Source organism: Miniopterus natalensis, chromosome X (genome assembly GCF_054644295.1).
Source record: "Miniopterus natalensis isolate mMinNat1 chromosome X, mMinNat1.hap1, whole genome shotgun sequence".
Lineage (NCBI taxonomy): Eukaryota > Metazoa > Chordata > Mammalia > Chiroptera > Miniopteridae > Miniopterus > Miniopterus natalensis.
In genome coordinates this window covers 27,772,652-27,823,989 of record NC_142103.1, presented here as the reverse complement: position 1 = coordinate 27,823,989, position 51,338 = coordinate 27,772,652, and the positions used below count along the sequence as shown (strand labels likewise).

Genomic DNA, 51,338 nt, shown 5'->3' with positions numbered 1-51,338 from the left:
TGCCTCCTGGGGGCAGACAATTTGCAAAGAAGTGTCCACTCCAGTGGAACAATGAGAAAAATTCTTTCTCGAGGATGTTGGAGCTTCATCAGGAGAGTTGAAGAATGAATTTCAGCCTCCATTTGTTCTCACTCAGTTGGGTAACCTTGTACAGGGTGCAGCATGCCCCACCCAACAGTATCTGCTTACTGTTTATCCTGTGCTTACGAGAGCCTTCCTAGGTCTGGAAAGTAGTGGTCAGTCTGTTCTGGAGGGTGGAGAGGGATTCTGGGTAGTAGATAAAATTGCTCCATTCTAATGTCAATTTGATATTTTTTCATTTGGTTCTGACTAATGTATTGGATGATTTTTAAAAGAATGTTTAGTTAGTTTAAAAATTAAAAAATCTGCCCAGCTGGGCATGGCTCAGTGGTTGAGCATCAACCTAAGATCCAGGAGATCGGGGTTTGATTCCCGGTCAGGGCACAGGCCCGGGTTGTGGGCTAGGCAGCCGATCAATGACTCTCATCATTGATGTTTCTATCTCTCTCTCTCCCCCTCCTTTCCTCTCTCCGAAATCAATAAAGATATGTTCTTTAAAAAAATTTAAAAACCTTAATATTTCAAGGCTAAGAAAAATGATATTTCTTTAATAACAGTGTTTTTCTATCTATTTATACCTCATTCCATAGGGATTTCCTAAAACCAGTTCAGCAGATTAATCTGGATCAGTCTAGTTAGCTAGCCCATGACAGACAGGGCAAATGATGGAAATAGTCATGGGAAAGTTTTATATCTTTTTAGGGGTATCTATTCTGTTCTAGCTCCTCTCTCCTCCTATAATCAACCCACTCCCTCCCTGCTCCAACTGACCCATCCATTTGTCAGAAATAGGTTACTTCAAATCACTGAGAACCTTAATTTATTGAATGTAGTCCTTGGGTGTCCTTGGGATGCCAGACTTGCACATAATCCCTTGGTTTCCCCTTCCTGAGTCAATAGTTTAGTACTGTACGCAATGTACTGAAATTTGTGGTTTTGCGAACCACAGACTTCACTTGTAATGGTCAGTCAAATCATCTGTGTTACACACCAACCAACAGAGGTGAGGACTGATTTCTACCAGTCTACGCTGACTCCTGCAATCCAAGCATTGCCTAAGAGGATGCCTTAAGCCAGTTCTCCAGAGGTAACTGTTCATACTTATTCCCTGCACCCAAAGTCCCCATTTTACTGGGAATGATAAAAGCTATGTCTTTTGAAGAGTTCAGCTGTCATGTTATTAAAGAGGACAAGCCAGGAGTACTTAAAATACTGCATTTTGGGTCTAAATTGTTGAAGCTTGATGATGGCTACATGGAGAGTTCATTACACTGTTCTTCCTACTTTTGCATATTTTTGAAGGTTTCCACAATAAAATATTTTAAAAAGACAAAAAAATTTAAAAGTGCTTAGTCAGTCCTGGGGAGGAGAATGCACATGGGTTTCTCTTTAGAAGAGTACTGATTAACCAAGGGGTTGGATGGAATGCACACTTCTTTAGTAGGAATGTACCAAGTAAAAATATGAGGGTGGAGGTGTTTTAGGTTGAAAAAACCCCTGGGCCAGAAATTCTGATAAGGTCTCTTAGAAGGGCAGCTGTCTCCAGCCTATAGTCCCCCTCCACCAGACCCCTGAAAAAGCCTTGCTGTAATGAGCCACTGATAGTGAAAGAGGTATATCAAATTCCTTGGGCTTTTGGGAGTCAGGGGAGGTTGAAAATCACAGAAAGAGACCAAAGTGAATTGGTGAAAACTCTGTTAGCTAGCAGGCAGAGAAACACAGGCAAAGGGAACCTGGGGACAAGAGGCAGTTAGTAGTGTATCAGGGCTTCATTCTCACCCCATGTGAATGAGTGCTGGAGGGGGCAACGCTGCTAAGGAAGGAGTAAACTGGGGAACAGAATGTGGCAAAGAGGCCCTCACTTGGGATCTCAAAGGATATTCTTTGAAGGCCCCCGGGCCCATCTAATTTGAAGGTTTTATTTTATTTTATTTTATTTTTTATATGTTTTTATTGAGGCACAGAGGAAGGGAGAGGGAGAGAGAGAGAGACGTTGATGTGAGAGAAACATCGATTGGCTGCCCCTGCACGCCCCCCCCTCCCCCCAGGGATAGAGCCTGCAACTGGGGCATGTGCCCTGAATGGGAATCCAGCTGGCGACCTTTTGGTGCATAGGATGACACTGAACTAACTGAGCCACACCAGCCAGGGCTGATTTCCAGATTTTAAAACAGTGGAAAAGCTGTCCAAAGGCAAAGATTACACACACGCACGTGTGCACAGTCCAAGGACCTGAAACCTGTCTGCTCAGCCTGGAAAGGCAGGCTCCATAAAGTACACGTTGAAAACTGTGGTTTGGTCTTTTTATGTGGTGTTTTTACTGTGTGACTGAGAGTGAGGAAGATATGGTTCCAGACGTGGGGCATTGTTTAGGGTGTGGGGACCCAGGAGGACATATTTATGCAAGGCTCTGAGGTCGAGGTAACATGAATAGAAATTGAAGACAGAGAAGAGAGCCAGGGCAGTTCCTAAAAGGTACAAAGCTGAGATTCACCCAGCTGCTCCCAGGCCAGAGTTGTGGGTGGGATGTCAGTGAGACCCAGGCGGTGTAGCCAGCTTTCAATAGAGCTGGTCTGTGAAACTTGGCTGAGAGGACAGAGGAAGATTGATGTTTGCTCCAGAGTGGGGCTGTCAGCTGTGCTCACCACCTCACCATGGTCCCAGCTGTAAACAAAAGTCCTGGCCCTTCATGGCACTGTCCGGGCTGGTGTAAGTCTCTGAGGACAGCTAGATCATTTTCTCATCCTGGCTGACAACCAGAAGACAGAAGAAACAATAGAAGGTGGTGATGGTGGGAGGGGGCAGAACTGTAAGGGGGTGAGAAGCAGTGACCAGTGAGAAGGGGGTATTGACTTAAAATCTTAGGACTTTGGATGCAAGTGGTAGAATCTTTTAGGGAAAGCAGACCCCTTTTCCTTGTCAGCTTCACAGATAAGAGTGAATTACTAAAGGAGGCCTGTAGGGACTTTAGTGCCTCATTCACTCATTTATTCAATGACTACCTTACTGATCAACGCCTCTCACTGTGCCAGGTACCCTGGTGATGCCAAAGTAATTGAAGACAGTTCATAAATTCAAGGAACTTACAAGGGGTTTGGGGATATGTGTTAAGTAACAACACTAAATAGTGTATCTTTAAATGCTAAGTGACAAAATGGAATAGGAGTCTTGAAACAAGAGAAACCACATCTGGGTGTTGTCAGAAAAGGTGGGATTTGAGAGGGCCTTAGAAAGGTAGGCATGATTTGGTTAAGAGTTAAAGGCACATGGCATTCTAGGTTGGCACTAAAACATTAACATTAACTGAGGACTGCTTTGGCAAAAGTAGAAGGTTTCTGTGCCAGAGACTCTCTTCAACTCCTTACCCCCTCAGACTCACCATGGCTGACCCAGCCATCAAGTCTCACTTGAAATGTCCCTACTTTGGGGAAAGTACCTTGTTTTCTACTCTATTCCCCTAGTGCTTACTAATTTCTTTTAAGCCATCACCATTTTCACCTAAGGACCTACTCTTGTCTCTCTAAAGCTTTTCTCCACGCTGCACTAAGAATGTTCTTTGCAAAATGCAAATCTGTTATATCACTTCCCTCTTTAAAACTCTCCTATCTCTAACCCCTTCATTCTTTTTCTGCTTCCCTTTATGTCCTTCATGCTTCCCTTCCTTTTACCTTTCCTTCAGGTCATATCTTAAATGTTTCTGTCTCAGGGAAGCCTTCCATGACATCTCCTCCCCCAACTTCTACCACAAAGTCAAGCCCCCTCATTTATTTCTACAGTAGTTCCACATTTTCTCCATTTTACTATTCCCCAGTAACTTAGTCCAAATTTGTCTTCCCCACCAGAATATAAACCCTCTCAGACAGTGGCTGTGTTTCTTCTTCACTGTACTGCTCTTGTATTTAGTACAGTGCCTGGCATATTTTGGTAGGTGTACCACAAAAATCTGTGAATGAATGCAAGGGAGATGAGGCAATATTGGTTGGTGAAAGCCAGCCTAAAAAGGTTGTTTTTACATCTATGGGCAAAGGGAAACCTTTAAAAGTTTTTGGTTATGGGATGAAGAAATCATTGGACAACAGTGACTTTTGAAAAAACAAAAAAACAACTAAAACAAAACACAGAGAACTCCAACCTCAGCTTACCCCAAACCCTAGCCTCCCAATTATCATGGGAACTCATTTTCTCTCCTTATCTGTTCCCCCCACCACTCCTTCCTCCAAAAGCACAAGAAAACATGCTCATTGGTTTTTGCAATCAGACAGCTTTAATATAGGGCCAAATGCACTTACTTCTACATGTGCAGTTGCTCATTCAGTAGGCATTTATTGCCCATCCTCATTGTTTCAAGCACTGCCCTCTTATCCACACCTGAAGACTTTTTTTTCCTACTTTAATGGAGTTTACAGTGGAGGGAACCCATCTTACTGATCACTCACCTGATGCTTCACATTTCTGGTGAAAGGCTTTGCCTTATCTGGACTCAGGGAGACTTTTCAGGGCACTAAGAGCCTAAAAAGGACATATGTGTGAGGGGTAGGTCCTCTGTAAAACTGGGGACTCAGTGAGATTCAGAGGATAGATGCTTATGCCAATCCACTAAATTTTTATGCTTCCACAAGGAGGCTAAATGGCAGGGTGGAGATTGTCTGGAAGGGCATTCAGGCAGTAGCCATTCCTTAACCTTATGAATCAGGGCCTAATAAGGTAAATGGGATTTCAAGATGCACCCCTTGAGTGAGGCAGAGTGGAGAAACTCAAGGAATGACAGGAAAAGGAGTTAGATTTCCCAGTAAAAATTGAGAAGCTATCCTCCCCCCTTAAGGGGGCTGAAACAAAAATCTGGCCCTAAGAAACATTTCCAAGATAATCAGAAAGCACCCACCCTCACCCTTGGGTAGACATTAATGCCAGGAAATGATTTCTTTTGATTTTATATCCAGATCTCATATGGTTAGGAAGATTTTAATTGAGGATGCCAGAGAGGCAGTACACTCCTGCTTCCTCCCCAAGGAAGGGTAAAGGGAAGAAATGGGTACTATTTTGTAGCTACAGTCTTAACTGGTTATCTCTTGGTTGAGGGATAACATCAAACATGGTATCAGTTTGAAGATATATTCATTAGTTTGACCCTCTCTCTTTCCTGAATCCTTTACCTTGAACATGAACCCACCACCAGGATATCAGGGAGAGAGATTACATAAGTAGCAAATAGACAAGAATGAGGTTAATTTTCATAATTCATTGCTCTACTCTGTTAGGCAGCTTTGGGTGTATATTCCATATACACCTGGAATATGAAATCCTGAGAGATGGGACAGGAAGGGTTAACTCCCAAATCAATGAAGAATATTTTGTAGAAGGATAACAATGTATTAATGAGAAACCACATTGAATCCTCTCTTAAAGGAACAACCTGAAACTTAAGCCAATCAAACTGTGGTAACAGGTTATGTTCCTATTTGGGAAAGGTTAGAAGTATAAGTCTAAGGGATTCACAAATAAATTCCCAAAGGAACTCTGAGGAAAGTATCCTGAGTTTGTAGAATTTGGAGCTTGGCATGACCATTTCACACCTGTAATATCCTAACTGTTGTCAAGATTTGTGCTATCCTCTTTCTGTGGGGACTGTGGACATCTAATATGGATATTAACAGATTAACATGGCAGAGATTGGGGACTTAATTGTCATCAGAGGAACAGTTTCCTCAGCTAAAGCCTTGAATCCATCAAAATCTACTTGTCAGAGCAGTCTCAGAAGTGAGCCTCTGGAGCTAATAAATTATGAGATACTGGTTTTTCATTTTCTGTTTCATTCTTTCCCTTCACAGCTTCAACTAAGTTGCAAAAATAAGGGAGTTACACTTGGGCCTGGGCTTTGCCCAATCATGTCCTCAGTATCCCCATATTATCTGATGGGCAGACCGGACTAAAAGATCTGGGAAGGCCCTTCCATCTCTGTTGAACCAGGTTTCAGAAGTCTAAGACATTGTGATCCATTGACTCAATTGCCTTATATGGGAATCCCATCAGAAATTAGTTTTCTAAAAGAGCCAATTGTTTCTTTGTGTGAGAATAGTGGTAAATGCAGTCAAGATAGCAAGTGTTCTGCTGTGACCAAAGCTGCCAAGCAGTCTTGCCCTTGTGATGGTCAGGGATTTCTTTATAACAATGATTCTCACTGCCTGAAGTAGTTAAGGATTAGTGTTAAATTGAGGACTGATAAATCAGCAAGGCATTGTTAGTAAGTGTAAGGGCAGGGATGCTGATAGGATTCAGGACTTACGTAAGTTGAGAATTTGAAGAGGAACTTCACAACTTTGAGGTTCCTTTGTCATGATAGCCCTTCATTTTGGCCTTTTCTCAAAAAACAAGATCTTTCTATACTATTGCCCAAATAATACAGTTATAATACTCGTTGACCCAATAAATGGATTATCTCTGAAAGTTGTAGATGATGCAGTATTTTTCAAAAAAATTTAAAAACACCCCTATGTTCATTGCAGCATTATTCACGGTGGTCAAGACATGGAAACAACCAAAGTATCCTGCAATAGAGGACTGGATAAAGAAGATGTGGTACATGTGCACAGTGGAATACTACTCAGCAATAAGAAAGGATGAAATACTGCCATTTGCAACAACATGGATGGACCTTGAGAATATTATGCTAAGTCAAATAAGTCAGTCAGAAAAAGCCAAGAATCATATGCTTTCACTCATATGTGGGATATAAAACTGAAACTTGTGGACACAAACAGCAGTGTGGTGGTTGCCAGAAGGGGGGGGTGTAGAGGGGTGTGGGGCGAAGGGAGTCTTCATATATGGTAAGGGGGGAAGATATGACTTTGGGTGGTGGGCACACAGAGCAATATACAGATCTTGTAACATAGAAACCCACACCTAAAGCCTATATATTCATATTAACCATTGTCACCCCAATAAATTTAATAAAGTGTTTTTAAAAAAGCAACAATGAACTCTCCCTTTGCACCTCCCAAACAAAATATTTTGAAGTAAATATATCAGCTTAAAGTAGAGTGACTCTGCCTGAAAAGTGTGTAGTGTGTGTGTGTGCGTGTATGTGGCGGGGGTGGCTGCCTGTTCTAGGACTCTTTGAAGCTGACTTTGAAAATCCCTTGCCAAGTAGATAAGGCATGGAACTGAGGAATAGGAAACCAGCATTTTGGTTTTGCTACTGTAACTAACTCATTGTGAGACTTGGGTATGTCACTTGGCTCCTCTGAACCTCAGTGCCTCATCTACTGCATGGACACATGGTTATTTTACTTCTAAGGTTTGCTTTGAGGATGACATACTACTTACATGCTTTGGAAAGGAAAAGAATACCAAGATGCTTGTTACCTTCATATTATAGTGTCTCATGACACAACCCTTGCAAAGTAAGTATAGTTGGTGAGAACTAACACTGAAATTCGATGGTTAAAATTTTTTTGAAGAACTACAACACTCATTACTTAAAAATTATCTAGCATACACAATTCATTTCATGCTATGAGCTTGGTATGGGGAATTCAAAGGTAAATACATGATAATCCTTGACCTCAAACTCATGCTTATGTGTGAAAGAGACAAAAGAACATTATATAATCTTACAAGGACAAATATAGAGCTATGTACAGAGCATTATTGGAGAACCCAAATCTATCTGGATGTTGAGGTGACAGGGGTTTGAGGAAGGTTCACAGAAAATGTGGTATTTGGTTAGAGTCTTAACAGATGAGTAGAGTGGAAGAGGCCAGAGGAGGGCATTTAAAAGCTAGGGAACAGCATGTACAAAGTCACAGAGCATTAAGCAGGATGAGTTATTTTGTTCAGGGATGTGTAGGTGGATCAGCATCACCAAATGCAGGGTGCATTTAGGGAAGCGGGAGGAGTGATAAGAGAAGAAGCTGGAGGCACTGAAAGAAGCCAGAGCAGAAAATCTCCTGGAGGTCAATTTAAGGAATGCGGACTTTTCCCTGAAGACAATAGGGAGCTATTGAAGAATTTAAAGCAAGGAAGTGTCATAAATAGATTTATGTTTTAGTAAAACCAAATTGACAATAGTGTGGAGGGTAGGAAATGAAGCTGGACACAAAAGCTGAAGCAAGATGAGATCAGGGAGGATAGAGAAAGAGGGGCAGATTTCAGAAATATTTGAAATGTAGATTCAGTAGGACTTGGTGGTTGATTTGATTTGAGGGCTGTAGAAATCAATGCTGACTCACAGTTTTCTGGCTTAGGTGACTGGGTAGGTGGAAGTGCCACTCATGAAAATTGGCAAGATTAGACTGGCTGGTGTTGCCCAGTGGTTGAGTGTCAACCCATGAGTCAGGAGGTCATGGTTTGATTCCTGGTCAGGGCATATGCCCAGTTTTTGGGCTCGATCCCCAGTAGGGGGCATGCAGGAGGCAGTTGATCAATGACTCTCATCATTGATGTTTCTCTCTCTCTCTCCCTCCCTCTCCCTTCCTCTCTCTGATATCAATAAAAAACATATAAAAAAAAAAAGAAGATTGGCAAGATTAGAGGAGAGGGTGGAGGAGAAGGAGGTTTGAAGGAGATGATTGTGAATTGTTTGGCTCTAGACATGTTGAGCTTGTACTTTTGGGATATCCAGGTGGAATTGTTCAACAGAGAATTGGAAAATAGGACTAAAGCTGTGGAGAATACAAATTGAAAGTAGAAATTTGAGAATCATCATATCACACCTTAGAAACAGTTGAGAACAGCCAAGCAGTAGGTGTACAATGAGGAGAGGTGAAAGCCAAAGATGAAATCCTGGAGAATAAGAACATCAAGAAGCAATAGACAGATGGGCGAGAGAAGAAACTGGAAAATGAAAACCAAAGGAGAAGAGAATTTCAAAAAAGGTGTGACAGATCCAACAAATGTTATAGGAAATCATGAAAGATTGGGACAGAAAAGTATTGACTTGGTATAGCAATTAAGAAGGCAGTGTGAGGAATGTGGAAAAAGCATTTTCAGGAGGGAGTTAGGGAGAGGAAGGCAGAAGATAGATTACAATCTGTTGAGGAGTTAAATGGTAGTCATGAGGATACAGAAATGTGTAATAAGGATATTTCTTTTAAGAAACTTGGTGATGTCCTGGCCTGTGTGGTTTGGTTGGTTGAGTCATCCCATGTACCAAAAGGTCGCCAGTTTGATTCCCAGTCAGGGCACAGGACCAGGTTTTGGGTTTGATTCCCTGATTGGGGCATGTACGGGAGGCAGCCGATCTATGTTTCCCTCTCACATCAACATTTCTCTCTCTCTCTTTCTCTCTCCCTCTCCCTTTTTCTCTCTCTAAAATCAATAATATATACATATACATATACATATACATATACATATACATATACATATACATATACATATACATATACATAAAAAAAAACTTGGTGATGATTGGAAGGACGATTAACCAAATCAATAGCTAGAGAGAAATTTACAGTCAAAGGAGGGTGTTTTTTATTTTTAATTTTGAATGGGAGAGACTTTCCCTGCTCTCTTCCTCCTCCTCCTCCTTCTCTTTCTTCTCCTTCTTCTCCTTCTCCTTCTCCCTCCCTCCCACTCCTCCTCCTCCTTCTCTCTCTCACTCTCTCTTTCTGAAAAAGCTGAGGCTCAGAGAGATTAAGCTATATGTCATGGTTACATAGTCTGTAAGCATGTTATACACCAGCAGGAAGAACCCAGCCACTGGCAGTGGAGACACTGAAAATATAAAAGTAATTTTAACTTTTGTGCTTTTGTGATTGTGAACTCAGCAAGATAAGATATACAAAGTGGAAATCTGAAGTTCCAACCAGGCTTATGTGCTAGAAATTTGATAGATGTAGAAAAGAGACTACAATGATGTGGTCTGGTCATGTAATAGCTAATCTTTATTGAGCACTTACTTTGTGCCAAGCACTGAGTTAAGCACTTAACCTACACAGTCTCATTTAATTCCCACAACAACCTTATGAGGTAGGTACTGTTATCATTTTCATTTAACATATGGGAAAAATGAATCGCAGAAAAGTTCAATGACTTGCTCAAGACCATATAGCTACTGTGTGCTAGATCTTTCAGAGCCTTCAAATGACGTTTTATTTTTTAAATTTTTTATATATCTTTATTGATTTCAGAGAGAGGAAAGGAGAGGGAGAGAGAGAGACAGAAACATCAATGATGAGAGAGTCATTGATTGAGCCCACGACCTGGGCATGTGCCCTGACCGGGAATCGAACCCCGATCGCTTGGATCCTAGGTCGACACTCAACCGCTGAGCCACGCCTGGCCAGGCCAAATGACCTTTTAGAGGAGGAAACAGGCTCAGGGAGGTGAAGTCATTTGCCCAAGAACCCATATCTAGTGAGTGTTGAACTCGTAATGCAAACCCAGGCTCTGTCTGGTACTGAAGACACACTTAATCACTACATTGCCATGAATGGAAGCTCTTAAAATAGAGAATATGTGCATATTTTCTAGATCCAGCTCTATAAGACAAAGCATTCCCTGGACCTAAGGGATAGTAAAGATTGCCCTTGTTCCAGGATGTTGATAGTGAGAGCATGTCCTTCCTTGGTAATGCACCACCCAGTATAATGCAGCCAGAACATTTGTAGAAAGCCACATGGTGAAAGCAGAGACAGAAAAACAGCTACTCAGGCTGGGTGGCAATAGCTGAGTTCTCATGTGACTTTTTCAGATGACTTCATGACAGCAGCCATACTTCATTCTTCTTTGGAGAAAATGTTCTGTGAGTGAGAAAGCCCCTGGCTCAGCTGTCCTTCCTCCCCCTGGCCTAAGATTTCTAAACTACTGTTCTGATGTCACCAGTCCAAGTTTATAGACTTGTAAACATTATCCTAGATGTGAAGTATAATGGAGTAAGGAGTATGAGGCTGGGAAGAACAGCCTGATTGCCATCCCTTCAGGGATGACTGGCTCTCCAGTGGGAACAGCATGTGGAGCACAGAGAGGTAGGTGGGTTGTATTGACAAAAACCCCTCGACTGTACTCGCTTATCACTGCCAGAGTTTTCATTTGGTGATTAATTATTGAAATATAACTTGATACTAGTGTTCATATTTGGCATATGATTACTATTTAATCAGATCATTATCATTCTTTATTCAACAATGTAACTTACTGACTTTTGATGTCTTCTTTGTTTTGTTTTGTTAATCCTTACCTGAGGATATTTTTTCCATTGAATTTTTTTAGAGAGAGTGGAAGGGAAGGGAGAGACACAGAGAGAAAAATGCATGTGAGAGAGACACATTGATTGGTTACCTCCTGCACATGCCCCAACCAAGGCCAGGGATCATGCCTGCAACCAAGATATGTGCTCTTGACCAGAATTGAACCCAAGACCCTTCAGTTCTTGGGCCAATGCTCTAACCACTGAGCAAAACCAGCTAGGGCTTGATGTCTTTTCAACTTTGGTTCTGTTATTCCCAGGACCAGCTTGTATGTGTGTGTGTGCACATGTGTGTGCATGCTATCTGATTTTATAAGTTTCCTCCCAGGTCCATTTTTTTCTGGGATGAATAGGTAAGTGGAAAGAGAATGAATAGAAATATGGTATATAATAAACTATGTGAGAAGTCATACTTTTATTCTAAATATACATATGCTATCTATCAGGAACTGTGTGAACTAAAAAGTTGTGTAAGATGTAATCTCCTCTTTCAACGGGCTGATTCTACATTTCTTCCATTCAGGAAGTGATGATACTACATGGGTTTCTAATTCCTTGCTGGTTCCCATGCTTGCTGATTTGTCTTTCATCAGCAGAGGAGGCTGGGAAGATCTTTAATCCCAACACAGTGAATTTGAATTTAAAATTTTGACAATCAGAAATGATAAGATAATAATAATTATTATACCACTGATAACAGTAAATTGAAAATGGAGAAAGCTAAGTGGAGACACATATAAAGATTCCCAGGAGATTATATGTTCTGGATAAAGTTGGGATATTTGCGTGGCTTAGTGAAAAGGGAAAAGAACTTCAAGAGTCACCTTAACATTTCAACTAGAAAAGTGTCAGTTCTTTGGTGATAGGTGGGGAAAAGGGCTTATGGGAGAAAAATAAAATGAATAAATTGTATTTCCTACCTTTCTTCCACATAGAAAGCTCTGTTTGATTTTATATGAATTCTGGGAGAGCAAGAGGCTGCTAGTGGATTGAGGGGCAAGAGGAAGACAAATCACTGGTTTTTCAAAGAGCAGAGCAAATTGAATAAAAGATGGAGACACTGATAGCCTCAACAACCAAATAAATAAAGCCTTTTCTCTGGAAAAATATATGTATAAAATATTTAACTGGCATTAAATATTAACAATGAAAACACCTTATTTATGTAGGAAGTTTTTTCTTTTAGAAAATATGCTGTTTTAAAACTCAAAATCACTTCATATGTAATCCAGGCAGGAAGTAGTGTGGGTCTCTGGAGGGGTGAGTTTATAAGAATGAGGGTTAATGGAAGTGACTGCCAAGTAAGTCTCTTATATCACCTCCTGCCACCGCACTGTGGTGAGAGGGGTCCAAGTTCAAGAATATCATGATTAAATGGATTTATAGGTGTCAGACATTTCCAGTGGAACCCAGTATTCCTCTCCTCCCCAATAAATGTGTAGGAAAGGTGAGGAAAATGAAAGCCATTTGTACCTGATTCTGACACCATGTGTCTTTGGCGGTTCTGATGGGGAGGAGAGTACCTTCTACCTGGCATTGCCTCTGAGTAGCTTTATGAACTCTTTGGACTATTATGTTGGTTGGTACTTTGGTTTCTTTGGCTCCCAGCACCAGCTGATGCCCTGAGCTGAGTCCCAGTTGGGCAGGCTCTTTTGCTCAGTGCTGTAGCTGTCTCCAGGGCATTGTTCTTGAGACTTCCAACAGGGCAGATTTGTGCAGTTGGCCCATCTGGACAAGATCTATAACAAGTAGAGCTCTGTGCAATAAGCTCATCTCCATAGTCCACCCCCCCGCTACCCCCGCTTTCGGGCTGCAGCAGCCTGACACCCCAGTCCTGCCATAGAGAGTATCAAAGAGATACTCTCTGCTTCTTTCAAAAGGGTATTGCTGTGGCCTCTCATTGATTGGCACTACCTGGGCAGAAATGGGAAAACAGGGACTCTCTGCCTCTTAATTCAATCTCCTCCCTTAATCTAGTTTTTTAGTTTTTTTTTTTTTTAAAATACGTTTTTATTGATTTCAGAGAGAAGAAGGGTTGCCTCCTGCATGCCTCCTACTCGGGATTGAACCTGCAACCTGGGCTTATGCACTGACCAGGAATAGAACCACAATCTCCAGGTTCATGGGTCGATGTTCAACCACTGAGCCACACTGGCCTGGCCAGTCCTTTACTTTTGAATCTCCTTGGCGCAAGAGTCATAATTAATATCATCAATAAGTTTAACTTCTGGTCCAGCTACCCCGGCCAGCCCAGAATAGTCTCTTCAAAGTTAAGAAATGGGCAAGAGGAATATCTTAATGAATAGGAAAGAACAGACATCAATAGGAAAAAAAGTGGGGGAGAACTGAATTCTTGGTTTGAATATAAGATTTACTTTGGTCACTAGATTTATTGATTTTTAATTTGGAACACCATTTTGAGGAAGAGAGGGAGGGAAGAAAGAAAGAGAGAGGAGAGAGAGGGGAAGGAAGGGAGGAGGAAGGGGGAGGGGGAGAGAGAGAGAGAGAGAGAGATTGGATTTACATAGTTCTTTGTTCTAGGTCCAGGGAAAAAGTGAAGACGTTTAAGAGATCATTTGATCACCTCTGCCTTCCAGCTGTTTGCCCTGCACTTTAATCTTGCCTTTTTCATTCCTCAGTGTTGGGTCATTTCAAAGGACTCAGTGTGCTAGGCCCATGCTTCTCCATGTCCATGTGTTGTGTCAGGCTCAAAATGTACTCTTCCACACCCTCTCTATTCTGACATTTCTGATATCTTTGAATGACTGCTATCCCTCTTAACTGTAGAAGGAGAAATAAAGCAAGAGAATGGTTAAGAAATAATTCAACTTATGGTTCTTTAACTTCTATAACTATTGTACTGCCCTGAGTGTTCTAGCCACCATGGCCAGAAGAATATACCTAACAAACTAACAGTAAAGGTAGAATGAGATCCCTATTGTACAAGACAAGGCCCAACAAGCTAGCCCAATAATTACCGCTCCCCCTGAGTTCCTATAGAAAGAACATTACCAGTTATGCTCTAGCCAAGCATAACCCTATTACTCATTGCAAGACATTGTGTTTAAATCATCCCTTTTGTGTTGCTAAAGGTCCCCCCTTGTTTCTTGCAACAAAAGCTGATAACCCAACAAATTATTGGAAACCCCCTTACCACAGTGCCTTTGTGTTTACTGAGTATAAAATGAGGGAAGAACTAAGGGTCGGGGCTGCAGTTCGGCTCTTATATGGGTGAGACGTTGCAACTGTAGCTGCTGGCCAGCTAATAAAGGCTCCAGAAATTCAAACACAAGCTCTGGTGGTCATCTGTCACGGGTCACCCCAGAACATGAGGTTGGCCAAGTCAATGTTTGTCCAGGATAGGGATCCCTCTATATGCCTAGTTCCTCCTCCCAGGCATCTTGAAGCAAAATGATTGGTTCTGGGAAATAAAGAGACTGTAGAAAAGAAACAAATGAAACCCCAGCCAACAAAAGATTCTGAGGATAGTTTCTCCTGGGTCCTGCTGCCTTGGATTTCACTTTTCTTGAAAGTTTTCTTGCATCAGTGAGTAAGTTCCTTAAAGAGTAAGCCCTTTTTTACACTTTCCAGCAGCTAAACATACCCTGTTAATTAGGGAATAAAACATATTTCTGAAACCAGGGAGCTCAGGTAGGTCTGGAAGGGTGGTCTTTCTGAAAGTCCAAAATTCCTGACTTCATTCTGACAGTGTTGAACATCTTAGGAGACCTGGAGACCTCTCTGTTGGGTTGTATAGCAATGCCCTAAGCCAGAGCAGCCCATGACTATTCCAACCTTGCTGAGAGGTGGGGAACCTGTCACTTTGCCTTCTTCCCACAGTCAAGAAAACCTGATTGGGTCACACAGGGCAGCATCTGTGGATGGGAAAGACTCCTTATTTGAGCCTGTGGTAGGAGAGACAGAGCATACAGTAAAGGCCAGGCTCTGGGTGGGATGTGGCAGGACAAAGAGCGGTGCAGATTAAGATGACAAATGCCAGGATCTAGTAGCAGTGGTCTGAATAGTCTCCACTAGAGAAATGGAAAACAGAGAGGCTTCAGCAAGGGAAGAAGGTCATCCAGTTCCACGAATATGGCCAAAATTTACTCTCATGAGAAATGGGATAGCATGGAGAAAATCTGGGTTATGGTAGACAAACCATCTTGTGTAAACACCGTTGGCATTATGTAGTGTAGACCCACATAATTTTGGGATTGGCTGATGAAGTTCTGAGTGGGAGATCAGGAAGGAACTGTTTAACTGCCTGGTAGAATCTAATGGAGGGGAAAAGCCCATCCAGGAGGAAGCAAGAGGCCAACAGCTGGGCTCTCTAGCCCCCACCTTATTCACAGTGCCTGTTGGATATCTTCTGATCGTAGCACTTTATAGACAACCCAGTAGAAGATGTTGAAGATGAGGAAAGTGAAAGGGAAGACAGCCCGAGAGATGGTGTCAATCTTCTTGGCTCGGTCCACGTAGTATTTCCCCATGGTTTCTCTCTCCCTTAGAAGAGGGGCTGGAGGCTGGGGGTTATAAATGCTGGAACCTTCCATCAGACCTCCATCCCTTGTCTGCAGGAAGTGGCCCAGGCCATAGCCATGGAAATGGAAGCGACTTTCTTGGACGATGTCTTCCTCCTGGAATTACATGGAAGAAAAGGCAGAATGTGAGGTCACAGCTCTAAGGCAAAAAGATAGAGATCAGTCCACACAAATATCTCACAGGTGAAGCTATGTAGATGAAGTGTTTGGGGACACAGGCCCTTTGTATGCTTTTTTTTTTATGGCTACAAAACTACTCGTGAGATACATGTATGCTAAGTATCGTATGGTATGTTAATATTCAATTTCCACTTGCACATAAGCCCCAAGCTGCTTTTAAAAAATGCACAACATCATTTAGAGCCATCTAAAACCCAGTGAAATGCCAACCCACTGTGGGAGGAACATTTCAATGTCAAGTTATCTCTGACTGTTAATAAACAGAATAAACAGAACAGTGAAAGCTTTAGAAAGCACAGCTGATATTTTTAGACTGGTGAACATGAATTCAATGACTTTTAAGAGCTTAAGAATTAATTCTCCATGCACATAGTATCTTTAAAAAATTATCTCAACTCAAAGCTGAAAATTCCAAAAATTTAAAATAACATAATGGGTTATCCAAATTACGTAAAGCTGATTACTCTTTTGCAGATACATGTGTTTCTTTGCAAATCAGCCGATTTTGACATAAGGATCAGTACAGCTAGGGTAACATTTGTTACCCAATACACATTCCTTTCATCTGCATTATGATGAACATACTAACATTGAGGAGGTAAATTTTATATAAGCACTAAGTAATGTAGCAGACTGCAAAGTTCATTTATCTAATCATCAGCTGACAACTTTAAGTAGCTATAACACAGTTGAGAACCAGGAAGTAAGGACAGAAATATGGAGATAGAGGTAGAGATAGAGAGAAAGATTAGATAGATAGATGATAGATGATAGATAGATGATAGATGATAGATGATAGATAGATAGATGATAGATAGATGATAGATAGATAGATAGATAGATAGATAGATAGATAGATAAAGAGAGAGAACCAAAGCCCCTGAGTGATCAATAGAGAGAGCTTTACTCATATAAGAGCCCTTCAGGCCTCCCACACAGATCTTATTTACTCTTCATTTATATACAAGTCAAACACACCTAATTTTGCCTACTTCTAAAGGACATACTGCCATCAGAAATGATAGTCCACAGCTTGAAAATTAGACAGAAGACAGGTAAATATATACCAGAACTTAGAAATACTTCATTCAAAGGTGGTTAAAATTTTTAAGAGTACTGATGTTTACAAGAGTAAAAGTTTCAGCTAAGAAGTCACCTGAAGTGAAATATCCCCTTGTGGGATGATGCCAACTACCTTCTTAGTTTGCTCAGGACTGAGGGCTTCCTGAGGCTGGGGACTTTCAGTGCTAAAACTGAATAAGATATATGCATATTGAATGGATGTGACATAAATATACATAAAATGTGAAAAAAAGTAGATTTTTACACATGCTGTGCAGTTAGAAGGACATTGTAAGGTCATCATAATGGGACCTCTGCAGCTGTGGTAATACATTGTAAAATAGCTTTATAAATGAGATGCTGGTCTGGTGGGTCCCAGTGACCCTTTATTATTACATCACTAGAAGGCCTAGCCTATCACCAGGAATCAGGCGAAGGCAAGCTCAGGGCAGAGATTCGGCCACATATCCCGCCTCTTTCCCTGCTTCTTATGGGCTCATGGTACGAACTTGGGAAAGAGCATCATTCTTGTTCACTGCTGTGTCCCCAGGGCTTAGCACAGTATTTGTCATCTAGTAGGCACCCAGTGGATATCAGTTGAATAAATGAATGATCTGATGAGCCACATGCTTCAGAATATAGGACAGGCAATGGCTTTGTTCACATGAAGCCAGCATCTTCTCAAGGTCTTAAACTGAAGAATCTTACTCAGTTACAAAGTCCTTGGCAGAAAAAATAATTACTCCTTGCCTCACCTCTGCACAATGTCCTGATGCTCTTCAGGCTAGAAAGAGTGGTACCTTTGGCAGAGGGAAGAATCTTTCCTAAGTCTGCCCACTGGAGAGCTTTGTTACCCAATCCTTGATTTTGCCAGGTTTTGTGGAGATAGTTGTATGTATGTAGGCCAGAGGCAATTCAGAACTATGGTTGTGCTTTGACCCTGAGTTGTTGTAGTGGGGCAGCCTTAGCTCTCTGTTCAAAGTTATTTACATAACTGCGGTCACCAAAGTCCCTGGCTCACCTCACCTGTATTCTCAAATTAATTTCCACATTATTCCTACATGAGAGGTTGTGCTGGACCCATTTTAGAGGTGAAGAACCAGAGGCAAAAAAAAAAAAAAAAAGTCCCAAGTAATTAAAAAATAAGGGGGTAAATAAAAATTACTTTATTTTGCTTTCCAGTTAGGGTCACTCAGATTCCCTATTCCCCACTGCTCATCTTGATTCCCTGCTCAGCCCCCCAGCTAGAAGATATAAGCACAAAATATATTTGTGAAAAGCTCTGAAAGAGAGTTGAATCCAAGGGTTGTTCTGTTTCTATAGATCTAATTAAATGACTCTTATCATTGATGTTTCTTTCTCTCCCTCCCTTTCCCTTCCTCTCTCTGAAATAAAAAAAAATATATATAAAAATTTACAGATCTAATTATTTTCCCTTTTCTCCAATCACATTAAATCTAAAGGGAAATATTTCCAAATATTTCCCAGGCTGAAAAATGCTATTTTACACAAGAGGAAAAAATGTGGCTAATAGAGTAAACTGTTCTTGGATTAAACTTTTTTTTTTTTTTTTAACATACTGTACCATTTGTAGTTGGGAGAGCAAGGATAAGTGGCCTGAAATCCAAGGGTAGGGGTCCTGGATTTGGGTGTTATCTATTTAGGTCCAATTCAGAGGGGTGTGTGTTTGTGTGTGTGTGTGTGTCTGCGTGTTGGGACAATGGAGACTTAAACACTACATTATGACTTCCATGACTATTGAAATAGAACATTTTTGTGGTAGCTATATATAGGGGAGGAGGGTGGGGGAACTAGAGAGGGAAGATATTCCAAAACCAAGCTGGGGAGGGAATGCACAGTGTGGGAGGTTAGGTGTGGATATGGGGAAGAGTGATAGGTATTGACTGATAGGTATTGAAGTGAAGAGAAGAGATTGGAGAATGGGGGAAGGTGCTGGGGAAGGGAGAGAGAGAAGCAGCATTCTGGTGCCAAGCAGATTTGGCAGTAGTTTGAAATTTCTTCCATTTCTCAAGGTATTCTGTTGATAATGTCAAGGCTTCATTTCTAGCTTGAAAGAGCCCTTGCCAGTCAGCCTGCAAAGGTTGGTGAACTGGGTTATATGGTGCTGTGCCCAGAGCCTGGTGCTAAGGCTCATTGAGGTTATAAAAACAAGAGACAGCCTGGCTGAGTGTGGCTCAGCGGTAGAGCATCGACCTGGGATCCAGGAGATCACGGTTCAATTCCAAGTCAGGGCATATGCCCAGGTTGCAGGCTCGATCCCCAGTTGGGGGCGTGCAGGAGGCAGCTGATCAATGACGACTCTCTCATCATTGATGCTTCTCTTTCTCTCCCTCTCCCTTCCTCTCTCTGAAATCAATAAATATATATTAAAAATAAAATAAAGTAAAAACAAGAGACAGACCCTTCCCTGTGATGCTTAGACTAGCTGGAAAGACAAATCAGAAATGTATGGGGAAAAGGTAAACTATCTTAGACAGTGACATGGAAGAAGATCACTATGCAGTGGAGATGGGTGGTTGAGGAGAGATTAGAGAAGAACAGTAATAAGCCTGGAGCTGGCTGGCTCCTACCACTCCTAACTTGCTCTTGGCTAAGGGTTCCCTGAAAAGCATATGGATTATCTTCTCTCCCTTAAAGGGCTCCTCTCAGAATAAAGATTGCTGCTTCTCCAGCAGGGCCAAGAGAGAGATTCTAGAAATGGATTAACTCTGCATCAATATTTCCAGCCTGCTCAGTGACTTCTAGGATCCCTGCTACCATTCCTCTGGGATAGCAATGGCCTTAGGGAACTCGATACGGGACATGGACTAATGGCACAGGTTTGGATTTTCAGGTTTTATTTACATTAATATTAAGCCCAACCCACTTTTGGGCAGGATCTAGGAGCCTAATCAGGGCCCAGGCTGCTGTTATAACTGTCATAATTGAGCATTGGTTATGACAGATTCCATTATGATATCAGGATCAACCTATATATAACCAGGAGGGGAGAGGTCATGAACAGTTGGGGAAAGGAGAGATGCAGGGGAGGTGGTGAGACTAGTGTCAACCTGGAGCAGCTCTACATTAACTGCAGCAGTCTTCCGTTGCTGGGACACCCACACAGGCAATTTAGCTGGCGAAAGGACTCTGGAACTGTTTGGCAGCCTGCTCTTCTTTTCCAAGGTAGGCATTGAGAAGGCATCAAGATAAAAACTCCTATAAAGATAAGATTTTGGTAGCTGCAGACAGTTTTGACATAGCTAATGAGGGGGTAGGGGTAGTTAGATTAGAGAAGTGTGCACCCCCTTGCCCTTCTGCCAAGCCTGTATATTTTTTCTACCCCTCAGCATTGGATAGGTAGGGTTTATAGGTATGTTGAAGAATGGGTCCTACTCAAGGAGATGCAGTTGTGGAATATTCCACTAGAGGGCGAAATTCCCAGGGTCCCACTAAAGGATTAAAGCCCGGCAAGAACTGATAAATTCCTAAAAACCGCTAGATGAGACAGAAGCCCTGCCTTCAGCAGAAAGGGACCTCAGCAAGGGACAGTAGTTTGTGAGATAATTTTAGTGCAGACATATGGTAGGGGTACCTCAGGAGCAGTTGAGGTGCGAGGTGGGGTGTTAGGATGAGAGAAGAACTTTAGTGCTAGATTGGCCCCAACAGGGGGCGCAGATCATAATTTTTCTCTCCTCCTCTGGTTCTCCCTCTCCAGAGATCATATACGTGCTTGCCCCTTTGGTTTTAGAGCCTCCAGATTAGGCAGAAATCAAGGAGTCAGAGCTCAAGATAGACCAGAACTCTGTGTGTGATGATTAAGCAACAATTATGTAGATCAGGAAAGGCTTTCAGCTTTGCTCATAACTGGGTACTTGTTTCTGTGAGAGTGGCCCAGGCACCTCTGTTGCCATGACAACGTACCTAACACACTATCTGGGCAATGCGGGTAAACTGCCTCCGTTGTCATGACGACAAAATCCCTACCAATTTCCCCAGGTGATCATCTATTGTAGAAGATATGGGGTTAACAAACAAGAGTGCGGGAGAACAACTCACACCCAACAACTCTAATGTGCCCAATGAAGATCAAGGCGAAGAAATTCAACAGCCCAGAGAGAGGCAAGTGACGGTTTTTCAATTCCAGCTTAGCTATGGGGACCTTTTCATAATGCTCCCCTAGAAAGACACCAATGCCTGACTCTTGAACTCTTAATCAGTATATGACAACCTGGGGTACCTTTCTTCTGGGTGGAGGAAGAGCCAGGAGCAACAATTACTAATTCTCAAAGCAATCTCATATTGACTAACTTCATAAGGTTCTAATACTGGCTAACATTTTTTAGTGCTTATGTGCCAGGCTCTGTACCCATGCTCTTAATCACTGTTGTAGACTGCCCTATAGTCATTAATGTTTTAATAGGCAGATAAAGAAATGGAATCAAAGGGGTTAAACTACTTATCTGTGACCTCCCTGGGACTAGAATCCAGGGTTCCTTATTGCCTGTCTAGTCCTTGCAGCCCTAGGTTTGGTCTGGTTTGTGGGAGAAGTAGTAGGGAGAAAGGAGGCCTGGGGAGAAAGGAAGTGGGCCCTTTTCTAGTTATACACACCATGTACTGGCGCCTCTGCCTTCTTCGAAGTCTTATGAATTCCTTATGCTGACGGGAAACAAAATTCACAGCAGCATACTCCAGCAGGGCAGCAAACACGAAGAGCAGGCACACAGCCATCCAGATGTCAATTGCCTTCACGTAGGACACCTGTAACAGCCACCAACAGAGTAGTCAACCTTTCTGGAGTCCTTCCATGGCCTATCCAGTGGGTTGGCAGCCCATATCAACTGCCTGCTGTTCTTCAGTTTTATGCTGAATTTCTTTTTGGTATATCTTTATTGACTTCAGAGAGAGGAAGGGAGAGGTAGAGAGAGAGATAGAAACATCAGTGATGAGAGAGTCATTGATCAGCTTCCTCCTGCACGTCCCCTACTAGGGATGGAGCCTGCAACCTGGGCATGTGGCCTGACCAGGAATTGAACTGCCATCTCCTGGATCATAGGTCAATGCTCAACCACTGAACCACACCGGCCAGGCTCTTATGGTTTTTAAAGGAGCTTTCCACCCTGGCTGGGCGTAGCTCAGCGGTTGAGCGTTGGCCTAGGATCCAGGAGATCACTGTTCGATTCCCAGTCAGGGCACAAGCTAGGTTGAGGGCTCGATCCCCAGTTGGGGGCGTGCAAGAGACAGCCAATCAATGACTCATCATTGATGTTTCTCTCTCTCTCTCTCTCTCTCTCTCTCCCTCTTTCTTCCTCTCTCTGAAATCAATAAAGGTATATTTAAAAAAATAAAGAAGCGTTCCACAATACATCCCATTGTCTGAAGTCCTCTGTCAAAGAGATCATCCTTCACCTCTCTGCACTGCCCACCCTCCATTTCCATCTGCCTTTCCTCCCTACACTTTTTTCTTTCTTTCTTTCTTTCTTTCTTTCTTTCTTTCTTTCTTTCTTTCTTTCTTTCTTTCTTTCTTTCTTTCTTTCTTTCTTTCTTTCTTTCTTTCTTTCTTTCTTCCTTCCTCCCTCCCTCCCTCCCTCCCTCCCTCCCTCCCTCCCTCCCTCCCTCCCTCCCTCCCTCCCTTCCTTCCTTCCTTCCTTCCTTCCTTCCTTCCTTCCTTCCTTCCTTCCTTCCTCTCTCTCTCTCTCTCTCTCTCTCTCTCTCTCTCTCTCTCTCTTTCTTTCTTTCTTTCTTTCTTTCTTTCTTCTTTCTTTTCTTTCTCTCTCTCTCTCTCTCTCTCTCTCTCTCTCTCTCTCTCTCTCTCTCTCTCTCTCTTTCTTCTTTCTCTTTTTGTTCTTCTGCTTCTGCTGCTTATTATTCTTTTTATTCTTATATTTTTTTGATTATTTTCTTTCAATAAATAGCAACCAATATGCATTTGTTGCCCCTCTTATCTACTAGGGTTCTCACAGCCATGGTGGTAATTGGGCAGGGTTCGTTATTCCCCTATGAGACATGTGAGGACAATTGAGGCCTAGAAAGAAAAAGTATTAGCCAAGACTACCCAGTGAGGAGGTGTAATCTTGGAGTTAGGGGTTCTGAGCCTTTGATTCAGTGGCACTAACCTTTTACCTAGGCTACAGTCTCAATATCAGACTAGGAGTTCCTTTCTTTCCCTCCTCCACCCTTATTCTTCCCTTGATCCTGTGTTTTTTCCTGCTGCTCTTTGGAAGAGGCTCTGCTAAGGAATTGAGCTCAGTGGTGAGCTGGGGCCTCATATTCCACACTGGAGAGCAGAACAGGGAAGGGATCCCAAGAGAGTGCTACCCACCCCTGGCTATGGAAACTTCTCTAATTTCAAGGCACCCTTGGCATTACCTATCCAGTCCCTAGCGCTATCCTCTCTCTACCTGCTTTGGCAGCCCTTAAGTACTTTTCTCTTTTGTTTCCCTTGTGAATATCGAACACTCACTTCTCCTGGAACAGGGTTGTGGCTGGGTGGGACCAAGAGAGGGTTAAGAACTGGGGTGTATGAAGTCAGGCTTATGAAGGTTTACCTCCTCGACTAGACTGACTCCCTACATAGTTTTGAGCAGCTGAGCTCACCCTATAGGGCTCCCCAGCAGGAGCAGAATTGATGACAACTTCTTTCACCAGCTTCTGCTATATTGGACAGTGCAGGTACTGAAAATTCCAGGTAAGGAGCAGGTCTCACTGGATAAACCTTCTCCCTCTATGGTTCTTAATTTGGCGTAACCCATCCCCCAAGGGCATTTGGCAATATTTGGAGACATTTTTGGTTGCATAGTTTTGAGGGTGGTGGTGGCTACTGGCATCTAGTAGTTAGAAGCCAAGGACACTGCTAAACATACTACAATGCACAAGTCCCTCCACTCCACACCCCCTTCACATACACAACGAGGAATTACCTGGGCCAAATGGCAATGGTGCTAAGGTTGAGAAACCCTGCTCTATCTCTTTTAGGGGCATTCCATTGTGGTGGGTGGTGGTGGTGGGTTGCTAGGCAACCCTGATTAAGTATCCTTTGGTGTTTCCATTTTGCCACCTACTACTAAAAGGGGATCTTATTTCACTTACCATCTCTCAGTGTCACTGTGCCCCCAGGGTTGTCTAGTAACTGCTGCAAAGATTAACAATGAGGCAATGACAAAGGAGGTCCATAAAGGGCTTTAGGCCATCAAAAGAAAAAGATACCTTAAGCAGCAAGAAGAGTCTTGTTAAGGATGAGTGTATCAATAATACATCTTAAATGTCTTTGGAATCTATCCACTCACTATCCTAGTTCATCCAAAGTACTGCAACAATTTCCTAAATGGTCTCCCTGCATCTATACTTGCCATCTCCAATCTGTTCTCAAAACAGTACCTAGAGTTTTGTTTTAAAAATGTAAATGTGATTATATCACTCTCCTGCTACCAACCCTTCATCGGTTCTCCAGGACCTTTATAATACAGTCTATACTTCCCTTAGCATGGCATCTTAGTTACCCCTGCCTACTTCTTTAGCTTCATCTTGCCCTTTGCAATCCATGACCCTGCCTTGGTGAACTATTTCAGTAGTCTCCCAAGGGGACAATCTCTTTCCATCTCTCTCTTTTACTTCAATAACTTTTACTTTATTGTTCACTTTGGATACCACATTCTTTGGGAAGCCTTTCCTAATCATTCCAGTCTGGGTTGGTTGCCTCTGTTATATGTGCCCAGGTTACCTACAATTTCTTAGCATCCATCACATATAACTGACCATTTTCTTCACTAGACTGAGCTCTTGGACAGCAGGGACTCTTCTGTCATGTCCACTGTTCAATTCCCAGTGCCTAGCTAAGTGCCTAGCACATACTAAATATTTTTTGAAGGAATGGATGGATGGATGGATGGATGGATGGATGGATGGATGGATGGATGGATGGATGAATGGATGGATAGATAGATGAATGAATGGATGGGTGGATGGTTTAGCAATGTATTTTTCTGTACTGGCTTCTGTTTCCTCTTTTTGCCCTCCTCACTACTACCTACCCCAAGAACTATGGGTCATTTAGATTGCAGGATCTCGAGAGAATTGGGTCACTTCTCCAACTGATGCTACTTTAGGTCTAACCTGTCATTCTCTGGTAGAAACTTCCATTTAGCCTTTCCATTCTGCACTGAGCCACCTGCAGTTGTGTAGATCAAAAATGGCAAAGAAACAGAGGTCAGTGCCTTTGGGAGCCCCATAATGGCAAAGAAGAAGTGGTTTCCTGAGAACATGGGGAATGGCTATCGCAGCTGCATCCCTTCACAAAGTGAGCCTTTGCTTCGCTCATCCTTCACACTAGAGTTGTACTGGGGGTGGGATTGTTGTAGTTTACAGAAGCCGTTGACCTGGCCCCACCTCTTTCCTTGGGGCTCCCATCAAATCTAATGTTGCACAAACTCAAGAGTGAACAGAAGCTCTCTGACTTATTCAGTCCCTTATTCTGTGGGGCTGGTCAGTGAAACTATTTTGTCCAGGGTACATGCTTTCATATTTTGCTTATTACAAAATAGGGCCACAAAAAGGTCGTCAAAATCTGATGAGGCCCTAGTCAGTTTGGTTCAGTGGTTAGAGTGTCAGCCCTCGGACTGAAAGGTCTTGAGTTTGATTCCGGTCAAGGGCATGTACCTCTGTTGCAGGCGATCCCCAGCCTGGTCAGGGCATGTGCAGGAGGCAGCCAATCAATGTGTCTCTCTCACATAGATGTTTCTCTCCCTTTCTCTCCCTTCCACTCTCCCTGACAAACGATGGAAAAAGTATCCTCAAGTGAGCATTAAAAAGAAAATCTGATGAGAGGGCACCAAAATACTGCAAAAACAAAATAAAACAAAACTCTCCAACAAAGTCCAGTTTTTCCAAATGAGGAAATTAAGTGATTCCTGGGAGCAGATGGATTGTGCTTGATTTCAGCAGGGAACTGGAGAAAGAAGTGCTCTTGGCAAGAATAAGGCATAAATTGCAGCAACTTCCTGAGCTGGAGAAGAATCTCCTTGCATGGCAGTGTCAGTAAACTAGGGCAGGGTTCTTAGGTCTGAACCACTTTTCTGCCTTTGGTCTTCATACAAGGCCACTACCACAACATGGCCATCAGAGCCCCTCCTCAATACCCTTGACCATTTAGAAAACACAGTCATAGGAAAAGATCTGTGACAATTTCCCCTGGGACACTTGACTCTAATCTTAACTTTGCCACCAATTATCCCTAAAGATGCTGGACCACCTCAAAGGTTTCCTGGCATCTCAAAAATAACTGGGATCACCACCAGCTGCTTTAGCCCTAGGTCTACCACTCAGTTATTTCCACCTTGACACCTAATAATTACAATAATAGGTAGCATTTACTGAGTGATTATTATTCGCCAAACACTCTTCTGTGTTAATACATTGTCTTATTTATTTCTTGCAATAACACTCTGGAAGAGGTAATATTCTTATTCCCACATTATAGGAGAGGAGATTGAATGGTTTAGAAATTTCCCTAAGGTCACAATTAGTAAATGATAAGGCTGGGACTTAAGCCCCAATATGCTTGACTCTGATCTCCTCTTAACCACTACTCAGCCTTATATAGCAAATTGGTAAATTTACTATGGATGACTAGATTACCCCATTTAAGTCCCCAGTAAACTTCTTAGGAATGAGCACTAGGAGATGAGAGATCTCAGGGCCTGGTTCCCATCAAATCAGAGCAAGAGGGAATATGTACGCTGTAAGATCCACAAGGAACTATGTTGCTTTTGCTTCCCATGATTTCTCTGTGGCCTAGTACAGTGCCTGGTCCATAGTATATGCTCAATAAATATTTACAGAATAGGCGGGCTTGCTCCCTGACTTTTTTCAGAGACTTGCTAACTATAAGGACTTTGAGGTGACCTCTAAATTCCATAGATGAAGACCTGAGGCAGGGAGAACCTAGCTGAGTCCCATTAGCACACATCTCTCAGCATAATCAAAACATCACCAGGCCCCAGATGAGCAGAATCCACTGACTTTAATCGCTATTTGCTACTTCAACTTTTTCTCACCCCAAAAGAACAAACATTGTCTCTAGAGCTCTTTGTAATAGTGTCTGGTTTCTGACATAGTAAGAGACAGGTGTTGGTTTAAAATACTTGTATTTCTTTGTTTCTTGTGGGCCATGACCTTGAGAAGGTCATTCTGTCTTGGGCTGTATACTCCTCATCTTACTAAGGGGGAGTGAAACTTTCTACTTGCTAAGGGTCTTTTGATCTTGGACACGCTGGTGAAAGTCAAAGTAAATTAGGCACTGTCTATACCTGTTCCTTAGCCAGACAGCATCTGCAAACCCAGCTTCCACACTGTTAGCTGTATATTGTGGAGAAAGAGAATGCAGGCCACTTGCTCTTGCTCAATGGCTCTTCTCTACCTTAAATCCAAGGAAAATAATGAGCAGGAGAGACTTGGGATAAATGGGAAATGGGGAGCTCTATGGCAAGCAAGTTCCACTGCATGTCTCTTCACCTTTGGCAAAGAGGCCCGGGAGCCAGAGCTCTGAGTGGTCATAGTGAGCACGGTGGTGATGCCTAGGCCCACACGTGCAGGGGCAGCATCCATGTTGATCCAGAAGGAAACCCAGGACAGGATGACGATGAGTAGGCTGGGGATGTACATCTGAATCAGATAGTAGCCCATTTGCCGTTCCAGATGAAACTTTACCTCGATGCAGGTGAATTTCCCTGCAAGGAAAGAGGTGAGGTATGAGGCCCCAGGTCCCCAGCCTGCAGCTAAGCCTGAGAGGCAGAACTAGGGCAGTCTTATCTCTGAGGTCCAGCCTATGGGCACCTCTGCTGGGCCAATAAATGAACCTTCAAAATGGTCCCAGGGAGTGCCAAATGTGTTTTGAGTAAGAGCTCAGAGCAGCCATCAAGGACTTGATCTGCTGCTCCCAGCACTTTAGTTTCCAGCAGAAGGCCTTCCACATGACAGCACAGCAAGAGGATTAAGAGCAGGAGGGCTCCAGAGCCAGACTGCTTGGGTTTGAATTCTGAACCTCCCACTTACTAGCTATGTGACTTCAGGCAAAACACCTAACCTTTTTGAGTTTCAGTTTCCTTGCCTGTAAAACAGAGTAATAATAATATCAACTCCATCACTGGGCTTTTGTGGGAATTAAATGAGATAATGTATTTGAGGTGTTGAGCACATAGGTAGCTGGTACTACGATCATTATTAAGAAAGCAATGAGCTTAGACTCTGCTCAAATCTAGTCAGCCTTGCTTGGGCTTGCTGGTACCCTAGAAGCTCTCTAGCAACAATGATTCACTGAAATAAACAATGCATGTGTCTTAAGCAAGTGAGAGCAGCAGGAAATCAAACATCTGGAAACAGTGCCCAAGAGAAACCAGCTGTGGACACAGCATGCAGAGTGTTGATTCCCACAGAGCATCAGGCAGCAGCATTCTAGTCCACTAACAAAAGTGCATTGGCTGCAGGCACATGCACCAATGCTCTTCCACCTCTGCCAGCCATCTTTACTTTGCCCTGCTTCCCACACCCAGAGGCTAAGAAAACACTAGTTCAGAGCTTCTCTTAGAGGCTCAGGATAACTAAAGCAAAAAGCAGAGAATGTGTAAACTGTCATTTTATTCTGACTTAGGCTTGCTGTTATCAGGCCTGTCTGATTCCTCAAGGCTAGTGATTTCATGAATGACTGATTATGGCTTTGACATGCTGCTGTGTGATGCTGTGATCTCCTACTGTTCCCTTAGTCCACCCCACCTCACCTCACTTTGGACTTCTTGCCATGACATGCCTTTGCTAGGTATCCATACTGTATCCATATTTTCTTTTCTTTCCTTTTTTTTTTTTTTTTTTGTAATAGCAGTTTTGTTTGTAATGACAAAATTCACACTTGTTTAGTACAGAGAAAAGTGAGAAGTAGAGAAGGAATAATATTCATAAACTGACATTTACCAAGCCCCTACTAAGTGCCCTGACTTTATAAAGTTTGTCTCATTTAAATTCTATAGGAACTCTTTAGGGCAGGAAAAACCTATTATTTTCCATTTTACAGATAGCGATACTAAGGCTTGAAGAGATCGAGTTATGTTTCTAAAGGGCACCTAGTTGGTAAATGGTAGAGTCGGAATTCAAGCTCTGCTCTGACTCCAAAGTTCTAGCTCTTACCTAAATGTATCACACTACTTTAAAAATATTTTGTGCTATTTCCTTCCAAGATTTTTAACCACGTGCTTTTGATTTGTTTATTTTACCACAATATAATTATTCTGTGTATACAACTTTGAATCTAAGCCTTTTCTAATTGTACTTTCCCATGTTGATATAAGCAACTTGCAAGCATCCTATTAAACATCTGGATAATATCCCACCAAACAGAGGCACTAGGTAATTTACCTAACTTCTGTCCTATTGGTGGATATTTATGACAATTTCAAGTTTCTGCTAGTATAAACAGTGACCCAGGAGCCTTCTTGGGGTTTAAAGTCAACATGATATTTTAGAATATTTCCTTATAATAAATTCCTGGATCAACAGGGAGGAAAAAATTTTTAGCTTCTAGATTAAAGTTTTTCAAAACGTGTCCCCTGGACCAGCTGCACCAGAATGCTCAGGATGATTGTTCAAATGCAGATCAGAATCTCTGAGGGGTAGAGGCCAAGAATCAACATTTGAATAAGCTCCCCATGGGACTACATACAAATTGCAAGGTTTTCCTCCCCCAATAAAAACTATACCAATTTCCATTCCCACTGTTTTTAAAATTTTCAATGGACTAAGCAGAGAAAATAGCATGTAGGAAATATTGGGAATACACTTTTTTTCATTGAGGCTCTCAAAAATCATTTTATAGCAACATTCATTTAGAAAATGAATATGTTTCATATAGCTGGGATATGGACAATTAAGAGACTAATGGAAAATCAAGTTTGATAACTTGTGGTTAGATTGCAATGGCTTTTTTATATCATACTCAGTAGTGCGGACTTTATGTTTTGGGCAATGTGGAAAATATAAAGGTGTTTTAGATTTTATGTGTGTGTAATTTTTGTTTTTAAATATTTTTAGGAATTGAGTTTTAATTGCTGTATTTTTAAAATTTTGTATTCAATTTTGTGTTACGCAAAAACAACTTTAGGAACTGCAATGTGTTGTATGGAGAAATGTTTATGGTTAGTTAAGGGATAATAGCTGTAATCTACATTACTGTGGTCTGAATCAAAGAGGTAATGAAAGAAAAGAAAAATAAAATATATATCTATTGTATTCAGAATGTATTATGTAAATAAACAAGGGTATATAAAAAAAAAATTTCAATGGCCCATTCTTCTCTTCACTTCCCAACACTCTACATACACAAACACACATATTCATAGGGTGGCACACCATAGGAGGTACCTAAAGGATCTTTCCTCTTCATCCTGTGGCCTCTATCTCAGGGTTATAACTCTTAGCAGCCAAATTGCCAGGGGAATTGAGGAAGCAGCAGTGGGCAGATGCTCTGGCAGCCCCTTTCTACTTCCTGGCCCATATTTCACACCTAGGAAGACAAGCCAGTTCAAGAGAGCTGGGCAGTGGTGGCAGTAGTAGGAGATGTGGACAAGAAGCTGGTGAGTGTCCTGAGGCCTATTCCCTCCTGGTTCGGCTCAGTCATTGACTACTCCCAGATGTATCTTCCCCACCATCCCCATGAAGTTGGCCCCAAGACAGGTGGAACACTCCTTCCACTCAGTGGGACAGGCCCATTTGCTCTGCAGCATGTGACAGGGACAAGAATGTGGGATTTGGAATGAGACCAATTTGAATTTGAATTCTAAATCAGTAATTTACCAGCTGTGTGACTTGGACAGTTGATTTAACTTCTTAGAACCGCAGTTTGCCCTTTCTGAAAAATGGGGTTGATAACCTTTACCATGATGAGATGAGGAATATAAAGCACTTAACACCATATCTGGCACAGACTAAACCTTCCATAGAGGCTGGCTGCCTTGCCCCCCTTCCCTCCCATCTGGAGGCTCTTATCTGACTCATAGCCAGTAAAGACCCTGGGTTTTTACCTGTGTTGTAGTACTTGGTACAATAGCTTAGATCCTTTTCATCTCGCAAGATAAACTGGGGCAGAGTCAGCCCCTCAGCCACTTGGACAGCAGGAGCATCTTCTAGCCATTCAAACATGACGTCATTCATGGTATAGCCAACTGAAAGTGACAGAGATGGCAGAGGGTCACAGATTGTGGGTGTTGGGTAGGGGTAGGGTGAGGATTAGAACTGGCCAGAAAGAACAGATGAGGAGTAAAGAGTAAGATGAGGATTTTAGGAACTCCATGCTCATCTTGGAAAGGGAAACCTTTCTGAAGGTAGTACTTGGTCAGTTGTCTCATAGGTCCATTCTAAGTGGGCAAATCAGAAAGACTTCCAGACTCCTATCTTACATAGTTCTCAGGCATTAGAAAGGCCCAAAGAGAAATTATTCTAGCAGACCTAGAAAGCAGGTCAAAAGGTTGGAAAGATGTCAAGGAACCCAGCTGGGAACCTCCTGCCATATCTCAAACCCAGGGGAGTAAGCATGGGTACTGACCACATGTCTTGAGCAGAACCAGTCTCAGAGCCAGGGCTTCTGCTACCTCACCCCAGTGAGGAGAGAGCTGTTTATACCTTGCCAGTCATGCGTGGGACAATGTGCACACCACAGACTCATAGCCAGGTCCCTGAACTGAGGAAAATGGAGAGCTAACATCTAAACACGCCAAGTTGCTCACAGAGAGTTAGAAGTTTGTGAAGGCTCCTGCCACATCTATGACCATATTTACACATGTCAGGTAGAAATGGGAGCAGAAACACTAAGTCTCACAAATGTAGAGTAGAGCCTTTACCCAGAGTAGCTGTGTGACATTGGGCAAGTTACTTCCCCTTCTGTAAAATGTTCCACCTACTTTTTAGAGTTCTGAGAGGGTAATGGGAACCTCATGAAACTGGTTTATGAACTCTAAAGAGTTGACCACATATGGCACATTCTAGTTGACTAGTTATTACATGCTGGAAATAGCTTAATGAGTCTTCTTCTCTGAGGACTGAGTGGATGTCTGCTGATCTAACAGTCTCACTTTGCCCAGGAGATGGCAAAGGAGTGGACACAGGTGATGGTTCAATTTTGTTGTCTTTTAGCAGGCTGGCACCTCTGTCATAGAGTAGCCCTTGGCTGACTTTGGGGCCTTGGGCACTGTCCTATATCTAGAATTGTCCTCTTCCACCTCTCTACAAAAGTTATCTGTGTTCATGAGGAATCAAGGTTCAAAGACTGCCCCATCCCTGCCAACTCCGGCAGTTTTACAGGCATCTTGAATATCTTAACCCAGGGGGAGTTGAAGTAGAATTACTTTAGGCACTGTGAGAGGGAACACATTTTTGGGCAGAAGAAGTGCTCCTCAAATGACCCCTCACAACCAGCACAAGCAAATTTATATGTAAGGCAGGGCCTTCCCATTCCCTAGCCCCATGGAACAGCCAGGCCAGCAAATTGTGTGGGGATGGGAAAACACACTGGGTTAGGCATTAGCAAGCCCTGGCTTCCAGTTTCATCTGTGCCAAGAATTGTGTGTGCTTGGCGATGTCCCTCCCCACTCTAGGATGCTCTTTTCCTGTCTGGAATATCACAAGATGGAGTTAACAAGCTGGGATCCCAGGCCTTGCTCCATGACTCTCTAGGGACACTTACAGCTTTCCAGCTGCATTGTGCAGGTCTGGGTGTCCATGGGGAAGTTCTTGAGGTCCATTGGGCAGGACAAAATGAGGGTCAGCCTGTCGGGGACAGTAAAAAAGAAGTGACGTTGGTTTACTGGGGCCAAGCACAACACAGGGGACCCTCCTTCCACCCCTCAGATTCTGTCTAGCTTTTTCCCTTTGACCCAAACTCTCCCACCAGGCACACCTGATGCTGTAAAGCACATTCCCATTCTTGAAGATGCGCAGTAACTTGTTGTCTGTGGTCACCTCATGGAAGTTGGCCCCTTTCTCATTGGCAAAGAACAGGTCTGGTTTCCAGATAGAGTCCAGCATGGAAGGGTCAAGGTCCAGTGAGTCGTCAGGATATTCTCTGTACGCCAGCCGTGGGTCATTCCACTGCTGCCGTAAGAAGACATTCACCCGATAGTCCTGCGAGGGTGCAGAGATGGGCCCATCAGAGGCAGTGTTATTCCAGGAGCCCAGCAAACCATACATGGACAAGAGAGGGGCATGAGATGGAAATGCTGTGATCACATCTCAGGGGCAATGGGCATTTTCCATTGGAGAAGAAGTCTGCCTTGGGCTGATATGGCAAAGATGGAAGGGAAAAGACATTTATTAGCACTTACTATGTGCAGGCTGTCTGCTAAGTGCTTTCTTTATGTGCTTCACCTCATTTAAATCTCATACCCACCTTGTGAGGAGAATGCTACAATGACTTCCATTTTACAGATGAGGAAACTGAGACAAAGAGACTTAAATAACCTGCCTAAAGTCACATAGCTATTTGAGGTAGTCAGGATTTGAGCATAGGTTTTCTGATTCCAAAGCCTGTGCTCTGCAGCAAGCTACCTCCAGGCTGGACCATCTGTTGGTTAGACCAGTCTGCCTTTATCACTGAAACCACAGGCTGGGGAAAGTGTTCCTCCCAGTGACCAACTTCATACATACCATGGCTTTAGCCATGACTATGAAACCAGAAGAGGACTGCAGAGGGGGAAAAGGTTTGTTATCTAGAGGGCTTCACTCATTCACACTAGAGTGGAAGTGGGGAACAGAGAGGCCTTACCATGGTAGTCTCAGTGACAGAGCCGAAACTGTTGATGAAGATGTTGCAGGTCACGTTCACGGGTGGGCCTAAGGGTAGCAAAGCACAGTACATTGGAAGGGCATTCCAGGTGGCCAGAAACAGGTTTCAGGACTCCCTCCCTGAGCTTGAGGTCAGAGCACTGCTGAAAGAAGGCAGTGCCAGCTACACAGGCCCATGGGCAACGGGAAGGAGAAGCTCCTTCTGAGCTGTAAGAGCTAGCCTTGTACCTCCAACTTCCTGTCTTTAGAGCATGCAAGAGGGACTGGCTTGACAGTGTGTCTCCAAAAAGGTGAGAAGGGGGGGGTTATAGGATGAATTATTCTTACCTTTAAAATTGGGCCGAATCCTGGCATCATATCCAGATGTCCGCCCCATAAGTTTGTCAAGGAAATCAGAAGGGGACATGGGCTGGGATCCCTTGGTCCCAGGTTTGATTTCCTCTTTTGCCAAGGCCGCCCTGGATGGGAGAGATAAAATGTCTGAGGCCAGTTGTATTCTGCCTTTATCACAGACCCTCTCTTTCCCTGTTCCTAACCACCTCTGGCTGGTCTCCCTACCAGAAAGGAGGATGGGAGAGGAGGGTCTCTGGGTGCCCATTTGCAAAATGAGAACAAAACAGCCACAAAACAATATGGCAGCTCACCAGTTAGTCCTAGAAAATGGCTTTCACATATATTAGATATTTTTACCCTCATTATTCTCAGTGTGATGGGGGTGAGGACTATTATTTCCATTTTATAGACGAGAAAACTAAGGCTTCCAAAGTAGGAGGGACTTGTGGGGTTGTAAATTGGTGCAGACACTACTGAAAATAGTATGGAGCTTCCTCAAAAAATTAAAAATAGAACTACCACATGATCCTTCAATTCCACTTCTGAGTATCTATCAAAAGAAAACAAACACTAATTTGAAAAGATATATTCACCCTTATGTTTATTGCAGCATTATTTACAATAGTTAAGATATGGAAGCAACCTAGGTGAACATCGATAGATGAATGGATAAAGATGTGGTACATACACTGGAATATCACACAGCAATAAAAAAGAAATCTTGCCATTTGAGACAATATGGATGGACCTAGAGGGTATTATGCTGAGTGAAATGTCAGAGAAAGCAAATACTATATAATCTCACTTATATGTAGAATATAAAGCAAACAAACAAACTGAAAGAGGACTGACTTGCCCCAAATCTCAGAGCTGGTGAGTGACAGGATCAGGACTCAAACCTAAGGCTCATCCAGTGCTTTTTTCTGAAGGCGCCTTGAGTGCATTCAAAGAAGAGTGACCACTCACTGGAAATAATGTGGCCATGACAACATTTTGCCTCTCTGGCCTAGCCAAGGATTGGAAGGGCTTAAGAATAGCTGCTTCCCTGAGAGTTGGCTTCAGTTGTTTGGCTTTCATGCTGAGCCACACAGGTGCTAAGACATAGCTTCTGGAGAGGGAGACTTGGCTTCTGTCATTTGCTCTAGCAGGAAGCTCTTTTGAGCTGGACCTCAGTTCAGGGTTGTGGCAACTGCAGGCAGGTAAACATGCTTTGGCAACAAAATAGGTGGAGAAGCAGGGCTCTAGGAACATGGGAAAGCCTCCCAGTAGGGTGGTTATGCTGAGAAAGTCAACTCCCATCTTTTCCTCCTAACAGCTTGATTTTGAGGAAGGAGCCAGTGTGCTTTGGCCTACGCTAGAGGTCCTTTTTTCCCTTGACAAGTTTCCCTCTAAGAGCACAAAGCTCCTTCCTTGTCTGCTTACCAGCCAACAGCTAGAGGAGGGACCAGGAACTCAGCAAAGCCTTGAGGGCAGGGGTGGGGCTCAAGGCCTGAGCTCAGGCTATACTCCTGGCTGGGCCCTTTGCCTCCTGCTCCTCCTGCCATCACCACTGCTCCAGGTCTAGAGCTAGCTCACCTACTGCTGAACTGTGGAGCTTGGAGTCAGGGTGACTGCTGTTCTTCTGGGTCCGAGTCTCCTTTGAGCCAGAGGGCTCTTCTTTCCCAGTAAATCTATACACCCGCCAGTGATGGACACAGTAATAAAAATAGCTAAGGCACCATGCTAAATGCTTTATTCACCTTATCTAGTTTAGTTCTCACATCAATCCTCTCAATAAGTACTATTACTATCCCCATTATATAGATGATGAGAGTGAGGATCAGCCAGGTGAAGCCACTTGTTCACTATCAGAGAGCTAGTAAATGTTAAAGTAAAAATTCAAACCCAGAGCTATTGACTTCAAAACTAAGTCTATCTACCACAATACTATGATGCAAGCAGGCCAGAATGGGCTGCCAAGGAACCAGAGTGGGGGAAGATCAGTGGCAGCTATACCCTGACCTCTGTCCTGCATCCTTGAATCCCCTGAGTGGGAGAAAGCCCTTACTCTGGCACAGAAGTCACCTTAGTCCCAAGTAGGGGCTTCTAGAGCAGGTGGCCTAAGGAGACCGAAAATCTGAGAAGGCTGGTGGTGATGCCGGAGCAAGCAGAAGTCCATGGCTTAGCTAAAGGGTGTCCACACCAGCCAGGTGCTTCTTTTGGCCACCGGTCACCTGCCTGCTGGCAAGCTACAGGGCCCTGCACACGGAGCAGCCAGACCCTTGCCCCACTTTCACCCCTCCTGCTAGCCCCAGCCCCAGGACCCTGGCACAAGCTGTGGCCTTAGCTGTCTTGGGCTCCAATCCCTCTTTTAGCCCCTTTATTCTGGGGTTACCTTCCCTGTGGACCTGAGAGCAGAGTCACTGTGTGTAGCCACTCCTTCCTCCCTTTCATTCCTGGAAAGTCCCAAATGCTGACAGATGGGGAAGGTTGCAGAGCTGAAAATCTTGCTCATGCAAGGCCCTGCAGTGGAATAGGAAGAGAGCTCTGATCTGCTCCTGGGTATCTGAGTAACCTTGGACGGGTCACATCCCCTCTCTAGGCCTTAGTTTCCATATGTACAATAAAGGACTTGGACTCAAGACTTCCTCAGGGCCTGCCTTGCTTTAATTGCTCAAGTGGGAATGCTGCAACTGAAGGTTGGGCCTTAAGGTAGCCTCCCCTCCAGGAGGTCCAGCAAGGTCCAGCTGGGTGCCCACTGCTGCTTGCATCCTCCTATCAACTCCAACTGAGATGCCATTCCACTTTGGGCTGCTTTTCACTCTTCAGAAGTTTACCACCCCCCACATATTGCACCCCTGTCTGCCAGCCAGCCAGTGTATCTGCAAGCAGTAAGGCAGGAGGCTCCTGAGGGGCAAGCAGTTTTGGTGTGCTCCTTGAATTAAGAGAAGGCAGTTTGTACTGAGGTGGCTCTTACCCCCCTCCACTTTGGGAGGCATTGTTCTTATGGCCAGTTAGTTCGGCCCACGCCACAGCCATCTTTCTTTCTCAGCACACCCTGTCCACCTAGACGGTCTCCTGGTCTAATGAGAAAGTGGGAATGGGTTGGGAAACATGTATAGGGATCCCAAAACATGTCTTGCCCCCAAGGCCAGGAAATGACTGCCACTTAGTGCCCACCCAGACAGAGACAGTGAGCAGCCATGTGCAGACAGGCAGGGTGACTGCAGAAAGCCAAGCTTTGGTCAGATTCATTCTGATAGGGGTTTAGGGCAAACTCCTGCTACTCAAAGCCTCTTGGGTAGGCAGATGTTGGTGTCACTTTTAGGGATCTGAGCAGTGTGTGGCCAAATTGGTAGGGGGATAGAATTGGATGGCAGGACAAATGGCCTCTGTTCTGGGCCTTAGTTACCTAGCCCCTCCCCAGGCCCAGAAAGCTCCCACCCATGCAGAAGTCTTCTTACCAGCTCCAGGGCCTTGACCCACTTCATAAAAGGCTCCTGGGTCTTGATTGGGGGAGGGTGTGTCTTCCCTTGGAGCCCTCCGGAATGTGGGTTTTTTGCAAAATTAGAAGAAACGGCCAGATGCCCCAGCTGCCCCCAGCCAGAGTTTGCATGCACCTCCTTCTCACCCCGACTCAGCTCGACTCAGCTCACCTGAGGAGGACCTGCCCCGGCAGGGTCCAGAGGAAAAGGAAGGAGAGGGTTGCAGGAACTCGAGTTGTCATTCCGCAGGGACCCTGGAGCCCTTTCTCAGCCTGGTTGCCAAGGTGAGAGGGGATATCCTGTGGGGACTGCCAAAAGTACAGAGTCTTTCTCCAACTTGGCTAGCTCACAAGGAGCCTATAGGGCCAGGCTAGGAGTTGTTCTTTCTCTCTCTCTCCCTCTCCTCTGCTCTCTTTTCCTCTGCCCTGCTGTTACCAGTCAGGGGCCAGAACTCTTCCCTTGAAAATGATCCTGACACAGATAACCCTACTGGCTCCTGCTCTGGTTTGCCTGGACTCCGGGAGGGAAGCCGGTGTCGGGAGCTGGGAGAGATTCTCTTTGGGCAGCAACCAGTCTCCAAACCCTGGAGAGTCTTGGAGGGGAGGGAGGAGGGAAACCGGGAGAAAGACGTTTCCCTCCCTCCCACCTCCCCCCAGATGCACCTCCGAAAGCAGCAATTTAAAGGCACAGTCGTTGGCAGCTGGAGTGGGTTTCAGAGCTCATCAGTGTGCCGGGGAGGGGCTGGGGCTGCTGATGCTGCTTGGAGAGGGCCGGAGGTGTTCTGTCCAGCTTCTAACTCTCCAACTGGGGGAGTGTATGAAGGCTGCCCTGCTTTCTGCTCCTCAGCAGCTTCCTTTTTACCCTGGAGCTACGCCGGGGCCGACAGTAGTCTTAATGATCTTTATAAAGGGGAAACAGACCTGAGAGGGTTTAGGTGGAGGAGTCAGTGAGTATTCTCAAGCTGGCAGCTTCAGGTCTGAAAGGAGGCAAGGAGGAGGCAGGGGAGGTTTTTCCTCAGTCCTCTGGGTGGAGGCACAAGGGATGGAGGATATAGAACCTAAGAGTCCTCCTCATATGTGGCCTGCTTGCCTGTCAGTCTGTCCATTTGTCTGTCTGGCTGCCTCATCTCCTTCATCCTTGCAGATGCGCATCCTTTTCCCGCTTTCCATCTTCTGGTCATCTCTGGTGAGCTTGGTGGGCCCTTGGTAGCTCTCAAAATCCCCCTTCCCCCGATACCCTTTCTCTAGCCTGGCTCTACTGTGGGAAGGGATAGGTAGGTGTCCCTGGCAGGGCCGGTGCAGGACTGACACACAGCAGGCTTTGCAGACTTCAGAGGAGTCAAGGGGGCCAAGAGTAATGACCTAGTAGCTGGCAGCCCTGGACAGAGGAGAGAGGCAAGGAGGGTGGGTCTTCTCCTCCCTTGATTCTCTCCATTTGCTTATAGCACCCAGGTGCTTCAGCAGCTCCATGTCTCTGCTGGACCCTTTTCCAAATTCCCTCATGCATCATTTAAACTGCTCTGGGACTTACCCAAGTACCTTGCCCTCCCTCTCTTTTTTTCTTGATTCTCTTCCTTCTTCTCTCTCTGAAGCTTTCCTTTATCCTCTCCCCATCTCCATTTCCCTCCCCTTTTCTTCTCTGTCTCACTTGTGTCTATCTCCCCCTCCTATTTTCCTCTCACTTTCTCTCCACCCCTATTTTCTCTCTCAATCTCCCCATCATCTCCATTCTCTCATGTTCTCCTCCTAAATTACAACAGTGAAAAGCCAAGGATTTTCATTTCTTCTTCATTGGAAACTCACATCCCCCCCTCTGCTGTGTGTGCTGGAGGGAAATCTTGGTGACACTTCACAGGGGTCAATCTCAGAGCTAACTGTAGCGCCCACCCCTAGCCTCGCCAGAAAGGGGTTTGTAGGGATTCTAAACTCTTCTATGGATCCATTGGGTACTTAAAAAGATTAATGACAACAAGACAATGATGGGTGGGAGTTGTGGCTGTGTTATTATTAAAGAGGAGGAATTTTAAAATCATATATGAAAAGGAAAGAAGACAATTGTAAAGAATACACAGTGAAATGTTGATGGGGCAGTTGGGCTTTTGGAATTGGTAATGGGAGGATTTGGTACTGGTACCTCAAATAACACTTATATGGCGAATAAGTACAAAGTACCAAGTACAGTACTAATTTTCCTAAAAACATTTTCAGTAGCCTTTTCACCTGCTCTCCCTCCCTCCTTGCTTTCTGTTAGCATCATAATCCTCACTCCAAAGGCAAGAACCAAACTTTACAGAACCTCCCAGAACCTACAGGACTCCAGGCTAGGGAGCTAAGGGCAGGCGGTGGCAGGTGGGGGAAGTAGGCTGGTTGGGAGGGAGGTTGGGAGGCATTTGTCCCTGTTTAACTCCCTCCCTTCAACAAACCTAATCATGTCCCTTCTGCTGCCTCAACTATTCCCAATCGCTCTCAGGCTGAAGTTCAAGGTGGTGCATGATTTGGCCACTTTGCTTGTCCCACTAATACATCTAGACTTGCCTGTCTCTCCAGCTTTCACGTACTTTCACATGTTGTTCCCCTTTACCAAAGTACTCTTTCTTCCACTCTTATTCATTATTCTAGACTAAATTTTACTGTCACTTTCTCTAGGAAGACTTCTTGAACTGAACCCCTCTCCAGGTCTGGGCTAGGAGACCTTCCAAGGTGTTCCCACAGGATCCTTGCCTTCTCCCTTCCTAGCATCCCTCACACTCCATTACAGTCGTCAGCTTACTTGCACCTCTCCCTCGCTTTACCATAAGGCTATACCATGAACTTCCTGAGGGCAGAGATGCATTATCCACCAAATGCCCTGGGGCCCAGTTCAGAGCACGGCACATTATTGGCAAATAGTGAACATTTATTAAAAGATGCATCCTGGGCACCCAGAGATGCTTCCCCAAGCACAGTGCCTCTGCATCTTTCTCTGTCAAACAAGAATGAGAAGTTTCACATGTAGGGAGAGGTTCAGCATGAAGTAATAGTAATAAGGAGAAAGGAGGAAGCTGTTTTCCTTCCTTTGTCCCTTAGGCCCATGACATCACACTCATCATCTGGAATTCTTGGCTAATGAAATACAGGTCCATTGTCTTGATGTCACCTCCTGTGTGCCTGTGGGATCCCTGAGTGCTGAGAGCAGAACATGGTAGGCTTGCTGGAAGGAAAGATCCCTTCTTATGAGAGGCTGTAGCAATGACAAAATGTCCGTCTGGCTTGAAGAAGGGATACAGCTTTCCTAGGATGCTGGAAGCAGACTCTTTGGGAGAAAAGGGGAGAAAAAGGAGGCAAGGAACTGTGTAGGCTACTCCTAGGAGTTGACAAGCATCAGGGAAAATGCCCATTCAAGAGTTCCCTGTACCAACAGAAAGCGATAACCTCTCAAGATCGCCTCAGCATTGTGGTCTAAGAAAAGTACAAAGTTGTGTCCAGCTTTTCCCCATACCCTTTTATCTTTTTATTATCAAAGGATGGTATATATGAATCTCCATGTTCCAAAATGTATTGTACCCCTTTCCTGTTTTGCAGTTGGCTGTCACATTGGCCCAAAGACTGGCTGTATTGCAGTGCTGAGGTTGTGTAGAAGCTACAAGCAAAGTGTTTTCCAGTGTGAAAGGTACTATTTCATCATGAAAACATTATTGAGCTGCTAAAAATGGATTAAACATATTTTCATAAATGTTTAATTTTAGGAAAGCGTCTGTCACATTTCAGCTCTATGTAAGGCAAATTGCAATTGTACCTTCCTGACAGGCAAGCTTCCTGAAACCTCAGTCTGAGGAGCAGTATGTCTGTGTTGGGGTGGGTATTATTTGGTGAATTCAGTGACTTCTAGGGTTTAATTTTGGGGGCAAAGTTGGACAATCATTTGGCTTACCTTCCTGAACTCAACTCCCCCATGTTGCCTATCCCACTTATTGAAGTAAGAGGTGGTCTGAGGGGGTACCTCGAGGAGGTAGCTTGTGTCTCCAATTTGAGGAAATTCCCAGAGCATTAGCTACTTTTAGAAGCATTTGGGTAAGAAGGTGTGTGTGTGTGTGTGTGTGTGTGTGTGTTAAAAAAAAGGCAGATGCCTCTTTAGAAATCTGCTGATGAGGACCCAGGAGTTTCAGTTGGATCTCCAAGGAGCAAGGCTGAATCTTTTTGCTGTGTGGATTTTTCTTTTCAGGGTCATTTTCAACCTCCAAGGATGTGACAGTTTACTTGAATGTGAGGGCTCAACTTCTGGTGCTGAGTGAACACTGCTGACAGAGGCAGGATGCCCTTTTGCCTTTCAGACTGAAAGAGACATGTATAGTGTGTGTGGGCAGTGGGAATTTCAGTCCTTGTCTCAGCTGGAGGAAGAAAGAATAAAATGGCAGATGAGTTAGGCATGTTCAGTGCTCTCCTAAGATTTTTGGAGAGTGATTTGTTTTTATTAAGTCTAATGACTCAAAGATTAGCCTTCTTTCTTTTTATGGAATATCTCAGACATGGGTTTTGCAGACAAAGCCTGGGGTATCTAAACTTGGGTGGGGGGAGCCTGTGGAGAGGTTAATTGAACTTCCAGTTCTCAAAGACAAACCAGGTGTCAGCACCAGGATAACACCAGTGAGCACTGGTCCTGCCTCTATTGCTAGGCTCTCTGTTTAGTGTCCAGGGCACAAGAGAGAAGTGGGGCTCCAGCCAGGGAAGGTGTATTGACTGGCATCCAGGTATGCATCATTTCTCCCCTGCTGGATCCTCAGAATCATTATTTATCCCATCAACCACTTGGGAGTAATTCACTAGATGTGCAGAAGAGTTTAAGGTTTCCACAGAGTTTGCATTAACTCTCCTTGTCTCTTGTCTCTCGTAACTCTGAAACATTGTTTTTTTGGAGATGATAGGACCATATCACGCCTCTCCTCAAAAGTAAATTGGTTTTTGCTTGTGATCATGCTCATGAATATCTTAGTTCACTCATCTGGGGACTGAGATCATTCATGCTATGTAGAGGTGTAAAGCCTTTACATAACATAAAAGCAACAGAACTTGGAAAGATGAATAAATATTTACTGTATAGAATGGATCACTTTCCAGTAATTCGTGCATGCACTCAACAAATATTTATTGAGTGCAAATCATATAACAGATGTACTAGGTGCTGGAGGTACAACAGTGAACAAAGCAGATGAAGTCCATGTCCTCATGTAGCTTATACTCTAGTGTGGCAGTAATGTACAGTTGACCCTTGAACAACGTGGGGAGGGAGGGGTGCCAACCTTCCAGTGCAGTAAAAAATTTGGCATATAATTTTTAAAAATTATTTATAACCATCCTAAAAAATATAAATGCTTGTATATTTGTTTAGCTAAAAGTTAAAATATTATCTCTTGAAAATGAAAATACATACACTTTACATTGATACAGATATATCTGAGTTTATAAATATGTCAGCATAGATTTGGTGTTTGGGTTGACTCTGTTCCCACAATAACCATCATGCTTTTCCCCAAACATCCTGTAAGATACTGTGACTGGTGAATGCCTTATAAAGCTATTGTGTAATTTAAATTGTGGTATGATGTTACACATTGGATTAATTTAAAACTCTGGCACTCTGGGAGCCAGACAGACCTGGACTCATCTTGGTTAGCTTCTTACTGACTGGACAACTTAGGGAAAGTTTTTAAATTTTTGATATATTTTTTTCATTATCTGAAGGGCTGTAATTAAGAAACATATAAATAATGTATTTGGAATTACTAAAATAAACTGGACAATTAATAGATGTTAGTGCCCTTCTTCCCATTATCATTTTTATTCCCCCAATATAATGGAATAATCATGATATGGATACATAAGAGATTTTTTTCCTTAAGTTCAAACCCATTAAATCAAATCAGGTACAAAGATGTCTGAGAAATCATATAAATGTTACTGTGAAGGGCTGAATGTAACTATGAGAATGAAAAGAGGTGAAGAAGTGCCAAAGTCAACTCTAGAAAATGTTCCCTGAAACCAAAACACTTCTGCATACTAGACAACCTGAGCTTGCAGTGTCCAAAATTGTGTTAAAAAGATAACCTGTTTGTAGGACAGAGAATCAATAATAATAATAATAAAAGCCAATGTTTAGAATACAGGAAAAATCAGGAAAACAAGAAAATAGAACATAGGAGCAAAATGATTTAAAAAAAAAAGATAGAGTGGCTATTTTCTTAAACTCTGAGAGGATATATAGGAAGACTCCACATTAAAATGAAGCTGCAGCCTGGCCGGGCGTGGCTCAGCGGTTGAGAGTCGACCTAGGATCCAGGAGATTGAGGTTCGATTCCTGGTCGGGGCACATGCCCGGGTTGCGGGCTCGATCAATGGCTCTCTTGTCATTGATGTTTCTATCTCTCTCTCCCTCTCCTTTCCTCTCTCTGAAATCAATAAAGCTATATTTAAAAAAAAATAAAAAAATAAAAAAATAAAATGAAGCTGCATACTCCCTATGTGTACTTCATATCAGCATTGGAAGATGAACTAGCCTATGTCCTCTTCAACTGGAATTACTCTGAGAAGTTACTCTGGGATGTCAGGATGACTGAGCTGGAGGATATGTACGTATTTAGAGTTATTTATTTTTTACTTTTTATAGAATTTATTGGGTGACATTGGTTAATAAAATTATAAAAGTTTCAGGTGTAAAATCCTATAATATATCATCTGTATATTATATTGTGTGTTTATCACCCCAAGTCAAGTCTCCTTCCATCATCATTTATCCCCCTTTACCCTCTCTTGCCTCCCTCGACTCCCCTTTCCCTTTGGTAATCACCATAATGTTGTCTGTATTATGAGTTTTTTTCTGAATCCCTTCACCTTTATCACCCATCCCCTCAACCCACCCTCCCCTCTGACAGCTGTCAGTCTGTTGTCTATCTATGAATCTGTTTCTATTTTGTTTGTTAGTTTATTTTGTTTATTAGATTCCACATATAAGTAAAATTATATAGTACTTGTCTTTCTCTGACTGGCTTATTTCACTTAGCATAATACTCTCCATGTCCATCCATGCTGTCACAAAGGGCAAGATGTTTTTCCTTTTTATGGCTGCATAGTATTCATTGTGTAAATGTCCCACAGCTTTTTTACCCACTCATCATGGACACTTGGGCTGCTTCCAAATCTTGGCTATTGTAAATAACACTGCAATGAAAATAGGGGTGCATATATTCTTTTGAATTAGTGTTTTGGGTTTCTTCAGATGTATTTACTGAAGTGGAATCACGTCATAAGGCAGTTCCATTTTTAAGTTTTGAGGTAACTCCATTCTGCTTTCCACAGTGGCTGCACCAATCTGCATTCCCACCAACAGTGCACGAGGGTTTCCTTTTCTCCACATCCTCACCAGCACTTGTTGTTTGTTGATTGATTGATTTATGTATTTATTTAATATTATTTAAAAAAATATGTATCTTTATTGATTTCAGAGAGAGGAAAGGAGAGGGATAGAAAGATAGAAACATCAATGATGAGAGAGTCATTGATCGGCTGCAGCCCGCAACCAGGGCATGTGCCCTGACAAGGAATCGAACCCCAATTGCCTGGATCCTAGGTTGACGCTCAACCTCTGAGCCACACCCAGCCTGGTGAGCATTTCTTCATATGTCTATCAGTAATCTGTATGTCCTCTTTGGAGAAGTGTCTATTCAGGTCCTCTGCCCATTTTTAAATAGGATTATTATTATTTTTTTGGTGCTGAGTTTTATAAGTTCTTTATAAATTTTGGATATTAACCCCTTATCAGATGTGTCATTGGCCAATATGTTCTCCCACTCAGTGGGTTGTCTTTTCATTTTGTTGATGTTTCCTTTTGCTGTCCTAAAACTTTTAAATTTGATGTAGTTCCATTTGTTTATTTTTTTATTTATTTCCCTTGCCTAAGGTGACAGATCAAAAAAAATATTGCTACGAGAAATGTCTGAGGTTTTACTGCCTATGTTTTTTTCTAGGATTTTTGTGGCTTCGAGTCTAACATTTAAGTCTTTAATCCATTTTAAGTTTATTCTTGTGTACAGTGTAAGAAGGTGGTCTAGTTTCATTTTTTGAATGTATCTGTCCGATTTTCCCAACATCATTTATTGAACAGACTATCTTTACCCCATTGTATGTTTTTGCCTCCTTTGTCAAGTATTAACTGACCATAAGTAGTAGGTTTATATCTGCGCTTTCTATTCTGTTCCATTGATTTATATGTCTGTTTTTATGCCACTACCATGCTGTTTTGATTTCTATGGCTTTGTAGTGTAGTTTGATATCAGGTATTGTGACACCTCCAACTTTGTTCTTCTTTCTCAAGATTTCTGAGGCTATTCAGGATCTTTTGTGGTTCTATACAAATTTTTGGAATATTTGTTCTAGTTCTATGAAATATGCCATTGGTATCTTGATAGGAATTGCACTGAATGTATAGATTGCTTTGGGTAGTATGGACATTTTAATGATGTTAATTCTTCCCATCCATGAACACAGTATGTGCTTCCACTTATTTGTGTCTTCTTCAACGTCTTACAATTTTCCTAGTACAAGTCTTTTACATCCTTGGTTAAATTTATTCCTAGGTATTTTTTTTGGAAACAATTGTTAGTGGGATTGTTTTCTTAGTTTCCATTTCTGATATTCATTATTGGTAAGTGCAACTGATTTCTGGACATTTATTTTGTATCCCTCTACTTTACTGAATTCATTGACCAGTTCTACTAGTTTTTGGTGGAATCTTTAGGGTTCTCTATATACAACATCATGTCATTTGCAAATAATGACAGTTTTACTTCTTCCTTTCCAATTTGGATGCCTTTTATTTCTTTTTGTTGTCTGATTGCTGTGGCTAAGACTTCTAGTACTATGTTGAATAAGAGTGATGAAAGTGGACATCTCTCTCTTGTTCCTGTTCTTAAGGGAAATGCTTGTAGTTTTTGCCCTTTGAGTATGATGTTGGCTGTAGGTTTGTCATATATGGTCTTTATTACATTGAGGTATGTTTCCTCTATTCCTACTTTGCTGAAAGTTTTTATCATAAATGGGTGCTAGATTTTTATCAAATGATTTTCTTGCATCTATTGATATAATCATGTGGTTCTTATTCTTCATTTTGGTTATGTGGTGTACCAAACTTATTTATTTGTGGATATTGTACCAGCCTTGCATCCCTGGAATAAACCCCACTTGATCATGGTGTATGGTCTTTTCAATGTATTGCTGAATTTCGTTTGCTAATATTTTGTTGAGGATTTTTGCATCTATGTTCATCAAGGATACTGGCCTTAATTTTCTTTCTTTGTAGTTTCTTTATCTGGTTTTGAAATTAGGATAATGCTGGACTTGTAAAATGAGCTTGGGAGTCTTCTTTCCTCTTGACTTTTTTGGGATAGTTTGAGAAGGCTAGGTGTCAGTTCTTCTTTGAATGTTTAGTAAAATTCACCTGTGAAGCCATCTGTTCCAAGACTTTTGTTTGTCTGGAGTTTTTTGATTACTACTTCAATCTCATTAGTTGTTATTGACATATAATTTTTGATTCCCTCCAAATGTAACTGTTAAAAGTCTACTGTTGACTGGAAACCTCACTGATCATATGAAGAGTAGCTTAACACATATTGTGTATATTCTGTGTTGTATACTATATTTTTACAATAAGGTAAGCTAGAGAAAATAAATGTTAAGAAAATAATAAGGAAAAGAAAATACATTTATAGTACTGTATGTATTTATTGAAAAAAAATCATGTATAATTGGACCCATAGAGTTCAAACCATGTTGTTCAAGGATCAACCGTAATTCCTTACCAAAGAAGGTTCTACATGGGTCACTAGCAGTGCTGCAGAGCCTTAGTACCTCTTACAGCATTTGAGTTGAGCATTTATTACATGGCTTAGAAAAAGACTACTTTGCAGCAGGCAGGAATGAGTTTTTTATTTCCATTCATCCCAGAACCTGTCTGTTAGTCACATCATAAAGGTTGTACTTGCTAGATACCCTCTCAAGAAACTTATTTTCCAATAATCCAATCCCAAACTGAATACACATGTTCAAGTTCCATGGGTACCTCTGGTGGTTTGTCTGTGACTGCTAATAAGAACCTTTCTCACTAGGAGAGTTAGGGAGATTAATGGCATTATTAGCTGTCTTGCTATGGTGCTTCTCTAAGTGATCTCCAGTTATTTAAAATTCTCTCTCTCTCCCCCTCCTTTTCTCTCTCCCTCTCTCCTCTTCTGTCTTTCTTTTTTTGGTTTTGCCATGAATAAATTCAATGTCTGCTGCAATAGGACACTGGACACTGAAATAAGGAAAAATCTAGTTGGTGACTAAATATAATTACACAGAAAGCTGAATTTACATTAATGATAGCAACCATATAGTTATAGTTAAATCAGCAAATTTTATATGGCAAGAATTAGAAATTTAACATTAGATGCACTAGTTAAATATTGCACTTCTGTAGTGTTCACAGTCTGAGTATACACACATGTGTGCATGCAGGCAAACCCACAAACACAGAGCTCTTCCTAATAATCTGAAGATGATGCCCCTGCTGCCAGTAATTATTATCCAAGAGTGTGACCGTGGGATATGATGAAGTTGGGATGTGATGTTAGACCTTTTCATCCTGAGTCCAGGTGGATCTTTTTCTTTGATTTGCGGCTGTGGTTTCTACATGTATTGGACTAATGAAGCCCTTTTAGCCACAGTAACTTACATAGAAAAATTAGAATCCCTAGGTAAGTTGCCAAATTGAATCACTTCTCTTTGCACAGAGTGGGTTAATTCATTTTGTGAAAGTTATGCTGCATATGGCCCAAAGCGACAGATTCTAATAAATGACAGGTGTTCCCAAAGAGTCACAAGAGATGCTAATCAGGCAACAGGCTATCCCAAATCTTAGCAGATCTCACATACACCAGCTTTTGTTGCCACCCACTCCTGCACTGTCAGCAACATCATCTTTCAACACCAAGAGAGTGTTGATTTGAGAACTCTGAATTCTCTTTCCTGCCCATTCATTGTCAGTTTCTTTCTGTAACCTTCACATTGTCTTTCTACCATGTATCACATCCCACATGTTCTATAATCCCCTCACTTTCCACAGCAGTGTGCCCAGTGCTGAGTCAAAGGCAGGTGCTGTTCCACAACTGCAAACCCAGTATAACCAACCACAATTATAGGCCAGTTTCAGGAGAGACAAATAGGATGCTGAGGTCTTGACATTTTCAGGCAATCAGTGGCACAGAGCCAGGGAAGTCTGCTCAGTTGCATCACCTTCAGCAAAAGTACTTGGGAGACTAAATTATTTTCCATATGCAGAACCAGGTCTATGAATTGGTACAATGCAGAAGAAGAGGACCATTCAGAAAGTTCATTGAGTAAGAATAAAAATTTTCACACCTCAGAGAAGCACCCAGGAGGAAACTGGAAGCATGAGCAGGGGAGATCAACTCATCCTGAGCTGCTGGAGGGAGAGCATTTGAAGTGGATCTTTTTTGATGGCTCAGATTCTGGCAGAAAGTTTGTTGAGATTCCATTCAAGATCAAGTAGCAACTAGCAGCAGTTGGAAGGTTCCCAGAGAAAATTAAACTAAAGAGATGTGTCTCAGACCAGAGACTAAATCCTTGAGAAGCTGTTAGTTAGTGCTAAGAAGGCTGGTGCTTGGGGAGTCTTACCTCATGTTAGTTGCAGCGATTGAATCCTTGGGTAGAACTGAATCTACCATAGACTCTGATGACACCAAAGGGCTCTCCTTTTCCTCTTACTATGAGAGGATTCTCTTGTCCCCATGGAGCCTGGAAAGGAGTTCTCGTTACTGTGGAAAAGAAGTTTCTGGCATTCAAATGTTTCCAACTATCAGAGTAAAAGAAGTTTGTTTTTTTTGTTCCAAGTTGGTGAGATTTATAACTATTATTAGATACATTTCACTGTCTTTGTTTTAACTCCTAGTTTTAATCTGATCTGCTACTTTTGGTCCTTCCTAGATCCATTCTGCAGATGGGAAAACGAAGCCCTACAAATCTGTTCATCTCTGTCTTCTCTGCCTCACATCCTGTACCTTCACCCTCACTCTGTTTACAAGTTGGTGAAAATCAAGCCAACCAACAAGAGAGACTGAAGCAGAGATGACACTAGGCTTCTTTACGTAGCTAGTGTCCAGGAAGTGTTTAGATGTCTGTCTCATGTCCAATTCCATATTCAGATTCTGGCCTCTCCACTGCTCTGCACCTACTCAGACCTCTTCTCACTTGCACATTCAGAGTGTCATCTTCCCTAGGTGAACTGAAATCTATTGATGCCCAAGGAGGATCAGAGTATGTCTCTTCATCTGAAGAATGGGGCAATAAGTACAGTGGAACCTTCGTTCTCGAACTTAATTTGTTCCAGAAGGCTGTTTGAGAAGCAATTTGTTTGAAAACCAAATCATTCCCCACCCCCACCCCATTACAAATATTGTAAATTGAATTAATCCATTCCAGACCCCAAATGATGCCCTGTTTTAATCTTTTTTATATACTATATAATCTATAAGTAAACATTTCTTTTCTTAAATTTATTGAACCACACCCTACTAGCCTTAAACTAATTTTTCATATATCACTGCCTCCCAAATGATATCACTGCCTAACTGCTTTTCATTTATCCAGTCAACAACATTTTTTCTACCTCTTCAATTGCCCATGAGTGTTGTTTTGTGAGCACTTTCACACCCTTAGCAATATTAGCACTCTTGATGGCCTCTTTATGTTTTAAAATTGTACTAATTGTCGATTTCTGCCAGCAACAAAAGCATTCTCTACTTTGTTTATTACCTGAGAGGTACTTTTTGTCATGCTGAAAGGGTTGTCAGGTTGAAAATTGAAGTTTTGGTTGACAACTGAGACATTTTTTTCTGTGAACAACTTGGTCGAGAAACGAATTGAGATGGGAGATGTTCGAAAAACAAGGTTTAACTGTATAGAATGATTGATTCATCATAGGACTTGATTCTGCCATGCAGCTCCTTGGTCTCAGAAGGTGAATGGAGAATGGAGAACAGGCAAATGTCCTGATTTCCCAGGAATCAAAGGCCGCTCTGGAGACTTTGTAGAAAGAGATTACACATTCTCCAGTCTGCATTGCACAGAACTTGGTCATGGAATAGGCCTTTACCCCTAAAGGTCTAATAAGTTGACCATGAAGCCAGGGGACAAAGCCAGGCAGGCCTATCCTTCAACTGGCTGCTCTAGCTAAGTGAGAACAAACAGGATCCTTAAAACATTAAGAGTTGTTAAACAGTCAGTCCACATGCAATACTTCTTTCCAAATCAAACTTTGCTGTGGTTAGTGGTGAAGTTGTCTCAATCTTAGTGAGGGAATCCTTCCAACCACCAGGCAAATTATGGAAGAAACAGATTTAAAAAAAAAAATCTTTATTGATTTCAGAGAGAGAGGAAAGGAGAGGGAGAGAGAGAGATAGAAACATCAATGATGAGAGAGTCATTGATTGGCTGCCTCCTGCATGCCCCCGACTGGGGATCCAGCCTGCAACCCAGGCATTTGCTCTGACCGGGAATCGAACCCCAATCACCTGGATCCTAGGCCGAAGCTCAACTGCTGAGCCACACCCTGCTGGGCAAGAAACAGATTTTTTTTGAAGGGCATGAT

General features: G+C 42.8%; 1 protein-coding gene across 1 annotated transcript; it reads right to left on the bottom strand.

The window, feature by feature from the left end:
* Positions 1 to 15,615: 15,615 nt before the first annotated feature.
* LOC107537086 (glycine receptor alpha 4) lies at positions 15,616 to 37,909 on the bottom strand. The gene is made up of 9 exons (XM_016213021.2): positions 37,839 to 37,909; positions 34,198 to 34,328; positions 33,851 to 33,918; positions 32,987 to 33,210; positions 32,774 to 32,856; positions 31,116 to 31,256; positions 27,562 to 27,776; positions 21,664 to 21,813; positions 15,616 to 15,906 (listed from the first exon to the last, which is right to left on the bottom strand). Exons 1-9 carry the CDS (start codon positions 37,907 to 37,909, stop codon positions 15,616 to 15,618), a joined length of 1,374 nt encoding a protein of 457 aa, XP_016068507.2.
* Between the last annotated feature and the right edge of the window lie 13,429 nt (positions 37,910 to 51,338).

Coding starts and splice junctions, on each gene's coding strand:
- LOC107537086 (XM_016213021.2), bottom strand. CDS start 37,909: ATGACAACTCGAGTTCCTGCAACCCTCTCCTTCCTTTTCCTCTGGACC. Junction 33,211..33,850: donor CTGTCACTGAGACTACCATG/GTAAGGCCTCTC, acceptor GCACCCTCGCAG/GACTATCGGGTGAATGTCTT. Junction 21,814..27,561: donor CCCGGGCCTCTTTGCCAAAG/GTGAAGAGACAT, acceptor TGGCTGTTACAG/GTGTCCTACGTGAAGGCAAT.